Source organism: Rhinoraja longicauda, chromosome 31 (assembly GCF_053455715.1).
Source record: "Rhinoraja longicauda isolate Sanriku21f chromosome 31, sRhiLon1.1, whole genome shotgun sequence".
NCBI classification, from domain to species: domain Eukaryota; kingdom Metazoa; phylum Chordata; class Chondrichthyes; order Rajiformes; family Arhynchobatidae; genus Rhinoraja; species Rhinoraja longicauda.
Window position 1 is genome coordinate 4,384,017 of NC_135983.1, and position 72,089 is coordinate 4,456,105.

Here is a 72,089-nt window from a genome sequence, read left to right on the forward strand (position 1 = left end):
ATTTATCTCTCCTTCTCAACCTCCATTCTCCTGCCTTCTCCCCATAACCTTTGAGGCCCTTACTAATCGAGAACCTGTCAATCTCCACTTTAAAAGTACCCAATGATTGGCCTCCACAACCGTCTGGCAATGAATTCCACAGATTCACCACCCCGTGGCTAAAGAAATTCCTCCTCATCTTCTTTCTAAACGTACGTCCTTTTATTCTGAGGCTGTGCCTTCTGGTCCAAGTCTTTCCCACTAGTGGAAACATCCTCTCCACATCCACTCTTTCCAGGCCTTTCACTATTCGGTAAATTTCAATGAGGGTCCCCCCCTCATCCTTCTAAATGAAGAGGCCCAAGTGACAATTGCTGATTTATCTGTGGAAATGAAACCAACATCCTTGCCTATTTTGGGAAGAAAAGTTTGATTGCAATTTGTACAATGATGCAACATAGGAAATACCTAAATGGCTGCTTGTTTCAAATGATAGTTTACCGTTTCTTAAAATGACAGTGTGGTGCAGCCGGTGGAGCCCCTGCCTCAGAGCGCCAGTGATTCCGGTTCAATCCTGACCTCGGGCGCGGGCTGTGCGGGGTTTGCACATTCTCTCTGTGACTGTGTGGGTTTTCTCCAGGTGCTCCGGTTTCCTCCCACATCCCAAAAGACGCGCAGGTCTGTAGGTTAACAGTCTTTTGTAAATTGCCCTGAGTGTGCAGGGAGTGGATGAGAAAGTGGGATAACATAGAACTAGTGTGAACGGGTGATCGATGGTCAGCATGGACTTGGTGGGCTGAAGGGCCTGCTTCTATGCTGTATGTCTAAACTAAACTAATATATCATCAACCAATAAAAATAACTAGTCTGAAGAAGGTCACAACCCAAAACGTCGCTTATCCATGTTCTCCAGAGATGCCCGCCTGAAGAAGGGTCTCGAACCGAAACGGCACCCATTCCTTCTCTCCAGAGATGCTGCCTGTCGTCTATCTTCTCCAAATGGGGGGGAGGGGGGGGGGGGGGGGGAGGAGTGATTGGCAGATGGGTGGACAAAGGCCAGAGATGAAGAGGAGACAAAAGGCTGTGAGAAAACAAGACAACAGGAGTGCACTGTGAAGATATGGAGAAGATATGAAGAAGATATGGAGGATTGGGAAGGGCAGGGGCAGGATAGTAGGAGAAGTGGGTGAGCACGGTGGGTGAGCACGGTGGCTGAGCAGTAGAGCAGTAGAGTTGCTGCCTTACAACACCAGAGACCCGGGTTCCATTCACACTACAGGTGCTGTCTGCAAGGAGTTTCTACATTCTCCCCGTGACGCGTATGGATTTTCTCCTCATGCTCAGCTTTCCTCCCACACTCCAAAGACGTACAGGTTTGTAGGTCGATTGGCTTCGTATAATTGAAAATGATCCCTAGTGTGTGTAGGATTGTGTTAGTGTGCGGGGAACGCTGGTCGGTGCGGGCTCGGTGGGCCGAAGGGCCAGTTTCTGCACTGTATCTCTAAACTAAACTAAACTAACCTAAACTGAAGTATCTTGGTAGGGAAGAGAGAGACAACAAAAAAGTGAACGGGTGGGTGGGGGGATCTGTTGGTTACTCGAAACTGGAGAATTCAGTGTTCATAGAGTTGGGTTGTCAGCTGCCCAAGCGGAATATGAGGTGCTGTTCCTGCAGATGAACTTTGAGTTGTGTGGCAGGAACACTCTCAAGCAGAAGGCAACAAAGCCTTCGACAGGGGAAGAAACCGGGCTAAAATATCACCCTTTGCGGCACACGAATGTACACTGCATCATACAATTTTAAAGATTGCATTGATCATGAATGTTTATCATTCACGGCAATTCACTATGTATTCGATTTTTCACCAAATGTGTTAAAGCATTAAAATACTGAGGTGGACACAAAATGCTGGAGTAACTCAGCGGGTCAGGCAGCATCTCGGGAGAGAAGGAATGGGTGACGTTTCAGGTCGAGACCCTTCCTCGGACTGAAGAAGGGTCTCGACCCAAAACGTCACCCATTCCTTCTCTCCCAAGATGCTGCCTGACCCGCTGAGTTACTCCAACATTTTGTGACTGCCTTCGATTTAAACCAGCGTCTGCAGTTATTTTCGTACACATAAAATACTGAGGTGACTCCAGACCATCAAAACTTCCACATCAGACACAAAAACAGCTTCTTCCCACCAGCGGCAGCTCTACTTAACAGCCACACCACACCGCGACATTCTGGTCTGTAAGCCAAACACTTATGGACTCTCCAAGTGTACGTTAGATATCTACATGTACAATACATAGCAAAGCTGCCCTTTTTTATTCTTGCACTTTATTTCTACATTTTTTAATTATAATGTTTTTTATTATTGTCTGCTGTACATTGTGTTTTCACCATGTATGAGCAAAGTACAAAGTCAAATTCCTTGTATGTATTTTGGGAAGAAACTGCAGATACTGGTTTAAACCAAAGATAGACACAAAATGCTGGAGTAACTCAGCGGGACAGGCAGCATCGCTGGGGAGAAGGAATGGGTGACGTTTCGGGTCGAGACCCTTCTTCGGTCTGAATGTCACCCATTCCCTCTCTCCAGAGATGCTGCCTGTGCCACTGAGTTACTCCAGCATTTTGTGTCTATTCTTGTATGTGTACATACTTGGCCAATAAATTGATTGTGATTGTGATTCTGATCTTTGAGTTAATATAAATCAACATTCAAAACAAACTCAGAGCAAAGCAATTACCTGTAGACACAAGGAAGTGGCCATACTTTGACAGCAGGCCTGGATCGGCAACCCACCTGGAGTGGTCCGCAGCTCGTCTCCTGCTCGGCCCTGCAGACCGGGAACTGGGGGGGAGGGCGGTGGAAGTTGGCGACGGCGATGGACACTGGACAAAGGGCCGTTTTCAAGATGGCGGCGGACGATGGTGTCGCCATGACAACAGGCCTTTAAGGCCAAGATAAGACGGTACTCTGAAGAACTTTGAAACTTTGTGCGCACGAGGCAACTCTTTGTGTACTGTCTCGGTGAAGTCTATGATTACGCTCATGGCGGCACGGTGGCGCAGCGGTAGAGTTGCTGCCTTGCAGCGCCAGAGACCTGGGTTCGATCCTGACCACGGGTGCTGTCTGTATGGAGTTTGCACGTTCTCCCCGTGACCTGCGTGGGTTTTCCTCCGGGATCTCTGGTTTCCTCCCACACTCCAAAGACGTACAGGTTTGTAGGTTAATTGGCTTGGTATAATTGTAACTTGTCCCTAATGTGTGTATAATTGTGTAAGTGTGCGGGGATCATTGGTCGTTGTGGACTTGGTGGGCTGAGGGGCCTGTCTCCGTGCTTTATCTCTAAACTAAACTAAACACTAAACTACAATCTTTGCACTTTTGTACTTTTCTATGATTGTGTTTATCTATTGTATGATTTTACTGGATTGTATGCAAAACAAAAAAAATCACTGTACCTAGGTACACATGACAATAAAGTATCATCATCATTATTCTGGTTTACCAAACAAGACACACAGTGCTGGAGTAACTCAGCAGATCAGTCAGCATCCCTGGAGATCATAGGTGGATGTTTCGCCTCTGGACTGTAGGGTGTTCTGCAGAGACACTGCCTGACCCGCTGAGTTACCCTAGCACTTCGAAAGCAGTTACTTTGGCAGATGAGCTCGTTCGTCAGTGTGGGATGAAGGCATCCTAATCCTAACACGCCAGCATTTCCCAGTGATAACCGCGATGGTAAATCAGAAGGTGCACTATTACATAAGGACGAACATCTTATATAACATAATGCACCATAAGCCAAGTTTATACGGCGATTCCATTTATGGCCATAACACACGGGGCCAGACAGCAATCTGATCCCCTGCCCTCCCCATCATGCTTTGACAGAGTGCTATGAATAGCCACATCCCAAAGTCAAATGGAGTCCAATTATTTCTGCTCGAATAAGTTTAACGTCATTTAACTAGTTCATCTATTTAAACAAAATCTATACCTGGGATTCTCAGAAAGTCATTTTTGTTTCAAATCCGACGCAGTTTTAAGACATCTTTGAACAGGTGTTTCGGAACATAAACACTAGACAGGTTTCTGTGCCAACAAACGATAAGGGTGAGAAACAGGGCAAACAAAAAAGAGTCAGAATGGGACTTAACTCAATAGAATGAACAAATAGCATGAAGATTTAACATGGAAAAAAACCTCAATCATTTCGAATCCATAATTTGCATTTATTGCAATAAATATTTTTTTCGGTAGTTGATAATGTCATTGATTAATGTAATCCAAATGGTTGAGGCCATTTTGCATCAGGTCTCTTCTTTGTACCTTACTAACTCTTAATGTGGAATGCCTCTTAATGTGGACTTTCCTTTAAGATGAACATTAGAAAATAGGTAGGAAAAATAATTGCAGGCTGGTTTAAATCGAAGGTAGACACAAAATGCTGGAGTAACAGCGGGTCAGGCAGCATCTCTGGAGAACATGGATAGGTGACGTTTCACAGAGTGCTGGAGTAACTCAGCGGGTCAGGCAGCATCTCTGGAGAACATGGATGGGTGACGTTTCACAGAGTGCTGGAGTAACTCAGCGGGTCAGTCAGCATTTCTGGAGAACATGGATAGGTGACGTTTCACAGAGTGCTGGAGTAACTCAGCGGGTCAAGCAGCATCTCTGGAGAACATGGATGGGTGACGTTTCACAGAGTGCTGGAGTAACTTAGCTGGTCAGGCAGCATCTCTGGAGAACATGGATAGGTGATGTTTCAGAGTGCTGGAGTAACTCAGCTGGTCAGGCAGCATTTCTGGAGAACATGGATAGGTGATGTTTCACAGAGTGCTGAAGTAACAGCGGTTCAGGCAGCATCTCTGGAGAACATGGATAGGTGACTACAGTGTAGGAAGGAACTGCAGATGCTGGTTTATAAATAAAAAAAGATACAAAGTGCTGGAGTAACTCAGCGGGTCTAGCAGCATCTCTGAAGAACAAGGATAGGTGACCATGCTGCATTGGAAAGATGCTGGTTTATACGGAACGTCGCCTTTTCCTTTCCTCCACAGATGCAGCCTAAGTTGTTTCTCTGAGTTACTCCAGCATTCTGTGTCTACCATAAACCAAGCTGGTTTAGTTAAGATTAAAATTGTCGCCATGGCCATTTTATGTTGTCCTTTTGGTGGTGAACCGGGCCGGGGAAGGTAATTGGGTGAAGAGGTTGACTGGGAGCTGCCTCGTTGGGGAGTCTGTCACAGGGGAGGAGGGTGGTGTGTTTGGGTTGCAGCGTCCGTTGCCAGGTTACCGTGTAACAGAGTGGTGTATCAGTCTGGGCAGCGCGGGAGTTTCTGCAAGAGGAACCTTACAACAGAATGGCAAAGCCGGTGGAAAAGATCCCAAAGGATCCCGTGCAGCAGCTGGCAATTGATCGCGAAAACATCAGGAAACTGCAACGCAGTCAGAAACTGTACATGAAATACAACATTAACTCCTACACCAAATGTAAGTCCGGCTGTTAGCACCAGACGTGCCTCCTTTCACATTGCATAAGACAATAACTGCAGATGCTGGTACAAATCGAAGGTATTTATTTCACAAAATGCTGGAGTAACTCAGCAGGCCAGGCAGCATCTCTGGAGAGAAGGAATGGGTGACGTTTCGGGCACAAAATGCTGGAGTAACTCAGCAGGTCAGGCAGCATCTCCACAAAATGCTGGAGTAACTCAGTAGGCCAGGCAGCATCTCCACAAAATGCTGGAGTAACTCAGCAGGTCAGGCAGCATCCCCACATTTCACATTGCAATCGTTCTCTGGAACGCCAGAGGTTGAAGGCAGACGGATATACAATTATGAGGGGCATAGGTAGGGTAGACAGTCAGAACATTTTCCCCAAGTTGGAAAAGTCAAATACTAGAGTTCATAGCTTTAAGGTGAGAGGGACAAAGTTTAAAGATGTGCTGTGCACGTTTTTATTTACACAGAGGGTGGTGAGTGCCTGGAACATGCCGAGGGAGGTGGTGGAGACAGATTGTATAAAGACAGAGACCCAGGTTCGATGCTGACCTCGGGTGCTGTCTGTGTGGAGTTTGCACCTTCTCCCTGTGACTGCATGGGTTTCCTCCGGGTGCTCTGGATTCCTCCCACATCCCAAAGACGTGCGGGTTTGTAGGTTAATTGGCCCTCTGTAAATTGCCCCTGCTGTGTAGGAAGTGGATGAGAAAGTGGGATAACGTGAAGCTAGTGTGAAGGAATGAACTGCAGATGCTGGTTTAAACCGAAGAAAGACACAAAGTGCTAACTCAGCGGGTCAGGCAGCATCTGTGGAGAAAAGGAATAGGTGACATTTCGGGTTGGAACCCTTCTGGTGTGAATGGTCGGATTCTCTGGCTTTGATTGGTTCCTTTCATACTCTGTTCATTTGTTCTTTGTACCTTGTCATACCTCTAGTTTTCCTCTGCCCTGACTCTCAGTCTGAAGAAGCATCTCAGCCCGAAATGTCACCTAGTTCTGTTCTCCAGAGATGTTACTCCGTCATTTTGTATCTATCTTCGGCGTAAATCAGTATTTGCAGTTTCCTCCTACTCATTATGTCTGCTCCACTGAAAGCACTGGAATTGAAGAAACATGTAGACAGTACATGGATAGTATAATTTAGAAGGATGAGGGGGGATCTTATTGAAACATATAAGATAATTAGGGGATTGGACACATTAGAGGCAGGAAACATGTTCCCAATGTTGGGGGAGTCCAGAACAAGGGGCCACAGTTTAAGAATAAGGGGTAGGCCATTTAGAACGGAGATGAGGAAGAACTTTTTCAGTCAGAGAGTGGTGAAGGTGTGGAATTCTCTGCCTCAGAAGGCAGTGGAGGCCAGTTCGTTGGATGCTTTCAAGAGAGAGCTGGATAGAGCTCTTAAGGATAGCGGAGTGAGGGGGTATGGGGAGAAGGCAGGAACGGGGTACTGATTGAGAGTGATCAGCCATGATCGCATTGAATGGCGGTGCTGGCTCGAAGGGCTGAATGGCCTACCCCTGCACCTATTGTCTATTGTCTATTGTCTATAAGATAACTGCAGATGCTGGTACAAATCGAAGGTATTTATTCACAAAATGCTGGAGTAACTCAGCAGGTCAGGCAGCATCTCAGGAGAGAAGGAATGGGTGACGTTTCGGGTCGAGACCCTTCTTCAGACTGATGTCAGGGGGGCGAGACAAAGGAAGGATATAGGTGGAGACAGGAAGATAGAGGGAGATCTGGGAAGGAGGAGGGGAAGGGAGGGACAGAGGAACTATCTAAAGTTGGAGAAGTCGATGTTCATACCACTGGGCTGCAAACTGCCCAGGTGAAATATGAGGTGCTGTTCCTCCAATTTCCGGTGGGCCTCACTATGGCACTGGAGGAGGCCCATGACAGAAAGCTCAGACTGGGAATCAGAGGGGGAGTTGAAGTGCTCGGCCACCGGGAGATCAGTTTGGTTAATGCGGACCGAGCGCAGGTGTTCAGCGAAGCGATGGCCGAGCCTGCACTTGGTTTCGCCGATGTAAATAAGTTGACATCTAGAGCAGCGGATGCAATAGATGAGGTTGGAGGGGGTGCAGGTGAACCTTTGTCTCACCTGGAAAGACTGTTTGGGTCCTTGGATGGAGTTGAGGGGGGAGGTAAAGGGACAGGTATTGCATCTCGTGCGGTTGCAGGGGAAAGTGCCCGGGGTTGGGGTGGTTTGGGTAGGAAGGGACGAGTGGACCAGGGAGTTACGGAGGGAACGGTCTCTGCGGAACGCAGAGAGGGGAGGGGATGGGAAGATATGGCCAGTGGTGGGGTCCCGTTGTAGCTGATGAACAGTACATGGATAGGACAGGTTTAGAGGGATACGGGCCAAATACATGCGTGGGACATGTTGGTTGGTGTGGGCAAGTTGGGCCAAATGGCCTGTTTCCACGCTGTAAGACACTATGACACTGCAAAATCACCTTCGGGCATGCCTACTTTGAAGTTCTCCTCTCTCCGATGAGTGTTGTGGACCATCCTCTCTCACTGCTCCGCCTCTGCAATTCCTCCTGCCCTCCAGCTCTATGAGCACGTTTTAACCCAGACTCGCCACCACAGCCACGTGCATTTGTCAGCGCCTGCCTGTGGCTCCATCTTCTCTGGCTTTGATTTGTTCTTTTCATACCTCTCATTAATTTGTTCTTCAGACATTTTCATACCTCTAGTTTTCTTCTCCCCTGACTCTCAGTCTGAAGAAGGGTCTCGACCCGAATCGTCACCCATTCCTTTTCTCCAGAGATGCTGCCTGACCCGCAGAGTTACTCCAGCATTTTGAGTCCTATCTTTGATGTAAACCAGCATCTGGACAGCACAGTACAATATAGGACAGGTCCTTCAGCCCACAATGTCTGTGGCGAACAATAAACTAAGCTAATCTCCTCTGCCTGCACAAGACCCATATCACTCCATTCCCTGCAGATCCATGTGCCTATCTCTTAAATACCACTACCGTATCTGCTTCCACCATCACCCTAGGCGTGTTCAAGGCACTCACCACCCTCTGTGTAAAATTCATGCCCTGCACATTTCCTTTAAACGTTGCCCCTCTCACCTTAAAGTTATGCCCTCTAGTCTTTTACTCTGACTGTCCAACCTATCTATGCCGGGTGAATAAATGAAGATTTTGTTTATTTTGTTGGGAAGGAACAGATGATCAAAGAGGCAGCACGGTGGAGCAGCGGTAGAGTTGCTGCCTTTCAGCGCCACACGCCCAGGTTCCATCCTCACTACGGGTGCTGTCTGCACGGAGTTTGCACGTTCTCCCCGCGACTGTGTGGGCTTTCTCTGGGTGCTCCGGTTTCCTCCCACACTCCAAAGACCTGCGAGTTTGTAGGTTAATTGGCTTTGGTAAATTGTCCCTCGTGTGTAGGATAGACCTAGTATGAACGGCTGATCAGTAGTCAGCGCGGACCCAGTGGACTCGGTTTTTGATGGTAATTTCATTGCTGTAATTTCTTTTTGGTGTGAACGATTTCCTGGTTAAAGAGATACCTTTTGTTTATTTCTCCACAGTCCATTGCATTACAGGAAAACCTAACGTGCGAGACATGGAAGCAGAAGGGGAGGAGGATCGTATGTACCTTTATTTATTTTATTTGAACCATATGTCCTCAAATGTGCAAAACTTCATGTACACAGGTCAACCACAGATTTTCCGGCACCCTTAGTTTTCTGGAATCCAGCCTTTCTGGATTATCCAGACTTGTTCCAGAGCCGTGGCCATGGGAACGGATCAGCCGGCTCTGGCCAGGCCGGAGTTCCAGAGCCCCGGCCGCAAGGGGCAAATCCGACCCGCCGATCGGCCGCCGAAGTCCTGATGAGGTCGAGATCGGCTGCCTCATCCGGCCTATGCACCTCATTTTCGGGGCGACTTCTGGGGGGGGGGGGGGGGGGGGGTTGTCCGGATTAAAGGCGGGCGGTCAGACCATCAGTTGCTGGATAATCGGTGGGGGACCTGCACTAATAACTCTTGCATATGGTATCTGTAACATCTTTCAGAAAATTTATCAAGAATACTACAGCAGAAGTTTTTGGAACCAAGGATGAAGTATACCATGCCACAAACAGAATCGCAGGAGATTGGCTGGATAACTACTCCACTGGTAAGGTCACAAAACCTCCGGAAACACTACAAAGGGAATAAATCCGGTGCAGAAATCTCACGTTGAAAATGGGATGAGACTGCAAGTTTCTCCAGCACCAGGTTGATATTTTCAATGGGCGGCACAGTGGCGCAGCGGGTAAAGCTGCTGCCTCACAGCATCAGAGACCCCGGGTTCGATCCTGACCTCGGGTGCTGTCTGCCTGGAGTTTGCACGTTCGTCCTGTGACCGCGTGGGTTTCCTCCTACATCCCGAAGACGTGTGCGGATTTGTAGGTTAATTGACCTCTGAAAATTACCCCTCGTGTGTAGGGAGTGGATGCGAAAGTGGGATAACATAGAGCTAGTGTGAACAGCTAATTGATGGTCAGTGTGGACTCGGTGGGCCAAAGGGCCTGTTTCCACGCTGGGTCTTTCAATTAATCAAACCTCTAAACTGAGTTTGCACAAGCAGAGCCAAACACACTGCTAAAGCGTTTACAACCTTGTTCAGTCAGAAGTGCAGTGTACTTGGTTTTACAAGGATGGTGCCGGGGTCTGAGCTATGCGGAGAGGAAGCGTAGGCTGGGACTAGATTCCATGGAGCGCAGGAAGATGAGGGGTGATCTTATAGAGATTTTTTATTAGAGATACAGCGCAGAAGCAGGCCCATCGGCCCACGGGGTCCGCGCCGCCCAGCGATCCCTGCACATTAACACTATCCTACACCCACTAGGGACAATTTTTTTACATTTGCCCAGCCAATTAACCTACAAACCTGTACATCTTTGGAGTGTGGGAGGAAACCGAAGATCTCGGAGAAAACCCACACAGGTCACGGGGAGAACGTACAAACTCCGTACAGACAGCACCCGTGTATAAAATTCATGAGAGGAATAGATCGGGTAAACTCACAGTGTCTCTTGCCTAGAGTAAGGGAATCGAGGACCAGAGGACATAGGTTCCATGCACTCACTGCCCTTGGTGTAAAAAAACTTGCCCCACAAATCTCCTTTAAACTTTGCCCCTCTAATCTTAAAGTTATGCTCTCTAGTCTTTGACATTTCAAGCCTGAGAAAAAGGCTTTTCTACGCCCCTCCTAATTCTAGAAACTTCTATCACGTCCCCCCTCTCGGCCTCCGACTCTCCAAAGAAAACAATCCAAGCTTGTCCAACCTCTCTGTGCAGCTAATATCTTGTAATCCAGGCAGCGTTCTGGTAAACCTCCTCTGCACCCTTTCCAAAGCCTCCACATCCTTCCTGTAATGGGGTGACCGCAACTGCACGCAATACTCCAAATGTGGCCCAACTGAACTAATGGAGCAACTTCGACATTTTAATGATGGAGAGAAGGCAGATGGAAGTTGATTATATTGAAGCAGGCTGAATTATATAGGAACCAGAAACCTAAATATTAAACGAGGAACACTGGGGAATTGATTCAAGAGCGCTAATTGAAATAATGAAAATGAATTCAATTTTTATTCGAAAGCCCGCTGCGCTTTGTATGGCCAGAAATCTTTGCCCACCTTAAAGACCCTTAAAATGAGTGACATCATTCAATTGCAATGCCGTGGGTCAGGTTAAGGAGGACTAGGTAAAAAGGCATGACTCCTTGTGTGGAGAAACAAAGTTAGCTGGAGTAACTCAGCAGGTCAGGCAACATGTAGAAACAAGGGACTAAACTAAACTAAACTAAACTAAACTAAACTAAACTAAAGATAGAAACAAAATGCTGGATTAACTCAGCGGGACAGGCAGCATCTCTGGAGAGAACGTTTCGGGTCGAGACCCTTCTTCAGACACAAACTGCTGGTGTAACTCAGCAGGTCAGGCAACATGTAGAAACAAGGGACTGCAGATGCTGGTTTATATCAAAGATAGACACTTTGGTATAGTAGGTCACTATATGGCTCTATGACTTCACTGGAGTAACTCAGCAGGTCAGGCAGCATCTCTGGAGAAAAATGTTGGGTGACGTTTCGGGGCCCGACCCAAAATGTCATCTTTCCATCTTCTTCCATCTTTCTATCATACAGCATGGAAACAGGCCCTTCACCCAACTTGTCCACACCGATCAACATGTCCCAGCTACACCAGTCCCACCTGCCTGCGATTGGCCCATATCCCTCCAAACCTGTCCTATCCATGTACCTGTCTAATTGTTTCTTAAACATTGCCTCAAATACCTCCTCTGACAGCTCGTTCCATACACCCACCACCCTTTGCAAAAATGACCCCTCAGATTCCTATTAAATCTTTTACCCTTCATCTTAAACCTATGTCCTCTGGTTCTCGATTCCCCTACTGTGGGCAAGAGACTCTGTGCATCTACCCGATCCATTCCTCTCATGATTTTATGCACCTCAATAAGACCGAGTGGCGCCACCAGCAGTGGGTGCTTTGCCAATAGTCTGTCTGACGCTTCTTCCTTTTGTTATTTTTAGTATGTGTTTAAAAGTATGTTTTAGTGTTCCTTGGTTTGTTTTATGTGGGAGGGGTTGGGGGAAACTTTTTTTTCAATCTCTTACCTCGACGGAGATGCGATTTTTTTTTCCGTATCGTATCTCCGTCCCCACTGCGGCCTAACATCGTGGAGTTGGCGGCCTTTGCTGGAGGCCGGCCCGGCGCTCCAAGCCGCGGGACTTTAACATCGCGGAGCTTGCGATCCTTTTACCGGGGATCGAAGCTTCAATCGCGGGGCCTGTGGACATTAACATCGTGAAGCCCGCGGTCTCTGGTAAGAAGAGACCGACTCGGGCGCTCCATGCCTTAGAGAGAGTTTCAACCGCCCCGACGCGGGAGTTTCGATCACCGCGGCAGGGGCTTTGATCGTCGGCTGCGGGGGCTTTGATCGCCCCGACTGCGGATGGTTCGACTGCCCCGACCGCGGGAGAACAAAGAGGAAGTAGATTGAACTTTATTGCCTTCCATCAGAGTGAGGAATGTGGAATCCGCTTTGGTGGATGTGGTGTAAGGGGCGGCACGGTGGCGCAGCGGTAGAGTTGCTGCCTTACAGCGAATGCAGTGCCGGAGACTCAGGTTCGATCCTGACTATGGGTGCTGTACTCTACGGAGTTTGTACGTTCTCCCCATGACCTGCGTGGGTTTTCTCCGAGATCTTCGGTTTCCTCCCACACTCCAAAGACGTACAGGTTTGTAGGTTAATTGGCTGGGCAAATGTAAAAATTGTCCCTAGTGGGTGTAGGATAGTGTTAATGTGCGGGGATCGCTGGGCGGCGCGGACCCGGTGGGCCGAAGGGCCTGTTTCTGCGCTGCATCGTTAAATCTAATATCTAAATGTTTATGTTAACTTTTATGTGGCTGTGTGTCTTGTTGCTTTTTACTTAGTATGGCTGTATGGTAACTCAAATTTCACTGTACCTTAATTGGTACACGTGACAATAAACTGACTTTGACCTTACCTTGAAAGATCACCCCTCGTCCTCCTGCACTCCAACGAACAGTCCTAGCCTGCTCAACCTCGAGTCCTGGCAACATCCTTGTAAAATCTTCTCTGTAGCCTTTCCAACTTAATATCATAATCCAGCGGATAAGAGCCAGAATAATTAAATTCTCACTTCTTGCAACTTTACAGAGGGAGCACTAAATGCACCCACAATAAATATCCAATAAATTATCAGTTACTCCGAGTAATTTAGGACAAAGTTGTGCAGAATTTGTGCAAATTCCGAGCAGATAGTGCAAAAACCGAAGTGCATAGAGAAACCACAAAAGTGCAAAGTCCACCGTGAGTAGGTGTTGAGCGAGTGTTGTGGTTCGGGTTAGTTTAGAGAAACAGCGTGGAAACAGGCCCTGTGGAAACAGGCGTGGAAACATCCCACCGAGTCCGCACCGACCAACCCATTCACATTGGTTCCATCCTACATACTAGGGACAATTTACAGAAGCCAATTAACCTACAAACCTGCACGTATTAGGAATGTGGAAGGTGCAGCGGGTAGAGCTGCTGCCTCATAGACATGGAGACCCAGGTTCTATCCTGACTGGCTGCTGATTTACTCTAAGAACTACAGAGTGGACTTTGAAAATGGCCCCAGAACATGTAGCCTCCTGCATGCGGGCTCAGTGAACTATCTCTGTACACTTTCTAATCGAGGATTGGGGGTATGGCAATACTCTACTGGACTGGTTTGTATGAAAATAAATGTTACTGTGTTAGCACTTCACACGTGTGACAATGAAAGCACCATTGGCCATTGGAAACTGGAGCACCCGGAGGAAACCCACGAGGTTACAGGGAGAACGTGCACAGACAGCACCCATAGTCAGGATTGAACCTGGGTCTCTGGCGCTGTAAAGCAGCAACTCTACCAGTGCACCACTGTGCTGTCCCATTCCGTGACCTGCTTTATTTCTCTGATAATACAAAAATTCCTTGATATTGATATAGATATTGAAATGGGGCTCCTTTCTGGAATGCAGAAGGCTCAGATATGTGTAGGGAGGAACTGCAGATGCTGGTTTAAACTACAGATACAAAATGCTGGAGTAACTCAGCGGGACAGGCAGCATTTCTGGAGAGAAGGAATGGGTGACGTTTCGGGTCGGGTCTGAAGAAGGGTCTCGGCCCAAAACGTCACCCATTCCTTCTCTCCAGGGATGCTGCCTGTTCCGCTGAGTTACTCCAGCGTTTGGTGTCTATCTTTGGCTCAGACACGGTTTGATCAATTAAAAACCTCACTTTCTTCCGCAGATTTCTACAGACGTGCAAGATCGGAGACTGAACTTTCATCACCATAGTAATGAAATCACAAGGTTCATGGCACAGTTCTTTCATCAAAAGGAAAGCTCTGAAAAATAGTCCCAGCCACATCACCTTTCCGTTAATGTACCTACACTAATCTCTCATTATTGCTGGACCTCAGAAGTCAGACATGTAAAAATAACGTGCCAGGCATTTATAATTTTACATAGTTGTGGAGAATAGATATGAATAAATGGCTGGAAAATGGTTTGCCTTATTGACAAGGTCTGAACTGCAAGGATCAAGCTGAGGGATCGTGATCCTTAGAGTCATACAGCGTGGAAACAGGCCCTTCGGCCCAACTTGCCCACACCGGCCAACATGTCCCATCTACAATAGTCCCACCTGCCTGCGTTTGGCCCATATCACTCCTTGGTAGAATATGATCATTGATTTTGGGAGTCAAATAATGCGTCTTTGTGTTTTATGTCACTCTGGTACTATTCCATAAGTGTGTAACACAAAGGTCAAAACTGACCGCCTCTTTGTTGCTGGGTGTGATCTGTACCCATGGCCTGCATTTCCTGTTTCACCAAAGCAACCCTGTTTGCAAGAGTACAGTCAATCGTTCTGGCTAGGTCTGTCCTGGGGATGAACACTGAGGTAGTGTGTTGCCCAAAGGTTTTGAGCAATCTACACTTGGACCCCCAGTCACATGGTTGAGGTGTACTGATTCATGTACACATTTGACTTCTTTTTAGATTTAGATTTAGAGATACAGCGCGGAAACAGGCCCTTCAGCCCACCGAGTCTGCGCCGCCCAACGATCCCCACACATTAACACGATCCTACACACTAGGGACCATTTTTACATTTACCCAGTCAATTAACCTACATACCTGTACGTCTTTGGAGTGTGGGAGGAAACCGAAGATCTCGGAGCAAACCCACGCAGGTCACGGGGAGAACGTACAAACTCCGTACAGACGACGCCCGTAGTCAGGATCGAACCCGAGTCCCCGGCGCTGCATTCGCTGTAAGGCAGCAACTCTACCGCTGCGCCACCGTGACCGCCCTTTTCTTGAGCAGCCTCGCTCTTAAAGGGCAGCAGAGTGATGCAGCTGGTAGAGCTGCTGCCTCACAGCGCCAGAGACGGGTTTGATCTTGACCGCGGTTGCTGTCTGTGTGGAGGTTATACCGTCTCCCCGTGACCGCGTGGGTTTTCAGTTTCCTCCCACATCCCAAAGACATGCAGGTAGGTATGTTAATTGGCTTCTGTAAATTGCCCTTAATGGGTAAGGATGGGGAAGAAGGATAACACAGAGCTAGTGTATGGGTGATTGATGTAGTCAGCGTGGACTCGGTCCAAAGGGCCTGTTTCCTCACTGTATCTTAAAACTAAACTAATTTAAACTTTAGACAATCCCACATCCACTGTTCCTATCCTCAAGCCTCATGGTCCTGCATTATTAGTTTAAAAAATTTCTTTAAGTCTTCAGTCAAATTACTCATAAAAATCTATATTATGGGCAATACACAGCTCTCTGTTTAATCTTGTGTAATTTATCACAGCATGGCAAATGTGTATAGAGTGTCATACAGTGATACAGGCCCTTTGGCCCTGCTTGTCCAGGCCGACCACCATGTTCCATCAACACTAGTCCCACCCGCCTTCAGGGCCCATATCCTTCTAAACCTGTCCTATCCATGTACAGTACCTGTCCAATTGTTCCTTAAATGTTATGATAGTAAATTTCTCCGCGGGAGGTGTGCCAAGAACTGCTCAAAATACTCTGGCCAGCTTCTAACCAGGAGACACAAGGAACTGCAGATGCTGCAACCCTGAGCAAAATACAAAAGTGCTGGAGGAACTCAGCAGATCAGACAGCATCTGTAGCATCATGTTCCAGGCACTCACCACCCTCTGTGGAAAAAACTCGCCCCACGATTCTCATTTAATCGTTGCCTCTCATTTTAAAACGATGCCTTCTAGTCTTTTGACATTTCCACAAAGGGTGAACCCTGGTTCTGACTGTCTACCCTATCTATGCCTCCAATAAGTTTTATATACCTCTACCAGGTCTCCCCTCAACCTCCAGAGCCACTTTACCAGCTTGTGAGCTGGTCTTGTTTAGTTTACCTTAGTATTGGGCAGCTGGTAGAGCTGCTGTCTCACAGCGCCAGACCCCAGTTCAATCCTGACCTCAGGTGCTGTCCGTGTGGAGTTTGCACGTTCTCCATGTGACCGCATGGGTTTACTCCGGGTGCTCCAGTTTCCTCCCACATCCCAAAGACATGCAGGGTTGTACATTAATTGGCCTCCTTAAATTATCCCCAGTGTGCAGGGAGTGAGAAAGTGGGATAACATAGAACTAGTGTGGTCAGATGATCGATGGTCAGCGTAGACTCAGACTCAGTGGGCTGAAGAATCTGTTTCCATGCGGTATCTCTAAACTAAACCTAACCAGGGGTGGACGATAAAAGCTCGCCTTATTAAGAGTTGCTCAAATCAAGGAAGTTTTTTTTAAACAATGCCAAGTACTAAGCCATATCTTGAAACTGTCTGGGGCAATGCAGAGCCAAGCTTTGTGGGACTTGCACAAAAACCTGTACAAACAAGAAGTCTGCCCTATGATGAAAGGAGTTGAGTCTGTGTCATATCAGCCAAAGTAACTTGCATCATCTGCAACTTTTTCATATTTGTAAACTCTGTATTGCAATATTTTACACTCGGCATTTGAGTTTTGAGTTCGATACTGACCTGGGCTACTCCCTGTGGCAGTGTGGGTTACCTCCGGGTGCCTGGGTTTCCTTCGGCAGAGACGTGCAGGTTTAGGGTTTATTTGGCTTCTGTGGGTTTTGTGAGTCACTGGTGGAGCCACTGCCTCGCGGCGCCAGAGACCCGGGTTCGATCCTGGCCTCGGGTGCTCCCTGTGGCCCGTTGGGTTTCTTCCGGGTCCTCGGCTTTCCTCCCACGTTGCGGATTTGTAGCTTAGTTGGCCTCTGTGGGTTGTGTGGGTTTCCTGCGGGTTACAGTATCCTACACACCGTGAGTTGTCCCTTGTGTGGGGTGGGGTGGAGCTGGTGTGGGAGGAAGGATGGAACCACTGCAGTAGATCTATCCTACACACCGTGTCGCTAGTGTGTGGGATAGAACTAGTGTATGAGCGATCACAAGTTGGCAAGGACTCAGTGTATCTCTAAATGAAACAAAGCTATAAAATGGTTCTAAAACACTAATCGCTCCATCCACCTAGTGGTCATTCCGTGAAACAACGATCTCAGTCTACAGGAGTGTTGGAAGGAACTGCAGAGGCTGCCTTTACATCGAAGATAAACACAAAAAGCTGGAGTAACTCAGCGGATCAGGCAGCATCTCTGGAGAGAAGGAATTTGCGGCATTTCTGGTAGAGACCCTTCTTTCATTCACTAAGGGTCTCAAACCGAAGTGTCATCTATTCCTTTTCTCCAGAGATGCTGCTGACCTGCTGAGTTACTCCAGCATTTTGTGTCTACCTTCTGTCTTCAAGAGATTCAGTCCGCTATAACCAAAATCCATTAAAACGAGTTTACTATTTTCTTGAAACATAGACATACAAAAAAAACCCATAGAAAATAGGTGCAGGAGTAGGCCATTCAGCCCTTCGAGCCAGCACCTCCATTCAATATGATCATTGCTGATCATCCAAAATCAGTACCCCGTTCCTGCTTTTTCCCCAGATCCCTTGATTCCCTTAGCCCGAAGAACTAAATCTTTCTCTTGAAAACATCCAGTGAATTGGCCTCCACTGCCTTCTGCAGCAAAGAATTCCACAGATTTACAACTCTGGGAGAAAACGTTTTTCCTCATCTCAGTCCTAAATGGCGTACCCCTTATTCTTAAACTGTGACCCCTGGTTCTGGACTCCCCCAACATCGGGAACATTTTTCCTGCATCTACTCTGTCCAATCCTCTAATAATTTTATATGTTTCTATAAGATTCCTCTCATCCTTCTAAATTCCAGCGAATACAAGCCCAGTCAATCCATTCTTTCATATGTCAGTCCCGCCATCCTGGGAATTAACCTGGTGAACCTACGCTGCTCTCCCTCAATAGCAATAATGTCCTTCCTCAAATTAGGAGACCAAACTTGCACACAATACTCCAGGTGCGGTCTCACCAGGGCCCTGTACAACTGCAGTAGGACCTCCTTGCTCCTAAACTCAAATCCTCTCGCAATGAAGGCCAACATGCCATTAGCTTCCTTCATTGCCTGCTGTACCTGCATGCTTACTTTTAGTGACTGATGTACAGGGACACCCAGGTCTCGTTGCATCTCCCCTTCTCCTAATCTGACACCAGTCAGAAAATAATCTGCCTTCCTGTTCTTGCCACCAAGGTGGATAATCTCACATTTATCACTCACCCAACCTATCCAAGTCACCCTGCAGCCTCATAGCATCCTCCTCGCAGCTCACACTGCCACCCAGCTTTGTGTCATCCGCAAACTTAGAGAGGTTACATTTAATTCCCTCGTCTAAATCATTAATATATATTGTAAACTAGGGTCCCAGCACCGAGCCTTGCGGCACCCCACTAGTCACTGCCTGCCATTCTGAAAAGGACCCGTTAATTCCTGCTCTTTGCTTCATGTCTGCCGACTAGTTCTCTATCCATGTCAATACCCTACCCCCAGTACCATGTGCTCTAATTTTGCACATTAATCTGTTGTGGGACATTGTCAAAGGCGTTTTGAAAGTCCAGAGATACACCACATTCACTGGATCTCCCTTATCCATTCTACTTGTTACATCCTCCAAAAATTCCAAAAGATTAAAAAAAGATTTTAAAAAAGATGAAATAATTCCAAAAGATTTCCCCTTCATAAATCCATGCTGACTTTGACCTATCCCGTCACTGCTTTCCAAATGCGCTGCTATAACATCTTTAATAATCGACTCCGGCATCTTCCCCACTGCCGATGTAAGGCTAGCTAGTCTATAACTCCCCATTTTCTCTCTCCCTCCTTTCTTAAAAAGTGGAGTTACACTGGGTACCCTCCAGTCCACAGGAACTGATCCAGAGTCGAGAGAACATTGGAAAATGATCATCAATGCATCCATGATTTCTAGGGCCGTCTCCTCGAGTACTCTGGGATGCAGACCATCAGGCCCTGGGGATTTATCTCCCTTCAGTCCCAGCAGTTTACCTAACCCCATTTTCTGACTAATGTGGATTCCCTTCAGTTCCTCCCGCTAGATCCTCAGTCCCCTGGTATTTCCGGGAGATTGTTTGTGTCTTCCATAGAACCAAAGTACTCGTTTAACTGTTCTGCCATTTCTTTGTTTCCCATTATAAATTCACCTGTCTGACTGTAAGGGACCTACATTCGTCTTCACTAATCTTTTCCTCTTTACATAACTAAATAAACTTTTACAGCCAGTTTTTATATTCCCCACAAGCTTTCTTTCATGCTCTTTTTTCTCCCTCTTAATTAACCCCTTTGTCCTCCTCTGTTGAGTTCTAAATTTCTACCAGTCCTCTGGTTTGCCGCTTCCTCAGGCCAATTTATATGCCTTTTCCTTGGATTTAACACTATCCTTGATTTCCCTCGTCAGCCACGGTTCAGCCACCTTCCCCGTTTTGTTTTTTCGCCAGACAGGGAAGAACAATTTCTGGAGTTCACCCATGTGGTCTTTAAATCTTTGCCATTTGCATCTCCACCGTCAACCCTTTAAGTATAATTTGCCAGTCTATCCTAGCCAATTTCCGTCTCATACCTTTAAAGTCTCCTTTCTTTAAGTTCAGGACCCTCGTCTCTGAATTAACCGTGTCACTCTCCATCCTAATGCAGAATTCCACCATATTGTGGTCACTGTTGCCCAAGGGGCCTTGCACAACAAGATCGCTAACTAATCCTTCCTCATTACACAATACCCAGCCTAGGATGGTCTGCCCTCTAGTCGGTTCCTCTACATATTGGTTTAAAACCCCATCCTGTATACATTCCAGGAAATCCTCCTCCACAGCACTGTTACAAATTTGGTTGGCCCAATCTATATGTAGATTAAATTCACCCATGATAACGGCTGTACCTTTGCTCCACGCATCCCTAATTTCCCGCTTGATGCTATCCCCAACCTCCCTACTGCTGATTGGTGGTCTATATACAAACCGAACAAGTGTTCTCTCCCCTTGGCTACTTCGCAGTTCTACCCATACAGATTCTACAGCATCAAATCATCATAAAAACTTTAAATGCGGATTACATTTTTAAAAAACTAATTAAATTATTAAATGGTTTAACTTATCTTATTGTTACCCTTCACTGTTCCGGTCCTCAAATGGGTTATCAAATGAATGCTTGGTGATCACTTGTGTCCTGATGTAGCATCTGAACGCAAACTGCTCTGCACTAATACCTTTAGTTTAGAGATACAGCGCGGCAACAGACCCTTCGACTCTCTGGGTCCGTGCCGACCAGCGATCCCCGTACATTAACACTGTACTACACACACAAGGGACAATTTACAATCATACCAAGCCAATTAACCTACAAACCTGTACGTCTTTGGAGTGTGGGAGGAAACCGGAGATCTTGGAGGAAACCCACGCGGTCACGGGGAGAACGTACAAACTCCATGCAGACAGCACCCATAGCCAGGATCGAACCCTGGTCTCTGGCACTGTAAGCGCTGTAAGGCAACAACTCTACCGCTGCGCCACCCGGTGTCATTCTGCAGCGTCCAATAGCTTGATAATTGAAGAAACTGTTGCTCAACCTGGCCATTATCTGACCTACCTACCTTCTTCCTGATGGCAGGAGTGAAATAGCTGGAGAATACAGCAGCTTTCATGGTTTTTCTACGTGACAAATAAAGGTTCACCAGACTTAAATGATCTTACTTTCAACTATGAAAAAGCCATTGGTTCACAACTTCTTTAAGCACTAGTTTGGAACAGGGGAGGGGAGAAGGAGAGGGTGTTGCACCAATGCAGGAGACGTTTGGGCCCACTTGGTCTAGTCTCCTTTAAAATTTGCTCCTCTCACCTTAAATATAGACTCTGTAATACTTGGTATTCCCATCCTGGGAAAAAGGATCTGACTGTCTACCAAATCTATGCTTCTCATGATTTTATATATTTCTATCAGGTCTCCCTTTAGCATCTGGCATTCCAGAGAAAATAATCAGTGTAGAAGTGTCTTGACCCGAAATGTCACCTGATTTCCTGCTCCCCAGATTTGCTACCTGGCCCACTGAGTTACTTCAGCACTTTGTGTCTTTTTTTTGTAAACCAGCATCTACAGTTGCTTGAGTCTATATATTTTTCTGTGCAACCTCTCCCTGTAGCTAATACCCCCCTAATCCAGGCATAATTTTGGTAAACCTCCTCTGTACTCTTTCCAAATTGATTTAATAACCACTTGTTCTGTGCAATTGCTTCATATCTAAGATGGTGCAAATAGTAGTTAGAGACTCCATTGATCTACAAGCAAAGTCTTCAAATGTAAAAACATACAGTATCCCTGTACCCTATATTATATATTAACATGATATCCTGACAAGACAGAGTGTTCAACGCGGAGATTCTGTCTGGCGCTGGCCTTCCGTGTATGTACACTCTATTCAGGCAGCGCAGGCTGCAGTGGCTGGGCCATGTCCACCGCATGGAGGATGGCCGTATTCCAAAAGACATCCTCTATGGAGAGCTGACATCTGGGAGGAGAACCATCGGCCGCCCCCAACTACGTTACAAGGATGTCTGCAAGAGGGTTGAGTCCTGGGAGAGCCTTGCAGTTGACCGTATGAGGTGGAGAGGTACCCTGAACCAACATCTCAAAACAGGGGAAGAAACTGATGAATGCAGCGGCAGACAAGCGGGCAGGCAGAAAGGAGCGCAGCAACTTCAACAGACCAGAGACCACACACAACTGTGACCTTTGCCACAGAGACTGTCACTCCCGCATTGGTCTCTTTAGCCACAAGCGACGCTGCTCTAGCCGAGGTGTGGAGCAAGCAGCCAACTAGGATGCATCACCCATGGTCAGCCATGACCGAGGGGGCCTAAGTTAAAAAGCTAATTTCCTTCAGTTTGAAGCAGGGTCCTGATCCAAAATATTGCCTATCCATTTACTCCACAGATGCTGCCTGACTCTGTGCTTTAAGGATAACAGCATTTGCAATTCCTTGTATCAAAACGCTATTTTATGTGTGAAATTCTTTTGTACCCACAGCCAAATGTGACACAAAAAAGAGTGGATATGACACTAATAATTTTGTGGAGAATAAGCAGAATGTGTTTTTGTGTTGGCACTGTTTTATTCTTCAACATAACAATTCTTATTTGCAGAAACAAAACCGCAGATGCTGATTTATACCAAAGATAGACATAAAGTGCTGGAGTAACTCAGCAGGTCAGGCAGCATCTCTGGAGAAAAAGGATGGATGGCGTTTGAGGTCAGGACCCTTCTTCAGATTCCGGGTTGGGTGCAAACTGGGAGGTAGTTGGAAGCCACAAGGTACAAGAGGGAGGCACAGTCAAGTGCTGAGGTAGTGTGTCCGGGTTAAAACATGGTCGGAGAGGGAGAGTGAGGGAGAGCAGTGAGAGAGGGTGTTGCAGAACTCGTAAAGTGGTTTAAGACTCTCGTACCAGCTTCAAGGGCAACCAGTTATGGACAATAAATGCTGGCCTTCATAGTGGTAAGCAATTCAAGAAATTAGATTCTAAACAGTGCCAGTACTAAGCTATATCTTCAGACTGTCTGGGGCAATCACGGGTCAACAGAGTCACGTATGAGTCATGGAAGTCGCACATATGCTTTCGACTTTAGAGATACAGAGTGGAAACAGGCCCTTCGGCTCACCAAGTTCGTGCTAACCTGCAATCGCCCTAGCACTACCTTACACACTGGGGACAATTTACAATAATAGAGGCCAATTAACCTACAAACATGTACATCTTTGGAATGTGGGAGGAAACCGAAGCACATGGGGAAAACCCACGCGGTCACAGGGAGAACGTATAAACTCCGTACAGACAGCACCCATTGTCAGGATCGAACTAGGTCTCTACCGCTGCTCCACTGTGCTGTCTTGCAGTATAGATTAGAAGGCAATGCAAAACAATTTATTAAAAACTTAACATGAGTCACATTTTAGTTTAGAGATACAGCATAGAAACAAGCTCATGCACACCATGTCCATGCTGACCATCAATCACCCATTCACACTAGTTCTGTGTTATACTACTTTCTCATCCACTCCCTACACATTCGGGGCAATTTACAGAGGATCAATTAACCTAAAAACCCGCTAGTCTTTGGGATTTGGGAGGAAACCAGGGAGAATGTGCAAACTTCACACATGGGTCACCCATAGTCAGTATTGAACCCGGGTGTCTGGCATTGTGGGAAAGCAGGACTACCAGCTGCCCATACTCCATTTACTTATGCTTCACAAACAAGAAGTCTGTTGCCTGATGAAATTCGTCAAAACTTCATCACATTAGCCCAGACAAACTGACTTGGAACACAGGATACCTATTTAGAATCATGCATCACAGTAACAGCCCTTTGGCCTAACGTATCCATGCTGAACAAGATGCCCCATCTGGCTGGGTTTGGCCCAGATCCCCCTAAACCTTTTCTTGTCCTTCTGACTGTCAAAATGTCTTTTAAATGTTGTTATAGTACCTGTGTCAACCACCTTCTCTGGAAGCTCGTTCCCTATACCCACCACCCTCTGTGCGAAAAAGTTGTATTTGTAAACTTTACATTATGTGTAATAGTTTATGTTCTGAATTTGCCTTAGTGCTGAAGATCCCTGTTGAACAGAAATGGTTATGCATCACTTCAGTTGGTTAACAGTAATCAAGATTTACTTTATTTCATACCACATATCTTGGATACTGGATTAGAACATCTAGCCCATCAATGGGCAACTTGTTTCATGTAAAATTAATAGTCCAAACAAGTATATAATTTGGAATTTAACTTTTAGGATGGTTTGCTGCCATGATTTTGTACAGTAAATGCGTAGACTAGATTCAGCCATTTTATACAAATAAATAACAATGGTAATTTAACATTTGCTTTTTCTATCACTGTCAGTATAGCTTATAAAAGAGATTACTTTTGACTAAGATGGCCAATTGATTTGTGCAAAACGGAATAAAGCAGCAATCAAATAAGTTGAGCCAACTGACATTTATTTTACGATTATGTACTCATACAGTCACAATTTTCTTCTATGAGAAGAAAGTGATTTTCACAGCATAGGCAACTGCAAGTAGCAAGCCAAATACTGTATATTTATTAAAATGGGAAAAAATGTTTCAAAGAGAAAAGAAACTCACATAATTTCTGACATAACTATGATTAGTTTCAGTGTAAATTCATGTTGAAAGCACTTTAAAAAAAATAACATTGGACAAAACATGAACACTTGTGATTTAACAGTTAGTTAACAACTTTGATAACAATTGTTCAGAAAGATGGTGATTGTTTAAATTGAACAGCCTGACCAACATCGGTTAAAGTAACACAGAAAATCAGGTGGACCCAATAGATTTTTTGAAATAATACATATAGTATCAATTTGATATGTCTTTTTGAACCTTTTCTGACACACGTTGGAACCCATGAGCTGTGCAATTTGAATAAAAATTGCAATCTCAGTTCCGCGAGTTACAAAACAAAAATCAACCAATAAGACATTCCTGTGTCAAAACCTCCTAAATACATCTTATTTACATTTTGCACAATTAACTTAAAATTATATAATTGGAAACTCTTAAACATATTTGGGAGTTTTGTTTCCTAAAGAAAGAAGTTCATTAACTGATGAGTTTGTGCTACTTGACTCAATGGAGAGTTTAAAGCTGAAAGGGGTTACAATACTTCCCAGACCCTTTCATGTCAAGGGTCAAGTCAAGAGTGTTTTATTGTCATATGTCCCGAAACGGAACAATGAAATTCTTACTTGCTTCTTATTGTGCACCTCTTCAGTAGCATCGTTATTGGCTTATAGTTATAAGAAAATGAGCCCGGGGAAAACCAATCTGAAGGCCTACTTTATCGGCATTACTGAAAGGACATTGCAGAAAGCAAAAACATCTTCTCTCCTGGTTCATCCTATTGATAAAATATACATTCCATCCTTGTTTCCTGACCTCTAAAGCCAGCCCAAAAATAATTATGATTTCATTCAAGTTGAGCCTATCTGTATTTGTATTTTGTAACAGCCAAAGAACTAAGAACTCGATCAAAAAGGAGCAAAGATAACCATGACCCTAATCTGTCATCCTATATTCCATTTTCAGCCAATGATTGAATGGCGGTCAATCATGGCTGAAAATGAAGTCAATCGATGGGTCAATTGGCCTGATTCCATTCATACATCTTATTTCTACCGTTTGTGATATAGCTTCACGCAGAGCACAGTGCCCAGGCTACAACATATAACAGCACATATTCTGCGCATGTTTCTTAATCAGGCATCATAATTTATTCCTTAACCATTCTCAAACCCCAGCATCAGAAATGTGCATGGTACTGTTTGTAGATATCTGAACTGAACAGCATTTAAAGTAGCTGTGACGACACATAAATATAAATATTTTAACATAAGAGGAAACCTAACAAACATGGTTATGTGCAAAGAGAGAATCTTCCTGAATTCGTTAGAATTCTACTTGGCATCAAAAAAGCCTAGAGCAAATACCATTTCACAAAACTGAGCACTTTAAACTTGTACATCTGATATTTGGTAGCGTCACAATTTTAACACACAATTGTAGAGTAGCCTTAAACATGATATCTGCTGGAAACGCTCTGTATAGACCTATATTGAATATTGATCACAGAAAAGGTCACGTTTCCGAAACAGAAGTAGTATATGGATATCTATCCAAGATGGGTATGTTAATTATTGCAATGACTACTGCAATCTACTGGTTAAATTCTTCAAAGCTTGTTTTATACTCCTCTCCAATATAAATAAATTTATCTGTCAGTGTCCAGTTAGTTTTAATCCTAAAGACTGATTTATATATAATATATAAAGTCTAACATCAATTTATATTAATCTATGATATATAAACTATTGGATTTGAAAATCTGATAAATGCTGTAATTGAATTATAAAATAATCAGTGCCAATTTACTTACCACTTTTAATGTGTTTAGTTTTATATTAATTATTTCAAATAAAGATGAAAATGGTTAATCATGGGAAATGGGACCAGTTAAAATACTTATGCGAAAGTTTGTTAAAGTTTAGATAGACACAAAATGCTGGAGTAACTCAGCGGGTCAGGCAGCATCTCAGGAGAGGAGGAATGGGTGACGTTTCAGGTCGAGACCCTTCTTCAGACTGAACGTTTAATTTGAATTACAACTCCACGTCACTTACAGAACTTACAAAATAGTTTCACCCACTACTATTTTTTTAGTCTTTACTCTCAGATATTGCTCCATTAATATGCTCTTTGTGCACTCGACATAATTGCAATACTAGTACAGTGAGCAGCGAAAGCAATAGACAAGGGTTGTGAATAGGGAAAATGTAGGTGGATGTGAAAGAAGGAACTGCAATGAAAAACATGAACAACCCAGCTGAAGTGTACAGAGTAGAAATCTAATGAAGACTTTCTATTAAACAGGACAAAATTAGCTTTTGACAAACATTTGCCATGCACCACAATGTGTTAACTTCAAAACTCACAGTCCAGTTACACATAATGGCACAAAACAGAAACGATTTAATAGCTCAAGAAGATTATATTGGGTGTTACAGATATGTAACTTCCAAAATCCTGCTCTCTTGTTGCCTCCAGGTACGTGTATCACCGAGTCATAGAAGGCTTTGGAGCGTGTTGATAAATAGAATTAGTATAAAGAATGGTCTCAACCCGAATCGTCACCCATTCCTTCTCTCCAGAGATGCTGCCTGTCCTGCTGAGTTACTCCAACATTTTGTGTTTATCTTCTATTAATATAGATGGTACTTGATTATTAGTATAGATGTGGTGTACTGAGAGTTTTGTTTCTGGGTTGTATAACTCTCATGATTCCAAAGATGGACACAAAATGCTGAAGTAACTCAGCGGGACAGGCAACATCTCTGGATAGAAGGAATGGGTGACGTTTCGGGTCAAGACTCTTCTTCAGACTGAGAGTCAGGAGAGGGAAACCAGAGATGTGGAAGGGTAAGGTGTGAAAACAAGAGATCAAAGATCAAGGAAAATGTAGAATAAATAATTGTTAGTTAGGGGAAGGTTACAATGGGGCACACAGAGTAAAATTTAATCAAGAGGACAGTAAAACTAGTCGGAGAACTAGGATGGGGGGGGGGATAGTTTGAGAGGGAAAGCATGGGTTACTTGAAGTTAGAGAAGCCAATACTTACACCGTATGTGAGCTGCCCAAGCGAAATATGAGGTGCTGTTCGTCCAATTTGCATTGGGCCTCACTCCGACAGTGGAGGAGGCCCAGGACAGAAAGGTCAGCTTGGGAATGGGAGGGGGAGTTAAAGTGTTTTGCAACCGGGAGATCATGCAGATCTAGGCGGACTGAGCGGAAAAAATACAGGCGTCTGGAGAGAGTATTCAAAAATGGAAAATACGGAGATCCCAGGCTAAGCAACGCAAAATGCACCCAACGTTATGTCTACATACTCCACTAATTCTGTGTAAAGACAGTCTGCTGTAAAGTCATACTGAACAATGAATAAGCGCGAAAATGGGTCTTATGTGGTCCACTGGAAACGCATAATAAAGGTTAAGGGATTCAGTTTCAATATTTTAAACATTGATAACTCCACACACTGACTCCATATAACCAATATAGTTTTAAGGACTGCATATACTTTTTAAACAGTCACTTTTTCAAACACTGTTAGAATAATTTATGATTCATAAATGAACTAAAATATCTAAATTAACAGTATTTTCCAAACAAGCAGTCGTTTTTTGCTCTGTAATTAGCTTTGTGATTGTTTTTTTATTAAATAGTGCAAGGGTATTATTGTCTTTCTTGGGAATATTTTTCTCTGGGTTGCCTTCTTTGTTAGATTCTTACAATGGACGACAGCAGTGAGGGAATTAATAAGCACAAATGGCAGGCCTACAGCTAATTATGGTGTACATCTTTTTATTCTAGATTAATGCAGGTTTGGAGGTTAATTGGTCTCTGTAAAATTGCCCCAAGGGTGTTGGGAGTGGATGAGAAAGTCAGATAACACAGTAAAGTATTGCCATACCCAGGCATATCTACGATTAGCAAACTGTACTATTTCTGAACAATTTGCTAATCGGGGATGTGTGAAGGCTTTAATGGACTCAGTCGGCCGAAGGGCCCGTTTCCATGCTGTATCTCTAAACGGAACTAAATTAACGAGGAAAGGACAATGGAAGCTGCAAAGGCAGTCCCTTCACCATTTCCAAAGCACAGACAACTCACCACTCCTTCCATCCTGCCCCCACCAATCACTTCAAATTTTAATATGCTCTTATATTGATCAATCCCGATAGCACTGGAAATTATAAGAATGACAGAGGCAGATCGGTAGGTAGACACAAAATGCTGGAGTAACTCAGCGGGACAGACAGCATCTTTGGAGAGAAGAAATGGGTGGCGTTTCAGGTCGAGACCCTTCTTCAGAGTCAGATCAGTAATCCCTTATCTGGTGCCTATGTATTTAATTAACAGAAATCGGAGAGCTGAAAGGTATCAATACTCTGTAGGTGCATGGGACTTTTAAAAACACTACTGGAGTACACTTTCAATTTGAATCAGATAGTGCACTGATGGTGTGATGTCTCTTTGTACAGCGATCCAGTCCCACCCCTCTGCTGTTGTCCTGTACATTGTTTTCTCTTCATTGGCTGTTCACCAAAAATCCCGATTTGAATCTGGCATTGTAATCCTTTGAGAAATTACCCCATGCTTCTTTTGCATTAAAATCAACGGATATAGAGACTGAATACTTTATATGGTGGGCATATCCAGAATGGCAGTTTAATGTCCAGTACACACAAAAAGATGGAGTAACTCAGCGGGTCAGGCAGCATCTCAGGAGAAAAGGAATGGGTGACGTTTCAGGTCGAGACTCTTCTTCAGAAGAAGTCTGAAGAAGGGTCTCGGCCCGAAACGTCACCCATTCCTTCTCTCCTGAGATGCTGCCTGACCCGCTGAGTTACTCCAGCATTTTGCGTCTACCTTCAATTTGAATCAGCATCTGCAGTTATTTTCCTATACGTTTAATTTCCAGTGGTGCATCTGAAAAGTAACTACCCTTACGAGGATTTTACCGGGACATGAGGGCCTGAGCTATGGAAAAAGGTTGGGCAAGGTAGGAATTTTCTTCCTTGGAGAGCATGTGGCCAAGGGGTGACCTATGGAGACGTAGAAAATCATGAGGGGAATAGATAGGGTGAACTCAGTCTTTTACCAAGGGTACGGGAAATCAAGAACAAGAATACGGTGAGAGGGCAAGATTTAATAGGAGCCTGAGGGGCAGCTTTTCATTCAGAGGGTGGTGTGTATATGGAACGAGCTGCAAGAGGAGGAGGTGGTTGAGGCAGTTACTATAATAGTGTTTGAAAGACATTTGGACAGGTACATAGATAAGAAAGGTTTAGAGGGATATGGGCCAAACACAGGCAAATGGTACTAGCTTAGATGGGGCATCTTGGTCGGCATTGACAAGTTGGGCCGAAGGGACTTTATCATTCTAATCGCATTAAAAGGCTTAGGATGTTGAAGGATTATTCTTATTAAAAAAACAGCTTTGCACTATCAGTGGTATCCTGAGATACTTCTGACCTTCTATGCATTGTCAAATAATTTAAAATTCCTCGAAATGGGGCATCATTTTCAGATAAACCAGTCGCAGAGACTTCACAATGAAAGATGTAAATTCAATGAACAAGTAACAACATTTTTAGAGACACCACTTGCAAACATTATAGCTGTTTGGAATTCATGCTAAATGGACTGGGTTTTAAAAAAAAGAAGTAATTTTTAGGTATTCCAAGTTGCATTTATCAAATCACTTTAGAGTTGAATTGTATTTTGATTAAAATATTAGTTCTGTCAAATCATCAAATCAACTGTCGTTTTTTACAAAATGTTGTAGCCTATAATTCTCAAGCTCTTTTAGTCTCTTTTTTGAAAGCTGCCAAATACAAAACAGGAAAGTTGAATAGAATACAAAATGCTGGAGTAACTCTGCAGGTCAGGCAGCATCTCTGGAGGACATGGATAGGCAACATTTTTGGTGGGGACCCTTCTTCATACCTGGCACTTTGTGTTTTACGCAAGATTCCAGCATCTGCTGTTTCTTGTGTCTAGAAAATTGGATAGAAGTGTAGTATTCAATCCTTCGCTTACAATGGGAGAGGACCGGAATCTTCCAAGATGGGAATTAACTTGAACTGATTTACACTACGCCATTTTCAAACCATCAACGATTTATTGATGAAGCCAATATATAATTCTGCATTTCACTTTTTGAGCTGTTTCAATCTTTTTAGTTTCTTCCCCTCCCTTTCCTACTTCAAAGGTGGTCTTCTATAATTTCACTGTTTCATAGGTTTGTTGTGAAAAAGGTCTTATCAAATGGAAACTTACAACAGTAAGACAAACTAGTAATTTACTCATCAGCTGTCACTTGCTCAACATTTAGCATGTCTAAGACACAATACTTTAAATATATATATACATACACAAAGTATGTAAGTAATACCTTTTGAGAAAAAAGTCTATTATATTACTCTCATCCTGCCTCAAACGTGATTATTTAAAGTCACTATCAACAGGGACAATTTTTTAGTATGCATTGCACTGCGGTCCTGACCTCCCACCTACGTCATTGGAGACCTTTGAACTATCTTTTATCGGACTTTATCCAACACAAAATGTTGTACCCTTTATCTTTTATCTGTGCACTGTGGACGGCTTGATTGTAATCATGTATAGCCTTTTCTTTGACTGGATAGCACGCTAACAAAAGCTTTTCACTGTACCTTGGCACATGTGACCATAACAAACCAAACGAAACTAAGCTATCATATATCAAATATTCCAATGAAAGATTTCTTAAGTTATTCATTAACCAACATCCTACATAAAAAGGTCTGATTGAAGGAGCTCGGGAGCTTGAAAGATTATTTTAATCTACATGTCTTTAGCAGAATGACTTGCACCGATTGTTCACAAACTACACTGGGCCCATTTGAACATAGACTACTCGGTTGCTAATCTTTAAGGTACAAATATAATTTTCCTGCGAGAATTAGGCCTCAGAATACAGAATATCCATTAACATGGTATTTTCAGGCTAGGGATTGAATATGATTATAGACTGTTCCAACTTCTGGTTTTGTACAAATGATTAAAAATGTAAATTGAAACTCCGATCTCTCAATCCTCCTCATTACATAGAACTGCCTTTGTGAAAGACAGAAAAAATGAAGGGAAACTACCAGAGCGATTGATAGAGTCTGTTTAATGACCTCAGGACATTCTGAAGTGCTTTACAGCTAAAGTAGTATTTTTTGAAGTATAAACACTGTTGCAATGTAGGATACTCAACAACTAGTTTATGCACTGCAAGCATTGGAATAATGATGTGATCGTTTTATTTTCTGCAAGTGATGTTGATTGAGGATAAATATTAGCCTGTCTATCAGGCTCCCTCCCCTGTTCTTTGAAGCAGTGCCACTGGATCTTTACCATATACCTGATGGGCAGTCGCAGCCTTGGGTTAATGTCTCATCTGAAAGATGGCATTCCAAGAGTGTATTTTCTTCAAGCGATACCCATAAGTGTCAGCCTATCCTCAAGCCACTTGCTTTGGACTTGAACCCACAAACCTACGGACTCAGAGGCAAGATATTGAGTTGAGAGTCGATAGCATTGCTACGCACAATACTCCCAACGTAAAATATACGTGTGCAAACGGGGCTAACAACGGCATTAGCAAAATACAGATCAACATTTATTTTTAGCTTTGCTTTAACTTTTTTCCACTTACTTTAACATGTGCGTAAGGCTCATCTTTTTCATTTCAGATGACTAGCAGTCACATAGTTGTGCAAGATTTAAAGTGTAACATGGTTTTGGTTAATAAATTTCATCATGGCACCAATATTTTTCTCCCAAACCCCAGGCTGTCACCACTGATTTTCTACTGTGACTGAGGCCACCTCTGAATGAGTCGAAAGCACTTACAACATCTTCACTATATTAAGTACCATATATAATTTAAACGGGCCACTCGGCCCAAAGGTTTGGTCAGCGGACATCAGGGACCTGATAGAGTTTTGTGCAGGATGTCACATGCCGATGGAAACTGTCTCGCCACATGAATTTCTTACTGCAGATGTGGCACTCGTATGGTTTAATGCCAGTGTGGATCTTCATATGGCCAACAAGATGATGCTTCATTTTAAATTTCTTACCACAAACACCACAGCCGTAAGGTCGAAGACCAAGATGCATGCTCATATGCCGATCTCGCTGACTCTTGTGAGTGAAGTTTTTGCCACACTGACAGGGGTAAAGTTTGTAAACAACAGCGGTGAAGCCAGAGTGGGAGGTATTTTCATTGACTGGTGTCCCAGGTTCACCATCCGCGCCGTAACCGGGCAGTCGATTCACCTGCATTTCAGCTGCCATTAGCGGATCCTGGCGATGTGTACTGACGTTTCCATCTCCCCGGTCGGCTGAGAATTCATCAAGTGAGGAGCCGTAGAAGTCAACCTGTTCGTCATAGGAACGATTCTCAGGCCCTTCCTCAAACACCTCGGGATTTTTGGCAGCAACAATATTAAAGCTGTCGTCAATACTTGACGATTGTATTACTGGCTCGGCCGGAGTGTTGTTTTCTGACTCGGAGACCTGATGATCTTCCACTGCGGGGAGCATCACCCCATCACCGTAATCCTGCTCAGACCTTTCCTGTTTCACGTACACCCAACGTTTGTGAGGCATTATACTGGGCTGACTATAGAGCGGCCTGGCAAATGTGTACTCCGCACTGTCACTGGCTCCTTCCTCGCCATCCTGGCTGTTCATCTCTGCGCTTAAATGATCCTGCTCCCCAGATGAATTGCTGGGAAGGTTGTCATGATCTACTGATTGAGGCGGTGACACGTTATCCTCTTTGGGGCTCTCTTCGCCATTCGCCTCAGCCTTCGAATCTTCGGTCAGACCTTTACTGAGTTCGGGCGGTCTGAGAACTCCGAGTTCTGAATGCTCCCCCAAACCATTGAAATTGCTGCTGCTGGGTGACTGATGGTCAGTGGAATGATTTGCCTTTTGGTAAGAGACAGCGGGGCAGATCTTTAAGAGTTCTGTGCACTTATCCACCACGTGCCACATTTGAAGAAAGCTTGCCACTGTTAGGTAGCTGACAATTTCGGTGGCTGGCAGTACGAGCTTTCCCGTGTAGCAAGACAACAAAACATTCTCAAAAGCCTTTGGGTTCATCACATCAGGCAGGAGAATCCGATTACTATTCTTCAGTAGTACCTGATCGCAAAAATAAGGTGAACTAGCTGCTAACACAGCCCTGTGGGCCCTGAATAAATGGCCCTGAACTTGAATAGTAATGTCACATAGCTGTCCTTCTTGACGCTGTTGGTTTAATCTTTGCAGTAAAGTACTTGTGAAATTTGGGAACTCCACACGAAAAAAGTTGCTTGCCAGCTCCATCGTAGATGAAATCAAAAACTGTTTAAAAAATGAGACAATAGATATGTTAATTGCGATTTCAGAAAATGCTAAAGCTGTTTATAATTGAGAATGAAAGTGCCATTCTTAAATATTTCTTTTAAATATTGGTTGGTGAAATAGAATGTTTGTTTTTGAGTAAAGTACACATATTGCAGTTCAGAATATAAATCTTATTTGGGCCATGTGGTTACAATACTGGACAGAAATTTGTATTTAAATATCACTATGGCAGAAAGGCAACAAAATTTAATCAGTTCTGGTTATTATGAAATGGACACACTGACATATAGACCTATCTGATCCACTAATCCCTTTTAGAGAAGATAACACTGACTTCTATGCGTTGGGAAGGAATTGAAGATGCTGGTTTATACTGAATATAGACATCAAATGCTAGAGTAACTCAGCGGGTCAGGTAGCATCTCTGGAGAAAAGGAATTGGTGACATTTCGGGTTGAGATCCTTCTTCAGAAAGGTCTTTTCCTTTTCTCCAGAGATGCTACCTGACCGACTGAGTTACTCCATCATGTTGTGGTCCGACTTCAACGTGACTTCAGACTTACAGCAATGTTGTTGAATGTCAACTGTTCAAATGGCTCATAAGACCATTCAATTATATGAAATAAAAAAGCTATTAGATTAAACTTGATGGACCAGCTAGCACTGACAATACATACTGCAACTGCAGGTCTTTGCACTCACACCCATGAACTTGTTCAATACCACTGAACAGCTAAGGTCATGTTTGCAGGATTAGATCTTGCAACCAAATCCTGAACACCTCCACCCCCATCCATAGTTGTGCCCTGCCTCATGGAAGATGTATCTTGATCAGAACTAAAAGCGTGGAGTCAGTTCAGTCAGGAAAGACTGAAATAGCCAACACCAAATGAATTCAGTTGCATCACGATGACTGTCCTGATAGACATCATGCTGAACCTTTCTTGCTGAAGGTGGTGAGAAAGCAAGAAAGAGGAACCTACTTGACCTTGTTCTCACTAAATCACTTTTCACAGATGTAACTGTCCACAACAATGTTGACCACTGCACAGTATAGCCATTTTAACATTAACTATGGGCCCCATTACTACTATGTAAATACTGTGACTGGAGGAACATGTCAGAGGCCAGTATCCAAGCTACCCATCTCCTCATTCCCCAATGTCGTTTCACCTTTAACAAGGAACATGGCAAAAGCCTAGTGGAACTTATTAACCCGTCACACAAGGTGCTTGATACTCTCCAAGGCAAATCAACTTGCTACCTGGGCCACCATTCTCCATCTTGAAAAATGTCTCCCTTCATTTTCTATGTATCATAGAATGCATCCCACCTGCCTGCGATTGGCCCATATCCCTCTAAACCTGTCCTATCCGTGCAGCTGTCTAAATGTTTCTGAAAAGTTGCGATAGTACCTGGCTCAACTACCTCATCCGGCAGCTCGCTGCATACACCTACCACCTTTTGTGTGAAGATGTTACCCCTCAGGTTCCTACTCAATCTTTCCTCTCTCACCTTAAACCTGTGCTCTCTGGTTCTGATTCCCCAAACTCTGGGAAAGATACTCTGTACGTCCACCCGATTTATTCCTCTATTTTCTACACCTCTATAAGATCAACCCTCATTCTCCTACAGCCCAAGGAATAGCGTGTTCGCCTGCTCAACCTCACCCGATAGCTCAGGTCCTGGCAACAACCGTGTACATCTTTAACATCTCCCAAACCTGCAATTTCTGCCACATCACTGCACAACGATAAGAGATAAATAAGAACATTACCACCTCCAATTCACACACTTTACTGACTTGCAATTGCTACTGCATTATTGGGTAAGACTCTAAGAACTCACTGCCCAACAGCATTGTGGCACAGCCCAACCATACAGACTGCAATAGTTCAAGAGGGAGCTCACCATCGCCTTCCGCAGGACTAATTAGAATGGGTAATAAATAACATTTATCTTACGAATGAAATAAAAAGAAAATCCTTCACATCTTTCCTTTGAACTCTGAGGTTCATATTTATGTTGAATCCCTCACAATGCAAACATTTTGTAGTGATGGAAACGTTAAATGGAGGAAAAGATAATAGAAAGATCTTACAAAGCAATGAACATATTCAAATACACATTATCATCCACGAATTAACGTTTGCGGAATCTCTTAATAAATGAAAGCATTTGTGAAAATAAATATTTAAAATAATACAAACTAAAAACGGTGCTTTCATGAGTTCTCTTACTTACATCACTTTCCCCACCTAGCTGCTGTGATGAAACTTACACGAACTTTCAAATTTGGAGCTAAACAGTGTTGGAAATTAAAATTCCACTTTAGACTTCTGATTATCGGTGTAACTAAGCGTTGTTAACAGTTCATTTAAAATAAGGAACACTGAATAACATTAAGAATCCCCCGAAATAAATTAATACCAAAAGCAATATGTGTAGGAAGGAACTGCAGATGCTGGTTTGTACCGAAGATAACACAAAATGCATGAGTAACTCAGCCGGTCAGGCAGCGTCTTTGGAAAAAATAGATGATATTTCGAGTCGAAACCCTTCTTCAGAATGAAGTAGTCTGTAGAAGGGTTTCCACCTGAAACGTCATCCATTCCTCCTCTCCAGAGATGCTGCCTAACCCGCTGAGTTACTCCAGCATTTTGTGTCTATCTTCAACATCAAAAGCAGATCAGTGAGCATGCATAAAAAAGAAACAGTCAATGTTTCGGATCAATGATCTTTCTCAGAAATAGTTGTGATGGAAAATCGCGTACCTATATCATTAGTTCTATTTTCAATTCTCAAGGATGCTGAGTGCTTCCAGCATTTCCTGGTTCTGTTTACAATATCCAACATCTGCAGTTCTTTGCTCTTCAGTTCAAAGCAGTCATGGATTAGTCATTTTAACAGTGCGTGATACCTTATCAACCACCAACATAGCAAAACATTGTTAATCACATTGCTTGCTTTTTTATTCTCTTCATAAGGATCTCTCTTTTATTATTTTTACCCTCTCCGAAACCTTATGATGTCATGAACACTACTTTTCGATTCAAATTATGTTATTTCTTTCCTTCAAAATTGCAAATTGTTTTTATTTCTGATGCCCAAACAAAATCTGGGCACTGAATCAATCCTACAAAGGTCAAAAAAATGTTTCAAGTATAATTTACATGCCATTGGGATGATATCTAACAATCATCTCAATGTTGATATATCATTGCACTTTATCTGCCTTGAACTGTTTGGAAAATACTCTGAGACAGACATTCTGTATGGTGGAAAAAAAACCTGACTCTACGGGTTAATCTGGAATTGGTTTGCACTTAAACGTAAAATAATGTACCAGTTTTGAAGCTACCCGTGCCTTTCAGTTTTGTAATGCACTTTATATATCCAAATGCTCCAACAATTGTGTTCTTGTACATTAATGCAACAAGTTGCATTTTAGTACATTTCTGATGTGGTGCTATATGTTTGATTAGTTGTCCAGAATCCTCAATGTAATTGATAATTAATTTCAGATACTATGTAATTCTGTATTTCAATATTTACTTTATGTGGAAATTTGTATTTAAAAATAAATTCGACTTTAACATTTCATTTCAGAATTCAGCTTTTCTTGGCCTTAGACATTGAGTAACTTTAGCTTTAATGGTCCAATGCAGGTAATAGTGTGTGTAGGACATAATGTGTAGGAAGGAACTGCAGATGCTGGTTTAAATGGAAGATAGACACAAAATGCTGGAGTAACTCAACAGGACATGCAGCATCTCTGGAAAAAAGGAATGCGTGACGTTTCAGGTCAAGACCCTTCTTCAGACTAGCCTGGGGAAAAGGAAGCAAGAGACATAGACAGAGATATAGAACAAATGGATGAAAGATATGCAAAAAAGTAATGATGATAAAGGAAACAGGCCATTGTTAGCTAGGTAAGAATGGGAACCTGGTGCAACTTGGGTGGGGGAGGGATGGAGAGAGAGGGAGTGCAGGGGTTACTTGAAGTTAGAGAAATCATTATTTCGATATTCAGTTTGAAGAAGGGTCTCATCCCAAAACATCACCCATTCCTTCTCTACAGAGATGCTGCCTGTCCCATTGAGTTACTCCAGCATTTTGTGTCTACCTTAGATTTAAACCAGCATCTGCAGTTCTTTTGTACACATCAATATTTATACCACTGGGTTGTAAGCTGCCCAAGTGAAATACGAGATGCTGTTCCTCCAATTTGCATTTAGCCTCACTCTAACAATGGAGGAGGCCTAGGACAGAAAGCTCAGTGTGGGAACGGGAAGGAGAATTAAAATGTTTGGCAACTGGGAGATCAGGGAGGTCCTGGTGGACTGAGCGAAGGTGTTCAGCGAAACAATCATCCCGTCTACGTTCGGTCTCGCCAATGTATAAGAGTCCTCATCTTGAACAACAGATACAATCGGTTGGAGGAGGTGCAAGTGAACCTCTGCCTAACCTGAAAGAACTGTCGGGGTTCCTGGACAGAGTCGAGGGAGGAGGTTTAGGGAAAGGTGTTGCATCTCCTGTGGTTGCAGGGGAAGGTACCGGGGGAGGGGGTGGTTTGGGTGGGAAGGGATGAGTAAACCAGGGAGATGCGGAGGGAATGGTCTCTGCGGAAGGTGGTGGAGATGGGAAGATTTGATTGGTGGTGGGATCCCGTTGGAGGTGGTTAAAATGTCAGAAGATTATGTGTTGTAGGCGACGGCTGATGGGGTGAAAGGACCAGGGGTCTCTGTCCCTGTTGCCACTAGGGGGAAGGGGACCAAGGGGGGACCTGCGGGGTACCGAAGAGAACTGTGTGAGGACCTCATCAATGATGGGAGAGGGGAACCCCCATTCCCTAAAGAATGAGAACATCTCGAATGTCCTGGTATGGAACACCTCATCTTGGGCACAGATGTGGAGTAGACAGAGGAATTGGGAGCAGGGTGGGGAGGTGTAATGGAGATAGTTGTGGGAGTCAGTGGGTTTGCAGTAGACTTCAGTTAATAGTCTATCTGCTGTGATGGAGACGGTGAGATCAAGAAAGGGGAGGGAGGTGTCGGAGATGATCCGTGAATTTAAGTGCAGGATGGAAATTGGTGAAGTTAATGAAGTCCATGAGTTCTGCATGGGTGCAGGAGGTAGCACCAATGCAGTCGTCAATGTAACGGAGATAGAGTTTTGGGACAGGGCACTCATGCCTGGAACAGGGATTGTTCAACGTACCCTACAAAGAGACAAGCATAGCTGGGGCCCATGCGAGTGCCCATAGCTACGCCTTTGATTTGGAGGAAGTGGGAGGAGTCAAAGGAAAAGTTGTTGAGGGCGAGGACCAGCTCCACTAGGTGCAGGAGAGTGTTAGTCGAGGGAAATTGGATGGTTCTGTGGTCAAGAAAGAAATGGAGGGCTTTAAGACCTTCTTGGTGGGGGGTGGAGGTGTAAAGTGGCTGAATGTCCATAGCGAAGATGAGGGAGTGGGGTCTCAGAAAGCGGAAGTCATTAAAGAGATGAAGGTGTCTTGGACATAGGTTGGGAGAGATTGGACCAGGGCAGATAGGATGTAGTCGAGGTACATGTAAATCATTTCAGTGGGACAGGAGCAGGCAGAAACAATGCACCTGCCAGGGCAGTTGTGTTTATAGATTTTGGGAAGAAGGTAAAACCGGGCTGTGTGGGGCTGGGAAACGATAAGGATGGAGACTCTGGAGGGTAGGCAGCCAGAAGTGATCAAATCAGAAATGGTCTGAGAGATTATGGTCCGGTGCTCATCTGTGGGGTCATGGTCCAAGGATAAGTAGGAGGAGGTGTCCGAGAGCTGGCGCCTAGGTCAGCGCGCCAGACTACCACGGCACCTCCCTTGTTGGCGGGTTTGATAATAATGGTGGGGTTGCTGCAGAGTGAGCAGAGGGCGCTACGTTCGTAGGGGGTGAGGTTAGAATAGATGAGGAGAGTGGAAAGGTTGAGACAATTAATGTCACGTCAGCAGTTAGAAATGTAGAGGTCTAAGGAGGGCAGAAGGCCGTTCGAGGGAGTCCAAGAGGAGGGGGACTGGTGGAGACAGGGTCACCACTGGGTGGCGAGGACGGCTTCTCATAGAAAAAGGTACGGAGGCGACGGAAGAAAAGCTCCACATCATGGCGGACCCGGGACACGTTGAGCTGGGGACAGAGGGGACTGAAGGCTGTGAGGACCGTTCCGTATCGGAAAGGGAGAGGTCAGGGGGGATGGTTAAGATACGACAAGGTGAGGTGCCCTGTGGGAGGGAGGGAGCAGTAGGACCCAGGAGAGTCTGCACACAGCAGTTACGTGACAGGCACTGGAAGCTTTTAGTTACCTCCCAGCAATGTTATTGGGGAATTAGGTGTTAGCAAAACCACTGATTGTCAAGCACTCATAGGCAGCAAGTAGCAGTCATAGCACATATCGGTACGGGACTGAATATTGCTCAGGCTTGGCTGTAAGCTGGGGTTGACGGCTTCTTTTTCCTGAGATACAATGAATAAAACTACTTATGAGTACATATGAACTTAACTGCAAAACTAAACAAAAATAAACTGGCAATTTAAATAATTACCGTATGTTAGCAAATTTGCAGGAGTTAACAAAATTCTGAACTTAGGTTTGATTTGTAGATAAACAAATTATCAGGAGATAAATGATAAATCATAATTATACAGGTCATTTAATGTTTATATTTCACAAAATAAATAGCCATAGATTCATAAAGTCATACAGTGTGGAAACAGGCCATTCAGTCCAACTTGCCCACACCAGCCAACATGTCCCAGCTGCACTAGTCCCACCAGCCTGCATTTGGCCCATATCTCTCTAAACCTGTCCTATCCATGTACCTGTCTGTTTCTTAAACGTTGGGATAGTCCCTGCCTCAACTACCTCCTCTGGCAGCTCGTTCCATACACCCACCACCCTTTGTGTGAAAAGGTTACCCCTCAGATTCCTATTAAATCTTTTCTCCTTCACCTTAAACCTATGTCCTCTGGTCATTGATTCCCCTACTCTAGGCAAGAGACTCTGTGTGTCTACTCGATCTATTCCTCTCATGATTTTATACACCTCTATAAGATCACCTATCATCCTCCTGCACTCCAAGGAATGGAGTCCAAGCCTGCTCAACCTCTCCCTATAGCTAAGACCCTCAGACTGAAGGGTCTCGACCCGAAACGTCACCCATTCCTTCTCTCCTGAGATGCTGCCTGACCTGCTGAGTTACTCCAGCATTTTGTGAATAAATACCTTCGATTTGTACCAGCATCTGCAGTTATTTTCGTACATTTCCATAGGAGGGGGATCAAAATTGAACGTAATACTCCACAAACTGCCTCACCAACATCTTGTACAACATAACAACCCTACTCTGTACCCAATACCCTGACTGATGAGCACCAATGCATTGAAAACCTTCTTCACCACTCTATCTGTCTGTGATGCCACTGGAATTTAGAAGACTGAGGGGGGATCTTATAGAAACATATAAAATTCTTAAGGGGTTGGAGAGGCTAGATGCAGGAAGATTGTTCCCGATGTTGGGGGAGTCCAGAACCAGGGGTCACAGCTTAAGGATAAGGGGGAAGTCTTTTAGGACCGAGATGAGAAAACATTTCTTCACACAGAGAGTGGTGAGTCTGTGGAATTCTCTGCCACAGAAGGTAGTTGAGGCCAGTTCATTGGCTATATTTAAGAGGGAGTTAGATGTGGCCCTTTTTGCTAAAGGGATCAGGGGGTATGGAGAGAAGGCAGGTACAGGCTACTGAGCTAAATGATCAGCCATGATCATATTGAATGGCGGTGCAGGCTCGAAGGGCCGAATGGCCTACTCCTGCACCTATTTTCTATGTTTCTATGTCTATGTTTCTATGTTTCAAGGAACTACGTAACTACACTCCTAGATCGCTCTGCTCTACGACATCCCCAGGGCTATGCCATTCACTAAATATTGCCCAGGCTTGAGTTTTAGCAGGGGTGGAGTGCTTTTTTGTTCTGGAGTAAAACCACATAAAAGATTTTAAATTTAAAAGCAAAACTAAAACAAATTAGACCACCAACTTAAATAATTGCCATAAGTTAGCAAATTTACAGCAGGAAATGCATTTGTCAGCTTAAGTTGATTTATAGATAAACAAATTATCAGGTAAATGGAAAAATCATGATATACAGCTCATTTAATGATTATTTTCCACAAAATAAATGTATAATATTATACTTAATATGAACGTTGTAGCATCTTTAGCAGGGTATTCTATTCAAAAAGTGTTTTATTTACCAACTGGGCATAGCTTGAGATATACTTTTCCTGCATTCACCCATTGCAGCTTTGCTCAAGCCTGCGACTCGACCCCGCCCACGTGTCCCAGCCGGCGCGTGATTGGTCGGCCGCACGTCAATCACGCGGCCCCGCCCACTGTCGGGGGGAGAGGCCGCGGCCGGTAGGTCGGCGGGGCCGTCAATCACCGTCGGTGACGTCAGCACGTCCGCCCCAAGGCCCGCCCACCCGGCCCGGCCCACGACGTCAACAAGTCGCCTCTGTCTCGGCGCGGCCTTCGCACTCTCACGGCGGGACACGACCCGACGGGACAACAGCGGCCGGCCCGCCGCCTGCGAGCGAGCGAGGTAGATCGGCCGGCCGGCCGGCCCCGCCTCGGCTCCTGCCCGCGGGGAGAGAATTAGCACGGCGGAGGCAGGGGGCGGCGGCGGCCATCAGCGCCTACCTGTGAGAGCAGCCTTCACCTGAGAGGCCGCAGCGGCAGTTCCCCGACAACCGCGCTGACGTCAGCGCCCGCTCACGTGACCGCCGCGGCACGCCTGCCGTGTAAACAAACGGGCCGGCCCGCGCACGCGCACTCCGCTCTGCTCGGCACTGCTGTCAATGGGCCATGGTCACATATACACAGTACATACTGACTCCAATGGGTCATTCATTGTCACATGTACACAGTACATACTGACTTCAATGGGTCATTCATTGTCACATGTACACAGCACATACTGACTCCAATGGGTCATTCATTGTCACATGTACGCAGCACATACTGACTTCAATGGGTCATTCATTGTCACATGTACGCAGCACATACTGACTTCAATGGGTCATTCATTGTCACATGTACACAGCACATACTGACTTCAATGGGTCATTCATTGTCACATGTACACAGTACATACTGACTCCAATGGGTCATTGTCACATGTACACAGCACATACTGACTTCAATGGGTCATTCATTGTCACATGTACGCAGCACATACTGACTTCAATGGGTCATTCATTGTCACATGTACACAGCACATACTGACTACAATGGGTCATTCATTGTCACATGTACACAGCACATAGTGACTTCAATGGGTCATTCATTGTCACATGTATGCAGCACATACTGGGTGGGCTCAATGGGTCATTGTCACATGTGGCGGCACGGTAGCGCAGCGGTAGAGTTGCTGCTTTACAGCGAATGCAGCGCTGGAGAGTCAGGTTCGATCCTGACTACGGGTGCTGCACTGTAAGGAGTTTGTACGTTCTCCCCGTGACCTGCGTGGGTTTTCTCCGAGATCTTCGGTTTCCTCCCACACTCCAAAGACGTACAGGTATGTAGGTTAATTGGCTGGGTAAATGTAAAAATTGTCCCTAGTGGGTGTAGGATAAGTGTTAATGTACGGGGATCACTGGGCGGCACGGACTTGGTGGGCCGAAAAGGCCTGTTTCCGGCTGTATATATATGATATGATATGATACACAGCACATACTGAGCTCAATGGGTCATGGTCACATGTACACAGCACATACTGGGCTCAATGGGTCATTGTCACATGTACACAGCACATACTGGGCTCAAGGGTCATTGCCACATGTACACAGCACATACTGGGCTCAAGGGTCATTGTCACATGTACACAGCACATACTGAGCTCAAGGGTCATTGTCACATGTATGCAGCACATACTGGGCTCAATGGGTCATTCATTGTCACACGTACACAGCACATCTTGAGCTCAATGGGCCATTGTCACATGTACGCAGCACATACTGAGCTCAATGGGCCATTGTCACATGTACACAGCACATATTGACTTCAATGGGTCATTCATTGTCACATGTACCCAGCACATACTGGGCTCAATGGGTCATTCATTGTCACATGTACACAGCACGTACTGGGCTCAATGGGCCATGGTCACATGTACGCAGCACATACTGACTTCAATGGGTCATTCATTGTCACATGTACGCAGCATATACTGAGCTCAATGGTCTTCATTGTCACATGTACACAGCACATACTGAGTTCAATGGTCATTCATTATCACAAGTACCCAGCAGATACTGAGTTCAATTACACCTCATTGTCACAGTACCCAGCACATACTGCCTTCAATGGCACCTCATTGTCACAATTATCCAGCAAATAGAGTTCAATGGTCCTTCATTGTCAAATGTACCCAGCAGATGGAGTTCAGCAGATACTGCGTTCAATGGCACCTCATTGTCACAAGTACCCAGCAAAATACTGAGTTCAATGGTCTTTCATTGTCACAAGTACCCAGCAGATACTGCCTTCAATGGCACTTCATTGTCACATGTATCACAGTACCAAATAAACTGCAGGCAAGAGGTACAGAAGTGTGAAAACGCACATCTCCAGATTCAAGGACAGTTTCTTCCCAGCTATTATCAGGCAACTGAACCATTTTATCAACAACTAGAGAGCAGTTTTGAGCTACTATATACCTCGTTGCAGACGCAACTTTACTGAACTTTATCTCTATACATTATTCCATTTATCTTGTATCTGTACACTATGGATTGCTTGATTGTAATTATATAGTCTTTCCTACAACTGGATAGCACGTAACAAAAAAGCTTTTCATTATACCTCAGTACACGTGACAATAAATGAATGAATGAGAACTTTATTGTCACGTGACAAGCCACAGTGAAATTCCTTGCTTGCATACCCAAGGTATGCAAATAGTCACCCATAAAGGGTACTTACAAAGTTACAAAGTACCCCGTGCCTGCTCCCCCTTTGTTCTTCCCCCCCTTCGCCCCTACCTTACGGCGCTCCCCCCATGCCGGGTCTTCCATTGTTCTTCCCTTTCCCTCATGGCGGTCTCCCAAAGCAGGGACCTTTGTTTCTTCCTCCGGCAGCGGCGTCCTCACTTCAACATGTCTGTCCTTGTCCATCGGTTGGCGCCATCATTGCTCGCCATCATTGCTCTCCACTAACGCTGCCGGGTCCTCTCCGGACGCCTCAGTAAGTGCCGACCCAGGCCCCAGCCGCGGGCTCCGCAGACCCAGGGGCCGTTGGCTGCGGGCTTCGTCGACCCGCAAAGCTCCACCTCCGACATGCAAGGCTCCAACCCACGAGGCCTGGACTGCGACCCGCGAGGCTCTGACCCATGAGGTTTGAACCCGCAAGGCCCAGGTTTACGACCTGTGAGGTTCGGAACCAACGAAACTGAATGAAGCTAAAATAAACGAAACTACTCTGCAGATAGAGTTAAGCAGACACTGCCTTCAATGGCACCTCATTCTTGACCTGTTCCCAGCAAGATACTGTCTTCAATGGTTCTTTATTATCACATGTATAGTGAAACTCTTTTGTTAAATTATTACTATACATAAGACTATACTGTACTCCAAAGACGTGCAGGTTTGTAGGTTTAATTGGCTTGGTATGAAATGTAAATTGTCACTAATTGTGTGTAGGGTAGTGTTAATGTACAGGTATCGCTTGTCGGGGCGGGTTCGGTGGGCCGAAGGCCCTGTTCTCTGCATTGTATCTCTAAACTAAACTAAACTGAACTAAACTAAAATAAACTAAAGTAAGCACAATCCCAGATTAAGTACAAAGTATATATAAATATAGTGGCCCATTGAGACCATACACAAGAGATACCAGGTTTTGCTGCCATTTCCAGAGTCCAACCTGCAGCTGGCCATAAAGGCCCATTGCAGCCATCGCCTTGATCGTCTCTCCCATCGCCTAGCCTTTGTGCTCCAGAGGCGCCTCCCTCAGCTGTCTTTGAGAGTCCCGAAGGTTTGTCTTACCAGTCCTTTGTTTCTTGCGTCTGAAATTGCCAATTCCCTCCACCCTCCTCTCCGGTTCCTGGGTCCTCAGCGAAGAGCAGGGGCCAGGCTTCCCTCTTGAGGAGGGTTTTCTGGTTCCACGGAGGGTGAGCCGGGCCTGCTGCCAGGGGATAGCCGCGGCACAACAGTCTTCTGTCGCACGGTAGCAGATACTGAGTTCAATAGCCTTTCATTGTCACATGTACCCAGCACATAGAGCTCAGCAGATACAGTTCACTGGCAAAAAGGCACAAAGTGCTGGAGTAACTCAGCAGGTCAGGCACAATCTCTGGGGAACATGGAGAGGTGAAATTTTGGATCAAGATGTGTGTTTCCTTAACACTTATGCCTCATGGCTTCCAGCTCCAGTTCCAGGCTTCCCAATTCAGACACTTGTTTAAAGGGATATGGGCCAAACGGTGGAACTAGTGCAGATGGGGCATTTTGGTCGGCATGGGCAAGTTAGGCTGCAAGGCCTGTTTCCGTGCTCCATGACTCTAATAGTCGATTACAATGAGGCAGGAGTTGTCAGGTCTCCGGTAGCCAACCTGTACCCTTCAAGTTCGAAGTTTTGAAAAAAATATCTTAATTTGGCCATGAACGCCCATTCTGTGGCACTGGGTCGGCCTGGCCTGGTGATGTTGTCGATGTCCTCCACCACCGCTCCGTGCCTCATCAGGCCGTGCCCGATCCGTGTGCTCGGCCTCTTGCAGCGGCATCTAATCTAATCAAGCCCCAGGCAGGGGCTTTTATAGAAACATATAAAATTATAAAAGGACTGGACAAGCTAGATGCAGGAAAAATGTTCCCAATGTTGGGCGAGTCCAGAACCAGGGGCCACAGTCTTAGAATAAAGGGGAGGCCATTTAAAACTGAGGTGAGAAAAAACTTTTTCACACACATAGTTGTGAATTTGTGGAATTCTCTGCCACAGAAGGCAGTGGAAGCCAAATAACTGGATGGATTTAAGAGAGAGTTAGATAGAGCTCTAGGGGCTAGTGGAATCAAGGGATATGGGGAGAAAGCAGGCACGGGGTATTGATTGGGTATGATCAGCCATGATCACAATGAATGGCGGTGCTGGCTCAAAGGGCCGAATGGCCTCCTCCTGCACCTATTTTCTATGTTTCTATGCTGCTGCAGGGTCACCAGCGGCCCACTCCACTGACGTTGACATGTGAATGCACCGTCCCTTGCCTCACGCGGCCACCTTTCAGCCACCGTGTCCCAGGGCGCCTTGTACAGAACCCTGGAGCGCCTCTGAGGGCATGGCGGTGAGCCCACAGTCTTCCTCAATGATCAGAGCAAGAAAAACTCTTCCAAGAACAGAGGCATTCCCAGCTCTGAGGTCAATGTTTAGGCTTAGATTTATTATTGTCACATATACTGAAGTACAGTGAAAGCTGTGTTTTGCATGCTACCCAATCAGATCAAATAATACTATACATGAATACAATCAAGTCACACTCAAGTACAATAGGTAGAGCAAAGGGGAAGATACAGAATGCATAATATAGCTCTCAGCATTGTCGCACACCAGTTCCATAGACAAAGTCCAAAGTTAGCAATGGGGTAGAGGTGAATCGGACAGTGCCCCAGCTTATGGAAGGACCATTTAGAAGCCTGATGACAGAGGGGAAGAAGCTGTTCCTCAGTCTGGATGTGCGCACGTTCAAGCTTCTGTACCTGCAGAATGCTTTGTTTACGTTGCTACTAAGCTTACACCTATGGGCCACTCAGTGAGGAAGGTGCCACTTTCCTTAGCCTTTTAGGGCTCTTGGGCTGTACTCGTTGGAGTCTAAAAGGGTGAGGAGGGACTTAATTGAAACTTACTGAATAGTGAAAGGCCTAGATAGGAGTGTGGGGAGGATGTTTCCAGTAGTGGGAGAGTCAATGACCAGGGGGCACAGCCTCAGAATAAAAGGACAATACTTTTAGAATGGAGATGAGAACTTCTTTAGCCAAACGGTGGTGAATCTATGACATTATTTGCCACTGCTGGCTGTGGAAGCCAAGTCACTTGGTATTTTTAGAGCAGAGATTGATGTTCCTGATTAGTCAGGGGGCCAAAGGGTATGAGGTAGGCAGGAGAATTTAGAGATACAGCGCGGAAACAGGCCCTTCGGCCCACCGAGTCCGCGCCGCCCAGCGATCCCCGCACATTAACACTATCCTACACACACTAGGGACAATTTTTACATTTACCCAGTCAATTAACCTACATACCTGTACGTCTTTTGGAGTGTGGGAGGAAACCAAAGATCTTGGAGAAAACCTAAGCAGGTCACGGGGAGAACGTACAAACTCCGTACAGACAGCGCCCGTAGTCAGGATCGAACCTGAGTCTCTACCGCTGCGCCACCGTGCCGCCACAATGGGGTTGAGAGGGAAAAATAGATTAGTCATGATCGAATTGAGGACCAGACTCGAATGACCCAATTCTGTTCCTATGTCTTATGATTTTAGTTTTTAGTTTTAGAGATAATGAGAGTTTAATTGTCCAACAATGGAACAATGAAATTCTCATTTGCAGCAGCATAATAGGCCTCTAAACACAGTAGTCATAGATAACATATTATAAACACAAACAATTAAATAAAATAATAACCCCAACACTAATGCAAAAAAGCCCTAAGTGCTTTGTGTAACAAGCCAGTCCATGGCTTAGTTAGTGTTTTCTACTGTTCAAGAGCTTTATGGTTATAGGAAGACCCTGTCCATGAACCTGGATGTCACAGTGATGGGGAGCAAGTGATGGAGCAGAGTTAATTTGTGCTTAGTAATGTGTATGAGATGTTAATCTAACAGTAGGAATGTAAATGAGGAATTGTAAGGGTAAAAAGTCACTAACGGGAGTTATCTATAGGCCCCCAAACAGTAGCCTCGACATAGGGTACAAGTTGAATCAGGAGATAAAAGTGGCGTGTCACAAATGTAATGCTACGGTGGTTATGGGAGATTTCAACATGCAGGTAGACTGGGAAAATCAGGTTGGAAATGGACCCCAGGAAAGAGAGTTTGTAGAGTGCCTTCGAGATGGATTCTTAGAACAGCTTGTACTGGAGCCTACCAGGGAGAAGGCAATTCTGGATTTAGTGTTGTGTAATGATCCTGATCTGATAAGGGGACTAGAGGTAAAAGAGCCATTAGGAGGCAGTGATCACAACATGATAAGTTTTACTCTGCAAATGGAAAGGCAGAAGGGAAAATCGGAAGTGTCAGTATTACAGTATAGCAAAGGGGATTACAGAGGCATGAGGCAGGAGCTGGCCAAAATTGACTGGAAGGAGGCCCTAGCAGGGAAGACGGTAGAACAGCAATGGCAGGTATTCCTGGGAGTAATGCGGAGGTTGCAGGATCAATTTATCCCAAAGAGGCAGAAAGACTCTAAAGGGAGTAAGAGACACCTGTGGCTGACAAGGGAAGTCAAGGACAGCATAAAAATTAAGGAGAGGAAGCATAACATAGCAAAGAAGAGTGGGAAGACAGAGGATTGGGACTCTTTTAAAGAGCAACAAAAGTTAACTAAAAAGACAATACGGGGAGAAAAGATGAGGTACGAGGGTAAACTAGCCAATAATATAAAGGAGGATAGCAAAAGTTTTTTTATGTTCGTGAAGAGGAAAAAAATAGTCAAGGCAAATGTGGGTCCCTTGAAGACAGAAGCAGGGGAATTTATTATGGGGAACAAAGAAATGGCAGATGAGTTAAACCGTTACTTTGGATCTGTCTTCACTGAGGAAGATACACACAATCTCCCAAATGTTCTAGGGGCCGGAGAACCTAGGGTGATGGAGGAACTGAAGGAAATCCACATTAGGCAGGAAATGGTTTTGGGTAGACTGATGGGACTGAAGGCTGATAAATCCCCAGGGCCTGATGGTCTGCATCCCAGGGTACTTAAGGAGGTGGCTCTAGAAATAATGGAAGCATTGGAGATCATTTTTCAATGTTCTATAGATTCAGGATCAGTTCCTGTGGATTGGAGGATAGCAAATGTTATCCCACTTTTTAAGAAAGGAGGGAGAGAGAAAACAGGTAATTATAGACCAGTTAGTCTGACATCAGTGGTGGGGAAAATGCTGGAGTCAATTATAAAAGACGAAATTGCGGAGCATTTGGATAGCAGTAACAGGATCGTTCTGAGTCTGCATGGATTTACGAAGGGGAAATCATGCTTGACTAATCTACTGGAATTTTTTGAGGATGTAACTAGGAAAATGGACAGGGGAGAGTCGGTGGATGTGGTGTACCTCGACTTTCAGAAAGCCTTCGACAAGGTCCCACATAGGAGATTGGTGGGCAAAATTAGAGCACATGGTATTGGAGGTAGAGTACTGACATGGATAGAAAGTTGGATGACAGACAGAAAGCAAAGAGTGGGGATAAATGGGTCCCTTTCAGAATGGCAGGCAGTGACTAGTGGGGTACCGCAAGGCTCGGTGTTGGGACCGCAGCTATTTACAATATACATCAATGACTTGGGTGAAGGGATTAAAAGTACCATTAGCAAATTTGCAGATGATACAAAGCTGGGTGGCAGTGTGAACTGTGAGGAAGATGCTATGAGGTTGCAGGGTGACTTGGACAGGTTGTGTGAGTGGGCGGATGCTTGGCAGATGCAGTTTAATGTGGATAAGTGTGAGGTTATCCACTTTGGTGGTAAGAATAGGAAGGCAGATTATTATCTGAATGGTGTCAAGTTAGGAAAAGGGGATGTACAACGTGATCTGGGTGTCCTAGTGCATCAGTCACTGAAAGGAAGCATGCAGGTACAGCAGGCAGTGAAGAAAGCCAATGGAATGTTGGCCTTCATAACAAGAGGAGTTGAGTATAGGAGCAAAGAGGTCCTTCTGCAGTTGTACAGGGCCCTAGTGAGACCGCACCTGGAGTACTGTGTGCAGTTTTGGTCTCCAAATTTGAGGAAGGATATTCTTGCTATTGAGGGCGTGCAGCGTAGGTTTACTAGGTTAATTCCCGGAATGGCGGGACTGTCATATGTTGAAACACTGGAGCGACTAGGCTTGTATACACTGGAATTTAGAAGGATGAAAGGGGATCTTATCGAAACGTATAAGATTATTAAGGGGTTGGACACATTAGAGGCAGGAAACATGTTCCCAATGTTGGGGGAGTCCAGAACCAGGGGCCACAGTTTAAGAGTAAGGGGTAGGCCATTTAGAACAGAGATGAGGAAAATCTTTTTCAGTGAGAGAGTTGTGAATCTGTGGAATTCTCTGCCTCGGAGGGCAGTGGAGGCCAATTCTCTGAATACATTCAAGAGAGAGCTAGATAGAGCTCTTAAGGATAGCGGAGTCAGGGGGTATGGGGAGAAAGCAGGAACGGGGTACTGATTGAGAATGATCAGCCGTGATCACATTGAATGGCGGTGCTGGCTCGAAGGGCCGAATGGCCTACTCCTGCACCTATTATCTATTGTCTATTGTGGCTCGTGCATTGGACACGTGAGACACATCGACCCCACAAGACAAGAGGCTGCGCAACCATGCTATCGTAGTCTACGACAGGCCACCACCATGGCTCCATAACTCTGTCCGCAAACAGTAACCTGCTCAACCGACTATATGATCCCTAGTTCTAGATTCGCCAAGGGACAAACCTTCTGGTATCTTGACGATCGAGGTCACCAAGAATTATGTACTCTTTATGGAGAATCTCATTTATTTGGTCGTGACATTACTTGTGAGGAAATGCATTAAATATTGCGATTGCTTTGTCTTCAATTAAATTAGAACAGTTATGTATTTGAGTATTTTTAGCATAAAATATTTACCTCCTGAAATAGACCCGCGAGAATGGACGGCACGGTGGCGCAGCGGTAGGCTTGCAGGCTCACAGCACTTGCAGCACCAGAGACCCAGGTTCGATCCCGACTACGGGTGCTATCTGTATGGAGTCAGTACGTTCTCCCCATGATCGCATGGGTTTTCTCCCAGATCTTCAGTTTCCTCCCACACTCCAAAGACCTACAGGTTTGTAGGTTAATTGGCTTGGTATAAGTCCCTAGTGTGTGTAGGATAGCGTAAGTGTGCAGGCATTATTGGTCGGTGTGGACTCAATGGGCCGAAGGGCTTGTTATCGCGCAGTATCTCTAAACTAAACTAAACTAAAGTACTCCAGTGCAAAGCCTCCTGGACATTTTTCAACATGAAACATGATAATTAATGGAACAAAGTATAAACCAATAACATACTGGAAAACCCATCCATGTGTGCATGTGCGTGCGCATGTGTGCATTAATTTGTGCATGCATGTCTGTGCTTGGGTGTAGTCATTTAAATATTTAGTAGAACATATTTTATTGTATAGTTTAAAAAAAGACACAAAGGGCTGGACTGCTCAGCAGGTCAGGCAGCATCTGCGGAGAGCATGGATAGGTGACGTTTCGGGTGGGGTCCCTTCTTCAGACTGTTTGTGGTGGGTAGGGGGAGGTGGGGGGGGGGAGAAAGCTGGATGTGAGGAGAGGCAGGATAAAGCCTGGCAAGTGGGGTGGCACGGTGGTGCAGCAGTCGAGCTCAGTTGGGAAGGTGGCCAATTGAATGGAATGTCCAGGCTTCAACTCATGTTCTGTGCAAATTCCCTAAAGTCCTCAATTCCCTGACATTTTTCACTGAAAATACTCTCCACCATTGACTCCATCTGCACTTCACGCTGCCTCGGAAAAGCAGTCAACACGATCAAAGACTTCTCTACCTTCTCCCAACTAACAATGGTCTATCCGACATTTTCCTTGACCTCATTCCCTTTGTCCCATTTTCACACCTTACACTTCCTTATCTATGCACCGCCCACTCCCCTGACATCAGTCTGAAGAAGGGTTTCAACCCGAAACATCACCCATGCCTTCTCTCCAGAGATGCTGCCTGTCCCACTGAGTTACTCCAGCATTTTGTGTCCATCTATGATCTTGTCGCACCTCACGATCATTCCTTCTTCTCTCTGCTCCCATCCAGTAGAAGGTATAGAATCTTGAAAGCTCGCACCACCAGACTCAGGAACAGCATCTTCCGTCTGTCATCAGATATCTGAAGGTTTTTTCCACAACCTAAGGCACTGTCTGATTCACCTCACCCCCATTGCGGACATTGGACTTTGTCGATGGAACTGGTGCGCTACAATGCTGAGAACTATATTCTGCACTCTGTATCTTCCCCTTTACTCTACTGTTATATGAGATTGGATTGATTGCATTCATGTATTGTATTTTCTGATCTGATTGGATAGCATGCAAAACAAAGCATTGCACTGTATTTTGGTACATGTGTACCAACCCACACTGCTGTTGACAACATGACAATAATAAACCTAAACCTACATTTCAGAAATGTGTCTAAGTTTTCTTTAAATACCTACATCTACAAAGTGATTTTGCATCCTGCACCTTCTGGGGTGGAGAACCCCAAAGATTCACCCGTCTCTGAGAATAATTTCTTGCCCGTCTTATTTAAAATGACTGCCCTCTAATCCCGTAACTATTTCCCCTTGTGTGTGGCTCTCCTGTCTGTGGAAATATCATGACATCTTCCCTTCTTGTGCTCTCTCAGAATCTTCTACCTTGTAGTAGAATCTCCCCTTATTCTTCCAAAGACTATAGATCTCGTTGCTTTTGCCGCCTGTGAAAGATGGTAAGTTTTGCCCTGAGGTTTGTCCTGTCCCATGACATGCACCGCACTGTGCAATTTTACATCCCAATTTCACAGGCAAATGATCACTAGGCCCGAAACATCAACAATTCCCTTCCCCCACCGATACTGCCTGACCGGCTAAATTCCTCCAGCAGCTTGCTTTTTGCTCAAGATTCCAGTATCTGCAGCCTCTTGCTTCTTCAATTTCTCTAGGTCTCCTACCTTGAACTGTTTCTTAGAGACAAAAACAACATAATATTAACTTTTAAGAAAGAAACAAGTGAAGGTTTAAATTGCTCATGGAGTCATAGACTCCTACAGCATGGAAATGGACCCTTTGGCCCAGTTCATCTATGCCAACCAAGATGCCCTATCGGAGCTAGTCCTATTTGCCCACCTTTGGACCGTATCCCTCTAAACCTTTCCTACTCAGTACCTGTGCAAATGTTTCTTAAGTTCAGTCAGTCTGAAGAAGAGCCTCGACCCGAAACGTCACCCATTCCTTCTCTCCTGAGATGCTGCCTGACCCGCTGAGTTACTCCAGCATTTTGTGATACCTTAAATTCTAGTCTAGTACCTGCCTCAACTATCCCGTTTGGCAGCCTGTTCCATATACCCACCACCCTCTGAGTGAATGATTTATTGATTGAAATATACAGTGTGGAAGCAGGCCCTTTGGCCCTCAGTCCACGTTGACTAACGATCATCCATTCACACTAGTTCTATGCTATCCCACTTTCTCATCCACTCCCTACACACAAGGGGCAATTTGTAGAGGGCCAATTAACCTACAAACTCGCTCGTCTTTGGGATGTGGGAGGAAACCAGAGCACCCAGAGGAAACCCACACAGTCGGAGTGAGAGCATGAAAACTCCACACAGACAGCATCCGAGGCCAGGATGGTACCCGGGTCTCTGGCGCTGTGAGGCAGTGGCTCTACCAGCTGCGCCACCGTGCCGCCCTGTTCCTTTGATGTATATTTTCTCCTCCACTCTGTAAGCTTGCAAAGAAACCCACGCTCTCAACACCCACAAACCATATGGTTCGTTTAACAACTTATAGCTTGGATCCAGATTGGAGAAATAAGTAGATTTAAAAAAGCACTTTGTGACTGACAGAATAGATTGCAATAACCAGCTGTGAAACATGGCTTTCCTTTCTGCCCTGTGAATTTGTTCATAACTCACTAGGCGTATTCACTGGTGGTGCTATCAATCATATTTCATGACTGTATATGATGCATCATTCAAATCCTTTTGTCAAATGATGATGTTAGCAGCAATTTCAAATGTTAATGCAAATTTACAACCTGGATATTATGGTTAGGAAAATAACTGCAGATGCTGGTTCAAATCGAAGGTAGATACAAAATGCTGGAGTAACTCAACGGGTCATCTTTGTCCGGCCCCCTCCCCAGCCATCAGTCTGAAGAAGGGTCTCGACCCGAAACGCCACCCATTCCTTCTCTCCTGAGATGCTGCCTGACCAGCTGAGTTACTCCAGCATTTTGTGTCTACCTTCAACCTGGATATTATGTTGCCTCTGAGAGCTAATTACTAACGATATAAGCGCAGATAATGTCCTGATAATCTTCCACACCTCTCCTATTGTTAGCTGCATTCATACCATACTGTCTCCAGCTCTTGGCATCCATGGGCCGACTGTAGATGACAACACTGACACACGCTGGGCTGAGGCGTAATAATTCAGGGAGGACTGCACTCGGTTAGTTGTGGTCAAAGAAGGCTCTTTAGCTGTCTTCAATCTTTGCTCTTGCGATCTTTTAGTTTAGTTTAGTTTAGAGATACAGCGCGGAAACAGGCCCTTTGGCCCACCGAGTCCGCAGCGACCAGCGATCCCCGCACTACAACACCATTCTACACACACGCAAGGGACAATTTACATTTATAGCAAGCCAACTAGCCTACAAGCCTGAATGTCTTCGGAGTGTGGGAGGAAACGGGAGCCCCTGGAGAAAACCCACGCAGGTCACGGGGAGAACGTACAAACTCTGTACAGACAGCACCCGTAGTCAGGATCGAACCCGGGTCTCTGGCGCTGTAAGGCAGCAACTCTATCGCTGCGCCACTGTGCTGCCCTTCTCTCCTCTCCTTAAAGGATCTTCTTCCATTTGTAAACTTCCTAGCTCAGTTTAGTTTATTGTCACGTGTACCGAGGTACAGTGAAAAGCTTTTGTTGCGTGCTAACCAGTCAGCGGAAAGACAATGCATGATTACAATCGAGCCATCCACAGTGTACAGATACATGATAAAGGGAATAATGTTTAGTGCAAGATAAGGACCAGTAAAGTCCGATTAAAGATAGTTCGAGGGTCTCCTTCGGGGGTCTCTTCGAGGGTCTCGAGAGGGAGTGTAGTTCAGGACCACTCTCTAGTTGTTGATAGGATGGTTCAGTTACCTGATAACACCTGGGCAGAAACTGCCCTTGAATCTGGGGGCAGATTCAGCGACAGTTTCTTCCCAGCTGTTATCAGGCAATTAGCTGCACTTGTATTGTGAACAGTTCTGTACCTCTTGCCTGATGGGAGAGGGGAGAGGGGAGAAGAGGGAGTGGCCGGGGTGAGACTCGTCTTTGATTATGCTGGTGGCCTTGCCGAGGCAGCGTGAAGTGGATATCGAGACAATGGAAGGGAGGTTGGTTTGTGTGATGGTCTGGGCTGCGTCCACAATTCTCTGCAATTTCTTGCGGTCTCGGATGGAGCTGTTCTCAAACAATGTTGTGATGCACCCCGATAAAATGTTTTCAGCAGCGCATCTGTAGAAGATCTACATCCTTCCACTCTGGTAACCCGGCCTGTCATCACTGACAGCCCTCACCTCTGCTTGTATACACCCAAAGAATCCAGACTTGAATGTCAATGGTGGATAATTGGATCACCGCCAAATTGGCAAATTCTGTGTATCGTGTTAAGCATAACATTTAAAAAAACATTTAGACAGGAACATGGATAGCATAGGTTAAGAGGGATATGGGCCAAACACAGGCAGGAAGGACTAGTGTAGGTGGGGCACGTTGGTCAACATGGGCAGGTTGGGACGAAGGGCCTGTTTCCACGCTGTCTGTAGGACTCTATGACTCTATTGCGCAATCCTCTACTGAACAATTACAATTCTAGTATTCATAATGTAGTTTTAGTTTAATATAAAGATTCAGCAGGGAAAGCTGACCCATCAAGTCCACACCGACCATCGATCACCCATTCACACTAGTTTTATGTTATGCCACTTCCTCATCCACTTGCTACACACTAGAGGTAATTTACAGAGGGCCAAACAACCTACAAACCCGCACGTCTTTGGGATGTTGGAGAAAACCGGACTAAACCCACACATTGACCGGGAGAGCTTGCAAACTACACAGAGACAGCACCCGAGGTCAGGATTGAACTCGGGTGGCCGATGCCATGGGGCAACAGCTCCACCAGCTCCAACATAATTCATTGACTTCACGTCCACCATCCTCAGCAAGATCTCAGACTTCTATCATCACGATTGAAACCGAACTGTCGTCTGCCAATTTACCTACAAACCTGTAGGTATTTGGAGTGTGGGAGGAAACCGAAGCTCCCGGAGAAAACCCACGCAAGTTACAGGGAGGACGTACAAACTCTGGGTAAAACACTGTGCATCTACCCTATCAATTCCCCTCATTATTTTATACACTTATATCCTTCATCCTCCTGTGCTCCAAGGAATAAAGTCCTAGCTTGCCCAAACTCTCCCTATACCTCCGGCCCTCAAGTCCTGGCAACACCCTCGTAAATATTCTTTGCATCTTTCCAGCATAACGTCATCTTTCCTGTTGCAGGGGGACCAAAACGGAACAAAAGATCTTCGAATGAATGTACCAAAAATGGATAATTCAGTCAGCATTACTTTCCGGTTGACGGAAGTTAGTTGTACACATCTTGGCGGATGAGTTAGATAAATTCATCTCACCTCTAAGATCATTCTTGATTCGTATGGGTGTCAGAGATTATGGGGAGAAGGCAGGAGAATGGGGTTGGGAGGGAGCGATAGATTAACCATGATTGAATAAGAAAATAACTGCAGATGCTGGTACAAATCGAAAGTATTTATTCACAAAATGCTGGAGTAACTCAGCAGGACAGGCAGCATCTCAGGAGAGAAGGAATGGGTGATGTTTTGGGTCGAGACCCTTCTTCAGTCTGAAGAAAGATCTCGACCCGAAATGTCACCCATTCCTTCTCTTCCGAGATGCTGCCTGACCTGCTGAGTTACTCCAGCATTTTGTGAATAAATAACCATGATTGAATGGCGGCGTAGAGTTGATGGGCCGAATGGACTAATTCTACTCCTATCACTTGTGATCTTATGATCTTATGTCTTGTTGGGCGGCAGTTGTGCGGCACGGTGGCGCAGCGGTAGAGTTGCTGCCTTACAGCGCTTGCAGCGCCAGAGATCCTGGTTTGATCCCGATTACGGATGCTGTCTGTATGTAGTTTGTACGTTCTCCCCGTGACCGCCTGGGTTTTTCCTGAGATCTTCGGTTTCCTCCCACACTCCGAAGATGTACAGGTTTGTAGGTTAATTGGCTTGGGTTTGTATACTTGGTATAAGTGTAAATTGCCCCTAGTGTGTGTCGGTTTGTGTTAATATGCAGGGATCTCTGGTTGGTGCGGGCCTGTTTCTGCGATGTATTTCTAAACTAAACTAAACTAAACTCTTATCTTTGCTTCTACTTTTATAGTACCTTACGTAGCATAGTCACGTATTTATATATATTTAAATATATTGCTTACCTTTATACAATTGTGTGCTTAAAGAGGGACAATAGAAGTAAAGAATGATCATAGGATTTCAAACAAGGGTGGCACAGCGGTAGAACTGGGAGAACTGTTGCCTCACAGTGCCAGAGACATGGGTTCCATCCTGATTTTTTCCACACAGAGTGTGGTGGGTATATGAATCGAGATACCAGATGAGGTAGGTGAGGCAGTTACTATAGCAACATTTAAAGGATGTTTACATGGATGGGAAAGGCATAGCCAAACCTGATTACAATCAAGCCGTTCCCAGTGTACAGATACAGGATAAAGGGCGTGATGTTTATTGCAAGATAAAGCCCAGTAAAGTCCGATCAGGGTCTCCAATGATATGGGCCAAATGCAGGCAGGTGGGACTAATGTAGATGGGACATCCTGGTTGGCAAGAGCAAGTTAGGCCTGTTTCTGTGCTGCACGGCTCTATGCTTCTAACATTAGATGCTGTCTGTGTGGAGTTTGATGTTCCTTCTGTTACCGCATGAGTTTTCTCCGGGTGCCACGGCTTTCCTGCTCATCCTAAAGACGAGCATGTTCGTAGGTTAATTGGCCTCAGTAAAATTGCCCTCTGTAAAATTGCCAGTAAAAATTGGGAGTAGATAAGAAAGTGGGATAACACAGAAACAAGAGTGTGGGAAAATAACTGCGGATGCTGGTTTAAATCGAAGGTAGACACAAAATGCTGGAGTAACTCAGCGGGACAGGCAGCATCTCTGGAGAGAAGGAATGGGTGATGTTTCAGGTCAAGACCCTTCTTCAGACCGAGAGTCATGGGAGAGGGAATCTAGAGATATCATATCATATCATATCATATATATACAGCCGGAAACAGGCCTTTTCGGCCCTCCAAGTCCGTGCCGCCCAGTGATCCCCGTACATTAACACTATCCTACACCCACTAGGGACAATTTTTTTTACATTTACCCAGCCAATTAACCTACATACCTGTACGTCTTTGGAGTGTGGGAGGAAACCGAAGATCTCGGAGAAAACCCACGCAGGTCACGGGGAGAACGTACAAACTCCTTACAGTGCAGCACCCATAGTTAGGATCGAACCTGAGTCTCCGGCGCTGCATTCGCTGTAAAGCAGCAACTCTACCGCTGCGCTACCGTGCCGCCCTATGGATGGGGTAACTGTCTGCAGACAATTGTGAAGGTACAGGGTAAAACTTTGGAGGGGCAAGATGGAAATATTGAGAGAAAAAAACAGATTAGCATAGAATTTTGACATTAGAGATACAGCGCGGAAACAGGTCCTTCAGCCCACCGTGCCTGTGCTGACCAGTGATCACCCCGTACACTAACACTATCCTAGGGACAATTTACAATTTTACCAAAGCCATTTAACCTACAAACCTGCATGTCTTTGGAGTGCGGGAGGAAACCCGAGAACACAGAGAGAAAACCCAAGCGGTCACAGGCAGAATGTACAAACTCCGTACAGACAGCACCCGTAGTCAGGATTGAACCCGGGTCCCTAGCGCTGTAAGGCAGCAACTCTACCGCTGTGCCACCGTGCCACCCCGAAGGATTAGTGTAAATGGTTTCTTCATGGGTGCTCTGGAATTGGTGGGCAGAAGGGCCTGTTTCTGTGCGGTGTGAATTTAAATTTCCATCTACTCAACAACCATCAGGCTATTATTGAACACGACACACTCCCAACTAAACTCTGAACTGTGTTGCACTAGCGACTTTGGGGTAGCGCTGTATTGAGTTCATTATTTGATAAACTATTTTTAGTTTGTTTATTACATTATCTATTGTGTACTGTGTTTACAATCCTGTTGTGCTACTGATGCAAGTTAGGGGCCTGTCCCACTTAGGCATTTTTTAGGCGACTGCCGGCAACTGCAATAATCATAGCAGATCGCCGAAAAACCGGCGGCTGGACCCCCCCCCTACGACAATGTCTACGACAAGCTACAACAACCTACCACCTAGTCGACGTCAAGCTACGGCAAGCTACCGACAATCGGCGACCTAATCGTTGCAACTTAGGACGTCCACCTACGACCGCACCTACGTCAACCTACGACCACACAGGCAACAACCTACGACAACTGAAGTCAACCTACGTCTACCCGATACAAGCTACAACAAGCTACGACCCAGTCGGCGACAACTGAAGACAATCCACGTCTTTTTTGCCTCCGGTTTTGACCCCGGTACCTGTCGCCGGTTGATGTAGGTAGTCGCCAATGGAATTCACCGAAGTCAGCACTGGCGCCAACCTACGTCACCTGGCGACAACCTATGACAGCGCCCACGTCAGGTGACGTCAAGCTACGATCATTGGCGTCAAACCAACAGTCGCCGAGAATTTTTCAACATTTCAAAATCCAGCGGTGACCAGAAAAACGCTACGACTCTTTGGAGACGACTCACGACCGTGCCCGCGACACCCCGGCGACCGTGTTGCCACAGCCTAGTCGCCTGTAGTCACCTAAAACATCGCCTAAGTGGGACAGGGGCTTAAGAGTTCAATGTTCTGCTTTGGGATATATGACAATAAAACACTCTTGACTTGTACATTTGCAGTACGCTGCCATGTTGTTTGTGCAGCAGCAGGTGGCAGTAAAAGCTAGTTGTTGAAGTTCTGCGGACAGCACAATTCAATCAAACACCAGAGGGATTTATTCACAAAATGCTGGAGTAACTCAGCAGGTCAGGCAGCATCTCGGGAGAGAAGGAATGGGTGACGTTTCGGGTCGAGACCTTTCTGAAGGGTCTCGACCCGAAACGTCACCCATTCCTTCTCTCCCGAGATGCTGCCTGACCTGCTGAGTTACTCCAGCATTTTGTGAATAAATCGATTTGTACCAGCATCTGCAGTTATTTTCTTAAACACCAGAGGGAGTCTCACTCCACCCACCTTTCACTTGTCAAGGACAATTCGTAGAATCATGCAGCACAAAAACAGGCCCTTCAGCCTAACTCGCCCATGCCGACCAAGATGCTCCATCTACACTACACTAGTCCCTGCACACCTGATAATAAATAAACTAAACTGCACTGTGTTGGAAACCCCATCAGCCTTGGTGACCTTGAAAACCACCCGATTGCCCTAAAGATGTCTCACATCCTTCAAGGATGGGATTCTGCTCATCATGGCCTGTATGTGACCTCGGGACCACATTATTGGTGCCCACCTTAAAGCAAGCTCATCAATTCAAGAGCAGGTGAGGACAGGCAACAAAGCCACAGAGTCCTTCAGCATGGAATCAGGCCCTTCAGCCCAACTCGTCCACGCCAACCAAGTTGCCCCATCTGCGCTAGTCCCATTTGCCCGCACTTGGTCCATATCTCTCTAAACCTTTCCTATCCATGTGTCTTTTACCTACCTCAACTACCTTCTCTAGTAGCTCGTTCCAAATACCCATCATCCTTCATGGGATTAAATCTTGCCCATCTTTCCTTAAACCTATGTCCTCTGGTTCTTGATTCCTTGACCCTATGTAAAAGACTCTGTGCAGTCAACTTTCGTTTAGTTTATGATCATGTGGTACATTATTATGATTATGAGGTACATTGAAATGTTTTTCATTGACTAATTAATCAGATAGAGTTCAGTAAAGTCTGATTAAAGGCAGTCTGATAATCTCCAATGAAGCAGATGGACTGCACACTAGCTGGCGATAGGATGGTCCAGTTGCCTGATAACAACTGGGAAGAAACAGATGTGCGTTTTCACACTTCTGTACCTCTTGCCCAATGGGAGAGGGGAGAAGAGGGGAGTGAGACTGGTCCTTGATTATGCTGGTGGTCTTGCCGAGGCAGCGTGAAATGTAGATGGAGTCAATGGAAGGGAGGTTGGTTCAGCTATCATGTTTGTCTCCACCACCAACCCCTGGCAGCATGTTCTGGGCACCCACCACCCTCTGTGCCCCGTGCATCTCTTTGAAACACTGCCTCTCTCACCTTAAAGCTATGCCCTCTACTCTTTGACGTTTCCACCCTGCAGGAAAAAGCTTCTGACTACCCTCGAATTTTATAATTCTATAAACTTCCGTCAGGTCTCCCCCCAGCTTCCGAGCTGGTGAGTGTATCATGGGTGCTCGCAGGGCAGCAGAGACGTGTTGCGCGAGGAGCTGCTGCCTCATAGCGCCAGAGATCCGGGTTCGATCCTGACCTCAAGTCAAGTCAAGTCAAGTCAAGTTTATTTGTCACATGCACATACACGATGTGCAGTGAAATGAAAGTGGCAATGCCTGCGGATTGTGCAAAAAAAAGAATGACAGTTCCAGCATATAAATTAAAGTTAATACAGAAAAGACAAAATTTAGTCCCTGGAGTTATAATAGTTGACAGTCCTGATGGCCTGTGGGAAGAAACTCCGTCTCATCCTCTCCGTTTTCACAGCGTGACAGCGGAGGCGTTTGCCTGACCGTAGCAGCTGGAACAGTCCGTTGCTGGGGTGGTAGGGGTCCCCCATAATCTTGCTTGCTCTCGATCTGCACCTCCTGATGTATAGGTCCTGCAGGGGGGCGAGTGTAGTTCCCATGGTGCGTTCTGCCGAACGCACTACTCTCTACAGGGCCATCCTATCCTGGGCAGAGCTGTTCCCAAACCAGACTGTGATGTTGCCGGACAGGATGCTCTCTACAGCCCCAGAGTAGAAGCATTGAAGGATCCTCAGAGACACTCTGAATTTCCTCAGCTGTCTAAGGTGGTAAAGGCGCTGCTTTGCCTTACCCACCAGTGCGGCAATGTGTGTTGCCCATGTCAGATCCTCTCTGTGTGTACGTTCTCATGGTGATCACTTAGGTTTTCCCTCTCTCACATACCAAAGACGTGTGGGTTTATAGGTTAATTGGCCTCTGTAAATTACCTCTAGTTTGTAGGGAGTGGATGAGAAAGTGGGAATAACACAGAACTAGTGTGAACGGGTGATCGATGGTTGGCAGAGACTTGGTGGGCCGAAGGGCAGGTTTCCATGTTGTACCATTTAAAAAAGGTATCTGTCATAGCATTTGAGCCCGACTGTTAATCAACTGGAGATAGACACAAAATGCTGGAGTAACTCAGCGGGACAGGCAGCATCTCTGGAGAGAAGGAACGGGTGACGTTTTGGGACAAGTCGGGTCTGAAAAAAGGTCTCGACCCAAAACGTCACCCATTCCTTCGATATTGTCAGAGGCACTTGTGTGGTGTGGGACTGATCTGAGGGCTGGAAGTTTCTACTGGGATACAAGAACCTGCAGAGATTGGAATCTTCTTCAGGACACAAAGTGCTGGCGTAACGCAGCGGGCCAGGCAGCATCTCTGGAGAACATGGATAGGTGACGTTTTGGGCTGGGATCCTTCATCAGACAGACCATACAGGGGCTCTTCTGATCTTCTGGAGAGCTAACCAGGGGATAGCCTGATCTTCTGAACAAGGAAATTCATTTGTGCCTGTTGTTTGGGACTTTAACCAACCTCCCCCTGGAGTTTGGTAGGAGATAGGATGCATCCCCGAGGATTTGGTATTGTTCCGGTTAGTAACTTTGCTAACAAATGTTTCGCTTTTGATATTTATCGTGCACAGTAGAATTAGTAGATACTAGACCAAGTGGACCCGTTGGGCCCAAACCTCCTGCATTGGTGCAGCACCCTCTCCTCCCCCATTCCCCCTCCCCTCTCCCCTCACTCCCCTCCTCCTTCCCCCCCTCCCCTCCCTCCTCCCTCCCCTCCCCCTACCCCCCTCACTCCCCCCTTCCCCTCCCCTCTTCCCCTCCCCTCTTCCCCTCCCCTCTTCCCCTCCCCTCTTCCCCTCCCCTCTTCCCCTCCACCCACTCCATCCCCCTCAACCCCCCTTATCTTCCCTCCACCCTGTCCCTCCCTCCCTGGGAGATAGATTTAAACTTTAAAATGTGAACAACTTAAAAAATATAACACCGGTTTCAATGAAACTTCCTCCATTAGCACCAAAGGGATGACGGTGAGTAAGGTGGGCCTAAAATTGTCGCACTATCGTGTATCGTTTTGACTGTAGTTCAGGAACAAACAAACAAACAAACGCGAGTCTTAGTGTATCGATGTTGTGATCACGTGACTGAAGTGGTGCAGGTGTGAAAGTGTGTTGGCAGCGCGAGTTAAATTCTCTGCGGTTCTATCCCAGTCCATCACGACCACAGTCCTGCCCTCCATCGAAAGGATCTACACCAGGCGCTGCCTCAAGAAGGCGGCAACTATCATCAATGATCCCCACCAACCGGGCCATGCCCTCTTCTCACTGCGAAGTCGGGCAGGATGTACACAAGCCGGATGTTCCACACCACCATGTTCAGCAACAAATACTTTCCTACAAACATCAGGTTTCTCAAACCAACCCACACCCATTGGGCGGCACGGTTGCGCAGCGGTAGAGTTGCTGCCTTACAGCGAATGCAGCACCGGAGACCCGGGTTCGATCCTGACTACGGGCGTCGTCTGTACGGAGTTTGTACATTCTCCCCGTGACTTGCGTGGGTTTTCTTCGAGATCTTCGGTTTCCTCCCACACTCCAAAGACGGGCAGCTTTGTAGGTTAATTGGCTGGGCAAATGTAAAAACATTGTCCCTAGTGGGTGTAGGATAGTGTTAATGTGCGGGGATCGCTGGGCGGCACGGACCCGGTGGGCCGAAGGGCCTGTTTCTGCGCTGTATCTCTAATCCTCCCTAATCCTACCTCTGCAACGGAACACCAGGACCTCCCCTCTCTCCCTCATGCACAACCATAGACTGGTTTTATTTTCCAATTGTGTTTTGCACTAACCTAATGTTTTCTTTTTGCATAACCTTTTTACTTTTTCCTGTCTTGCAGAATGATGTGTAAGATGATTCTAATCTATGTTTCTGTGTGCTATCTGAGTTGATGTGACTGTGCAGGCAAGATTTTCTTTGTTCCTGTCTCCCGCAGTACTTGTGCATTTGACCATAAACTCGACCTGTCTTGAAGGTTCTAGATACATAACCCCCTAGGAGCATCTTCCACTGTACGAGTCTCCCTATCTCCACCTTACTATTCATATGGATTTTACAGTAGTCTGTTCATTTTGACAGTTCTGCAGAGCTATACGTGGCTAAAGACTTTCTAAATTTATATTGAAGGCAAAGAGGACATCCTTTGGGTTAAAAGTCAAACTACAAATTCAGAATCCATAGTGAGCTGAATTGCAGATTCACAACTACGCAGATGAAGGCCATTCGGCTCATCCAGGCCATGCTGGTTCTCGGTGGAGTGGTCCATTCACTCCCATCCCCTGCCCCTTTCCCATTCCCCTGCAAGCCATCAACCTTCCATCGTCCACACTGATACGACAGCCAATCCCATCACTTCCTGAGGGAGCGGGGGACCCTCGGCATGTCTCCAGCGGCACATATAAACCTTTACTGGTGCACTGTGGAGAGCACACTGTCGGGAACAGCTCAGCCCAAGACCGCAAGAAGTTCCCGAGGGTTGTGGATGTATCCCAATCCATCACACAGACCAGACTCCTCACCATTGACTCCAGCTACACCACGCTGCCTCGGAAAAGCAGCCAACGTAATCAAAGACATGTCCCACCCCGGTCATTCCTTCTTCTCGCTTCTCCCATTCGGTAGAAGGTACACAAGCCTAAAAGTGTGCCTCACCAGTCTCAGGGGAAAAGCTTCTTCCCCTCCATTATCAGGTTTCTGAACGGTCCTTCCATCAGCTAGGGTACTGATCGAGTCACCTCTACCACATTGCGGATATTGGACTTAGTCTGAGGAACTAATGCGCTGTAATGCTGAGAACTGGGCGGCACGGTGGCGCAGCGGCAGAGTTGCTGCCTTACAGCGCCAGAGACCCGGGTTCAATCCTGACTATGGGTCTACGGGTGCTGTCTGTACGGAGTTTGTACGTTCTCCTCGTGACCTGCGTGGGTTTTCTCCGAGATCTTCGGTTTCCTCCCACATTCCAAAGATGTACAGGTTTGTAGGTTAATTGGCTTGGTGTAAATGTAAATTGTCCCTGGTGTGTGTAGGATAGTGTTAATGTGCGGGGATCGCTGGTCGGTGCAGACTCGGTGGGCCGAAGGGCCTGTTTCCATGCTGTACCTCTGTACCTGTAAACTAAACCAAACTGAACGAAACAAAACTATATTCTGCACTCATTTTCAAACCTTTGCTGTATCGTTTCTATTGTATTTGAGTTCGGCTTGATTGTGTTTATGTATAGTATCTGATCTGATTGGATAGCGTGCTTTTCACTGTACCTCGGTACAGTGGCAATAATAAACATAAACCCCTCTCAAGTTGACTTCAGTGTCCCCTGACATTCGACGCATTTATTAATAGGACCGGCTGCTCTCCATCTATCTCTGATTTTGTAGACTTTTATCAAACTTCTTCTGCACCTCGATTCTCTCATCGAGAACAAGCCCAGCTTCTCCAGCCCAGCATTGTAACTGCAGTGGCTGCACATGGACCTCTTCTGTTAACACCCAATCCTAAGGGCAACCATTTTAAAAGATGGGCGCTTAATCAATCCCCACCCTCATGAGCAAGAACACGCTGCCAACCTTTCATTTCAAGCATTTCAGAATTATTATTCTGCCACAGACGGCTGTGGAGGCCAAGTCAATGGATATTTTTATGGCAGCGATTGTGAGATTCTTGATTAGTACGGGTGTCAGGGATTATGGGGAGAAGGTAGGAGAATGGGGTTGAGAGTGAAAGATAGATCAGCCATGATTGAATGGCGGAGTAAACGTGATGAGCCAAATGCCCTAATTCAGCATCTAGAACTTATGAACGTATTAAGACCCAGCCAGCATCTTTTAGTTTTTATCCGTACACAGAGTGCATGCTGACAAGCCCAGACCTGTATAAAATTATGAAAGGAATAGATAAAGAGATGCCAGAGTCTTTTAGGGTCACAGGAAAGGGGAATCAAAACCCGGAGAAAATAGGTTTAAGGGGAGAGGGGAAAGATTTAATAGGAACCTGAGGGGCAACCTTTCCACACAGAGGGTGGCGGGTATATGGAACAAGTTGCCAGAGGAGGTAGTTGAGGCAGGGTCTGTGACAATTTTTCAAAAACAATTGGACAGGCACATAGACAGGAGAGGTTTAAAGGGATATTGGCTGAACGTGGGCTGATGGGTGTGGGGTAGATGGGGCATCTTGGTCAACTGAAGGGCCTGTTGTCGTGCTGTATGACCCTATGAATTGTCCTCACCCAAAGAGCTGTGTGAGGAGTGAAACTTCCCCTGGTGTTTGGTTGAATTGTGCTGTCCAAAAAACTCCACCAACTAGCTTTTACTGCCACACAGAGGGTGGTGGGTACATGGGACGAACCGCCAGAGGTGGTAGATGAGGCAGGTACTATGAAACATTTAAGAGACACTTGAATAGGCACATGGATAGGAAAGAGCTATGGACCAAGTGCGGACAAGTGGGACTAGCGCAGATGGGGCATCTTGGTCGGCATGGATGAGATGGGCTGAAGGGCCTGATTCCATGCTGTACGACTATGGGGCTGTGTTGCCTGCCCTCACCTGCTCTTGAACTGATAAGGTTGCTTTTAGGTGGGCACCAATTCTCTGGTCCCGAGGTCACATGTTAGCCATAATGAGCAGAATCCCATCCTTGAAGAATGTGAGATGTTTCTGGGGCAATCTAATGGTTTTCAAGGCCACCAAGGCTGATGCGGTTTCCAACACAGTGTAGATTAGTTTATTTATTATCAGATGTACAGGGAGGCCATGAAATGCCTTTCACTCTGAGTGAGTCTGATGAAGGGGCTCGACCCGAAATGTCGCCTATTCCTTTTCTCTGGAGATGCTGCCCGACCCACTGAGTTACTCTAGGGTAAAGCCACATTTAGAGTATTGTGTTCAGTTCTGGGCACCACGTAATAGGAATGATGGAAAGGGTACAGAGAAGATTTACAAGGATATTGCCAGGACTCGAGGGCCTGATCTATCGGGAGAGGATGAGCAGGCTGGGACTCTATTCCTTGCAATGCAGGAGGATGAGGGGTGATCTTATAAAGGTGTACAAAAATCATCAGAGGAATAGATTCGATAGACGCACGGAGAATCTTGCCCAGAGTAGAAGAATCATGGACCTGAGGACATAGTTTTAAGGTGACAGGGGAAAGATTTAAGAGGAACCTGAGGGGTAACATTTTCACACAAAGGGTGGTCGGAGGAGGTAGTTGAGGCAGGTCCGATTAAGAAACATTTAGGCAGGTACATAGATACGATGGGTTTAGAGGGATATGGGCCAAACGAGACAAGTGGGTCTGGTGTAGATGGGACATGTTGGTCGGTGTGGGAAAGGTCAGCTGAAGAACCTGTTTCCTTGCTCTATGACTCTAATGACTCTATGACTATGACTCTAATCAAGGGCCTGTATGAGGAGAGGTTGGACAAGCTAGCACTTTTATACCTTGGAGTGCAGGAGGCGAAGGTGATTTTGCAGAGGTGTGTAAATTCATGAGCGGAATAGTTAGGGTGATTGCACTCAGTCTTTTAGCCAGACTAGGTTAAATCAAGAACCAGGCGACATAGGTTTAGGGTGAGAGGGGAAATATTTAATAGGTATCTGAGGAACACATTTTTCACATAGAAGGTTGTGGGTCTATGGAACAAGCTGCTGGAGTTAATATCTAAGGTCGGTACTATAACCACATTACAAAGACAGGATAGGTGGATAGGAAAGGCTTAGGAGGATAATGGCAAAATGCAGGCGAATGGGACTAGAGTAGATGGGACATCCTGGTTGGTATGGATTAGTTGGGCCAAAGGGCCTGTTTCCGTGCTGTGTGACTCTGACTCAGAGCACATTTTGAGGCTACATTAAGGCATAGGCTTCCCTGTTCCCGGTGACTGTGAGTCATTATGATTCAGTGATTAGTTTTCCAGAGTCGCTTTGGTCTGGGCGGAACCTCCAGAGAGTTGGAAGCAGTTGGAAGCTGGTAGGGACATTATCCCCATGGCCTCAGGCAGGAGGCCGAGCGGATAATGTTCCCACCAGCACCGACTGCTGCCAGAAATAAATCAAAATCAATATCTTGCTGAGAACGACAGCAGCATAAATGTGGGGAAATAAAAGGTGATTACTGCATGGGATTCATGCAAATTGGTGTTTGATGGTTGTCACGGGTGTGATGGGCCGAAGGGCCTGTTTCCGTGCTGTGTGACTACTAAGTGCTTGATCTGTGTGGAGTTAAATGCTGCCAACTTTGGGCAATAGTGAGATGCTGCTGTTGTTTGTAAAACTTCAGGGTTAAAAAAGGTGAATCACACAAGGTTCTTGGTCTTAGTTTGGTTTAGTTTGGCTTAGTTTATTGTCACGTGTGCTGAGGTACAGTGAAACGCTTTTGTTGCGTGCTGACCAGTCAGCGTCTAGACAAGGCATGATTACAGTCCGAAGTGTACAGATACATGATAAAGGGAATAACATGCATAACGTTTAGTGCAAGTTAGAGTCCAATAAAGTCTGATTAAAAGATGGTTCACGGGTCTCCAATGAGGTCGATAGCAGCTTAGGACCGCTCTCTGGTTGTTGATAGGATGGTCCAGTTGCCTGGTAACAGTTGGTAAGAAACTTAAGAAAACCTTTGGTCTTAATGACAAATCAGTGATTTCTACAGAAAGTATGAATGTGTCTGTAAGTGGTATCAATGACTGTGTTTCTATGTGTATGTGTGACGGAGTACAGTCCATGTGTATATCACTGTGTGTGTCTGCCTATATGTGTATGTGAACTTGGATATGTTGTGTAGCTGAATATTCTTATAGATGTATTGATTGAATGTTACAACTAATCTTTTGCTTTTTGTATTATTGGGGAGCTGATACTCAGAAAATAAATACACTGACTCAATGATGGCAGAAAATCTCACATTGCACTTAAATTTTGTAGAAAAATACAGCACGGAAACAGGCCCTTCGGCCCACAGAGTCCACGCCGACCATCGATCACCATGTAACAATAGTTCTATGTTGTCCCACTTTCTCATCCACTCCCTACACACCAAGGGCAATTTACAGAGGGCCAATTAACCTAGAAACCCGCACGTCTTTGGGATGTGGGAGAAAACCCGGGCACCCGGAGGAAAGCCACGCAGTCACAGGGAGAATGTGCAAACTCCACACAAAGAGCGCCCGAGGTCAGGATTGAACCTGGGTCCCTGGTGCTGTGAGGCAGCAGCTCTACCTGCTGCACCACTGTGCTGCAGTGTGTGCCTATGTGTGTATAGATGTGTGTCTGTATATGTGTCTGAATCTGCATGTACATGTGTTTCTCAGTGCAACGATAAGAATGTGTGTGCTTGCACATACGTATGTGTGCAGAGCACATTTGCTTGTTTAGTTTAGAGATACAGGCCCTTTGGCCCACTGAGTCCGCGCCGACCAGCGATCCCCACGTATTAACGCTATCCTACACACACTAGGGACAATTTACACATGCACCCCAAGCCAATTAACCTACGTCTTTGGAGTGTGGGAGGAAACCGAAGGTCTCAGAGAAAACCCACGCAGGTCAAGGGGAGAGAGTACAGACAGCGCCCATAGTCGGTATCGAACCCGGGTCTCTGACGCTGCAAGCGCTGTGAGGCAGCAACTCTACCTCTGCGCCCTTGTCGATGTGTGTCCAACTGTGGCCTTGTGCATGTGCATGCGTTGGCCTGTTAGTGTGTGGTCGATGTGTGTCCAACTATGGCCTTGTGCGTTGGCCTGTTAGTGTGTATGGCCAGGGAGTGAGAACTGGAGCAGACTCTACTGTGCCCTCCAGTCCAGTGACCAGTGATTCAGTTTTTACATTGGTAAATATAAAAAGGTCTTTAGACCTGAGGATACAGCGTGGGAACAGGTCCTTCGGCCCACCGAGTCCACGTCGACCAGTGATCACCCCGTACACTCGCACTATCCTACACATGAGGGACAATTTTACAATTTTTACCAAAGCTAATTAGCCTACAAACCTGTATGTCTTTGCAGTGTGAGAGGAAACCGGAGCACCCGGAGAAACTCCACAGCGTTACATAGAAACATAGAAAATTGATGCAGGAGTAGGCCATTCGGCCTTTCGAGCCAGCACTGCCATTCAATGTGATCATGGCTGATCATCCTAAATCAGTACCCCGTTCCTGCTTTCTCCCCATATCCCTTGAATCCGTCACAGGGAGAAGGTACAAACTCTGTACAGATGGTAAGGGGTAGGCCATTTAGAACTGAGATGAGGAAAAACTTTTTCAGTCAGAGAGTTGTGAATCCGTGGAATTCTCTGCCTCAGAAGGCAGTGGAGGCCAATGCTCTGAATGCATTCAAGAGAGAGCTCGATAGAGCTCTTAAGGATAGCGGAGTCAGGGGGTATGGGGAGAAGGCAGGAACAGGGTACTGATTGAGAGTGATCAGCCATGATCACATTGAATGGCGGTGCTGGCTCGAAGGGCCGAATGGCCTCCTCTTGCACCTATTGTCTATTGTCTATTGTTTATTGTATCCACAGTCAGAATCGAACCCGGGTCTCTGGCGCTCTGAGGCAGATACTCTACTCTTCGAGCTGCCCCACTGAAACACAGGTGCTGAAA

The 72,089-nt window shown here is 45.6% G+C and overlaps 2 protein-coding genes across 3 annotated transcripts; one reads left to right on the forward strand and one right to left on the reverse strand.

Moving 5' to 3' along the window:
• The first annotated feature begins 5,314 nt into the window (after positions 1 to 5,314).
• cfap144 (cilia and flagella associated protein 144) lies at positions 5,315 to 14,508 on the forward strand. The gene is made up of 4 exons (XM_078426256.1): positions 5,315 to 5,471; positions 9,030 to 9,089; positions 9,516 to 9,619; positions 14,315 to 14,508. Exons 1-4 carry the CDS (start codon positions 5,342 to 5,344, stop codon positions 14,420 to 14,422), a joined length of 402 nt encoding a protein of 133 aa, XP_078282382.1. The 5' UTR covers positions 5,315 to 5,341; the 3' UTR covers positions 14,423 to 14,508.
• Positions 14,509 to 29,456: 14,948 nt separating this feature from the next.
• On the reverse strand, positions 29,457 to 42,794 carry zbtb43 (zinc finger and BTB domain containing 43). 2 transcript variants are annotated; one of them, XM_078425840.1, is made up of 2 exons: positions 42,748 to 42,794; positions 29,457 to 34,024 (listed from the first exon to the last, which is right to left on the reverse strand). In XM_078425840.1, exon 2 carries the CDS (start codon positions 34,004 to 34,006, stop codon positions 32,585 to 32,587), a length of 1,422 nt encoding a protein of 473 aa, XP_078281966.1. In that variant the 5' UTR covers positions 34,007 to 34,024; positions 42,748 to 42,794; the 3' UTR covers positions 29,457 to 32,584. The 2 variants fall into 2 exon arrangements, with proteins under 2 accessions (XP_078281966.1, XP_078281967.1); XM_078425841.1 differs by lacking the exon at positions 42,748 to 42,794 and adding an exon at positions 36,802 to 36,858.
• Between the last annotated feature and the right edge of the window lie 29,295 nt (positions 42,795 to 72,089).

What these genes read in the sequence shown, in the direction of transcription:
- cfap144 (XM_078426256.1), top strand. Translation starts at nt 5,342, where the DNA reads ATGGCAAAGCCGGTGGAAAAGATCCCAAAGGATCCCGTGCAGCAGCTG. An exon ending in AGCAGAAGGGGAGGAGGATC is followed by an intron (nt 9,090 to 9,515) that starts GTATGTACCTTT and finishes AACATCTTTCAG; the next exon opens with AAAATTTATCAAGAATACTA. An exon ending in GCTGGATAACTACTCCACTG is followed by an intron (nt 9,620 to 14,314) that starts GTAAGGTCACAA and finishes TTTCTTCCGCAG; the next exon opens with ATTTCTACAGACGTGCAAGA.
- zbtb43 (XM_078425840.1), bottom strand. Translation starts at nt 34,006, where the DNA reads ATGGAGCTGGCAAGCAACTTTTTTCGTGTGGAGTTCCCAAATTTCACA.